Source organism: Schistosoma mansoni, chromosome 1 (genome assembly GCF_000237925.1).
Source record: "Schistosoma mansoni strain Puerto Rico chromosome 1, complete genome".
Lineage (NCBI taxonomy): Eukaryota > Metazoa > Platyhelminthes > Trematoda > Strigeidida > Schistosomatidae > Schistosoma > Schistosoma mansoni.
Window position 1 is genome coordinate 16,131,775 of NC_031495.1, and position 72,089 is coordinate 16,203,863.

General features: G+C 35.7%; 3 protein-coding genes across 3 annotated transcripts; 2 read left to right on the forward strand and 1 right to left on the reverse strand.

The window, feature by feature from the left end:
- Nucleotides 1-7,184: 7,184 nt before the first annotated feature.
- Nucleotides 7,185-33,448, reverse strand: Smp_020300 (putative dishevelled; the record flags this gene model as incomplete). Its single annotated transcript, XM_018793433.1, has 14 exons — nucleotides 7,185-7,716; nucleotides 11,602-11,984; nucleotides 12,414-12,828; nucleotides 12,922-13,089; nucleotides 17,400-17,834; nucleotides 18,972-19,183; nucleotides 22,840-23,126; nucleotides 27,204-27,309; nucleotides 29,712-29,826; nucleotides 30,529-30,570; nucleotides 31,209-31,348; nucleotides 33,051-33,142; nucleotides 33,176-33,245; nucleotides 33,288-33,448. 14 exons carry the CDS (start codon nucleotides 33,446-33,448, stop codon nucleotides 7,400-7,402), a joined length of 2,943 nt encoding a protein of 980 aa, XP_018647946.1. The 3' UTR covers nucleotides 7,185-7,399.
- A 22,239-nt stretch (nucleotides 33,449-55,687) lies between these two features.
- On the forward strand, nucleotides 55,688-58,896 carry Smp_210400 (peptidase Clp (S14 family); the record flags this gene model as incomplete). Its single annotated transcript, XM_018793434.1, has 4 exons — nucleotides 55,688-56,012; nucleotides 56,046-56,234; nucleotides 56,267-56,364; nucleotides 58,759-58,896. 4 exons carry the CDS (start codon nucleotides 55,688-55,690, stop codon nucleotides 58,894-58,896), a joined length of 750 nt encoding a protein of 249 aa, XP_018647947.1.
- A 3,521-nt stretch (nucleotides 58,897-62,417) lies between these two features.
- Smp_210410 (peptidase Clp (S14 family)) lies at nucleotides 62,418-71,877 on the forward strand (the record flags this gene model as incomplete). Its single annotated transcript, XM_018793435.1, has 5 exons — nucleotides 62,418-62,516; nucleotides 66,068-66,274; nucleotides 68,732-68,987; nucleotides 69,295-69,443; nucleotides 71,626-71,877. 5 exons carry the CDS (start codon nucleotides 62,418-62,420, stop codon nucleotides 71,875-71,877), a joined length of 963 nt encoding a protein of 320 aa, XP_018647948.1.
- Between the last annotated feature and the right edge of the window lie 212 nt (nucleotides 71,878-72,089).

Here is a 72,089-nt window from a genome sequence, read left to right on the forward strand (position 1 = left end):
TATGTATTCACCTGTAATGGTAATTAGTATACATTTCAAAGTTTATGTTGTTGATGATAATGACCGTGGAGATATTAATGTGTACCATCAGTGAAGAACTCCCATTGTTTCATTCCTCCCAAATCCATTTAACATGAAGTTATATCACATGTTAATTTCGATAAATGAAATCGTAAACAGTAATAATGTTGGTAGTAGTAGTAGTAGTAGTAGTAGTAGTAGTAGTAACATTAGTAGGAGGAGGAGGAGGAGTATTAGTGGTAGGAGTGTACTACTGAAAATATTTCATTCACACTATGATGTATCAATATGAATCGTTCATCGACTAATTATTTTGCCAGTAGTTTTGAAAAGGAAATTAAATCACAATGTGTGAACCAGTTTAATTTACTTTACTTTCGTGAAGTGAACATAAATATTTTGAAAATGGAAAAATAATTAATTGATAAAGTATTTCAATTTCAATCACTCTATCGAAATGATAGTAATAATGATAATAATAAGTGGAGAGTGTAATAATGATGGAAATTGGAGTTTAACATAGAAAGTTCAGTTTGAGTTCTGGGATTCACACGAGGTAAATGAATGATGAAAATTGAGAAGTCATCGACAGTGAATAGCATTAGCGTGACTTATGAGGGGTCATTGGTGTAGTTCGGTTATATATATATATATGCATAGAGCAATATGTTTCCCGAAAAATTATGAATCGGTTTTTGCCAACGTCCAGCTAGCTAGGAAAATGTTATCTGATTCACGCACATAGAATATTAACACATCTTGTTAAGATTCGTGACTTGGAAAGGAAGTCAAATATTTTTCAACTAATTCATTTTTGCTAGCTTGTGTAACATTTTTTCATCCAAGAGCCACAGTTGTTGACAGGATTTCCAAGAAATTACACAAAGCGTTCACTTTATTCACGTAGTAGAATATTAGTCGTTAATTACATTCGATTGAATGCTGTGATTTCGAAGTAAATTTCATCACTCTACTATTTGTTTCAAATTAGTTACTTGGATTATTTCTCAAAAGGTATCTATTGATTCAGGTGGACAACTAAAGCATTATTTATTCACCTTTCAAGTGAAAAGTTGGTACAAGGAACGATTGTTGAGACGTTCTAGTTTAGATAAATGGGTACCATATTCACATACCTTGAGATTGTTGAGAAGATTTGTAGCTCCATCAAAATCACATACTTTGGTTTAGGTACTTTTGGATGATATCACTGTCCATAGTGTAATAGTGTATAAATCTAAGTTGAATGAGTCTGTAGTTTGGTGATTGTTTTACATCAAATTATATTTAGACATGGAGTAGGATAATCTGTTGACCGCAAACAGATAGAAACAGAAACTGGCCCCGCTGAAAGTTGTTCCAATCTTACGAGATATCAAACAAAGAAGCACGAATTGGTTGGAGTATGAAATAGTTTGCCCGAACAGCTTACTTTAGGAATGTCTGCTCATCTGACGGACTAGATAACCAACTATTAATACTGAGTTAACGAGAAAAATCCCGCCCATTGTTATGAGCAAGTCAGTTCAAAACATATTACTGAAATTTCCGATGAGAGGCCTACTGTTCAAAAAGTTATGACCGATTGGGAAAAACATGTTTAAACAGCTTTCAGAAAGATTAACGAGCTACGAGTGATGATCATCGAAGCTTAATAACATGGGTACCAGTAGTTGATAAAATTTTGGTTACTATTATGACGAATAGGTTATGGTAAACTTGTGTACAACCATAAAGTAAAGGGTAGTAGGGAACCCGTTATATACATTGAACTTTCAACCTCCATCATGTGTTGCAAGGGTAAGAGTTGTTGAGTTCACTGACCACAATAAATACTGCCGACAGAAGACGTATCAAAAAAGTGAATAAACCTTATGCTCCCTCTACTCAAGCACTACTGGTCTTGAGCTTATGGTATCAGTACATGAAATAATTATCTGAGGGATGGATCTGTTGTAGTAGGTGTAAACTATCCGGTCAGAGTACTTAAGATAATCGCAACAAATAGTTGAAAAAGATGGGTGATATAATTAAAAATCGGTCGTAATGCAAAGATTCATGCACTTTATTTCCTCCCTCAGATCTTAAGATTATCTTATACTTTTTCATTATACGAATTCATTTTTTCTTCTCGGATTATATTCTCTGTGCTTAAACATTATTAGTACCACCGATACTATTACATATAACAGCATGATTTGTCGAATAACAAAGTGATAAAAAAAAATGGTAGCAACAACACTATTCAAAAGAAACTTACATAACTTTAGACTCCTTTTGTTCAACTGATCTCAATTATACAAGTATAATTAAACATTACCACAATTATTATAATAGCAATATGGATGATAATTTCTACGATGATAATACAAAAAAAGACATTTTCGGTCATTTATTTAAAGTCGTCTTTTTCCATAAAAATGTATTTCTTTTTGTAGTTGAGGAAAAAAGAGCGTATTTCCTAGATTGACAAATATTTTGTGAAAAGAAAAACAAAAATGTGAGCAGATAAAGACAGGACAACAAATATCTTAACGTTTTGAATATAACTAGCAAAAGATGGACTGAAGAACAAAATGAGAAGGAACTAAATATGATGAATCAAACTACTTAATCATATGCATGTAAATATAATAGTTCAGAGCAAAACATCTATTTGAGAAAACTCAGATAGATAAGTTTATATTAAAAGAGAATAAATCATAAAACAACAAGAGAAAACAAAAAAGAACAAAATGAAATTATTTCCTGTACTGACAGAACGGAAAAAGAAGATTCAATTGAAAATTACGATAGCGAAATACAATCTGGATTAATTAAGATCGAAAAATCACACTCTATGTATAGAATCAATGTTTTCTGAAGTTATAAATTCAAAAACAGGAAAAAATAGGGAGGGGAAGTGAAATCAAAAACAATAAACAGATTATACATGGATAGGGAGGAAGAAAGGAAAGGGAACAGAATAAAAATACATGATTACGTAAACGAGAACGGGGCGCTTTAAGAAATGAAATTAATGTTTATATCACACATCAAGTAAAAAGACAAATAGATTTATATCATAGCAAATTGTCTTTTATGTTCATATATCAGTGATTAAAGAGGAAGAAAATGCTATTTTACGATGAACACATAATGAATTTGCTACGTAACTGTTTTCTTTCAAAGCAAAAATTAGTCATTAGATTTAATAAGTCATAGTAACCACGAATATCTCCACAGGGGAAAAACAGAACGTAATGTCGGACTAAAAATATGTGAATACGGTAAGTTTTCTCTAATTTTCAGATAACAAAGAAAATTAAAATAAGATAGATTCCATTACATGCTTTTCATATGCAGTTAAAACTGATATAACAAGGTGCAGCCTAGAGAAACGCTGGAAGAGGGACAATATAGTAAAGCAAATTAATCGTTTGAAATTAAAAATTGTGAATGGATCTCGTATAACGTAAACAATTTCCATTGAAAACAATATTCACATCAACGACAAAGCACAGACAACTCTCTGTATATGCTGAATAGGTTAACGTACACACTATGAGTAAATAAAGTTTACACTTGTGACATGAGAAAAGTTACTATAGAAGTGAAACAGATAAATAAGTGAATGTGAGAGAAAAATAGCGGATACCAAACAAAAAAAACTCAAAACAATATTATGTAAAGAAAGACCGGGTGAAAGTGTGAAGAATAATACATACGGACATATGTATATTTATATACATATGTATTGTCATCTTGTTACATAATTTATATATACTTTACTGAAAAAAGTAAATCGTTTGAAAATATTAGGATGAATGTCTTTTCCACTGTAACATTTTATTCTTTGTCGGATTTTCAGGCAGAAGAAAATTAAACAGATCCACAAATGATTATGCCATTAATTAGCTATGATGAATAGGAAAAAAACAATAAAGAAAATTACTCTGAATTATAAATATTAAAAAATTTCATAGTAAAGCTGGATTTTATAATCTTAATAATAATTATGGTGGTAAAAATGATAGTAATAGTAGCGGTTTGTATACAAACAGGTTAGGTGGTTGGAAATAGTCAATATGAAACCCTAAACCAAGGGTGAGGAAGAGGAAAATGCTTCGCACACTCACGGAATCGCTCTGATGCCACTCAGAGAAGCATGAAGTGCACTTATAGGATGCGAATCTCTAAGACCAAGGATCATCAAAGCATCATTCAAAACAAAGGAGGAGGGAATCACAATGAATGTGAACCAATGTAATGCACCTACACATAATAGCAATGTCGACGATAAAGACCAGTTCTATGAGAGGTTGCAATCGATCATGGCAAGTGACCAGGAAAAAACCTGACCATCCTGATTGATGGTCTAAATGCCAAAGTGGGAATGCACAACACCGGGTATGAAGATATCATGAGATGACATGGACTGGGAGAGAGAAACGAAAATGGGGAGAGATTTGTAAACCTATTTTAATTCAACAAACTGGTTATGGATGTCACAATATTCTTACACAGAGATACATGGGTCTCACCAGACCACACCACAGTGAACCAGATAGATCATGTCTGTATGGATAAAAAAATTCACGTTACTAGAAGACTTGAGAACCAGAAGAGGAGCTGACATAGATTCAGATCACCATCTGCTGGTTGCCAAGATGAAACTGAAGCTAAAGAAACACTGAACAGCTGGGGAAACAGAATTACAAAGGTTCAGTACAACCTTCCTTCGACATACTGACTAACTCAACCAATTCAAGATAACTCTCAACAAGTTTCAGGCCTTAAAAGATCTACTCAAAGAAGAAGAAATTTCTATGATGAACAACTGAAAAGGGAACAAAGAAGCACTAACTTCAACGCCTCAGGAGGTGCTGGGCCACAAGAAGCATCATCATAAGGAATGGATCTCTGTCGAAACCCCGTACAAGATTCAAGAACCGAAGAATAAGAATGCACCAATTAACAACAGCCGAACAAGAACGGAGCAAGTCAAAGCACAAGCTAAATACACTGAAGCAAACATGCAAGTGACTAAGAGGTTTACAGCCAATATGCAGAAATACGTGGAACACCTAGAAATGAGAGACGAAAAAGATGCAAGAGAGGGAAATATGAGACAACTATATAACACAAAGAAGAAACTTAAAGGGGAAAGTAGTAAACGAGAGAGACCAATCAACAGCAAAGGAGACAAGACAGTCACTGAGATTCGAGAACTTTGACTAACTATTGAATAGGCCAGATGAATTGAATCCACTAGACATCAAACCAACACACATAGACGCTTCTATAGCTGTCAATCCGCTAACGGTCGAAGGAATCATAATGAGAATCAGACAAAACAAGAGTGGGAAAGCAGGAGGACTTGACAGCATAGCAGCTGAAGCACTGAATTCAGACACAGAATCAACTGCAAACATGCTCCACGTTCTATTCAAGAAGATTTGGGAGGAAGAACAAGTGCCAACAGACTGGAAAAAACGATACTTCATCAAGATACCAAAGAAAGGAAATTTGAGCAAATGTGAAAACTACACAGGCATCACACTACTATCGGTTTCAGGGAGGGTTTACAACAGAGTGTTGTTGGACCGGATGAAAGACACAGTAAATGTCCAACTTACAGATCAACAAACCTGATTCTGTAAGGATACATCGTGCATACACCGAATCGCGACATTACGGATCATCATCGAACAATCAGTTGAGTGGAACCTGTCACCACACATCAATTTCAATGATTATGAGAAGGCATTTGACAGTGTGGATAGGAGAATATTATGGAACCTTCTTTGACACTATGGTATACTTGAGAGAATCGTCAACATCATCCAGAATTTATACGACGAAATACAGTGCAAAGTCGTGTATGCAGGACAGTTGACAGACCCATTCCAAGTGAGAACCGAAACCAGACAAGGCTGCTGACTACCCCCTTCCTCTTCTGGTGATTGACTGGTTTATGAAGACCTCGACATCTGAGGGGAAATACGGAATATAGTGGACTGTCCTGAGTCATTTAGAAGATTTGGACTTTACAGACGACCTGACCCTTCCATCTCATACACACGAAAAATTCAGACGGAGACAACTAATGTAGCAGAAGCCTCTGCATCAGTAGGCCTCAACATACACAAACGAAAAACCAAAAGCCTCAAATACAACACAGAGAACACCAACACAATCGCATTTGATCAAGAAGCTGTAGAATCTTTCACGTACCTGGGAAGCATTCTCGATGAACAAGAAAGCAAGAATAGAATTTCTACAATTGAAGAACACATGGAACTCAAAACAACTCTCAACCAACATCAATGTCAGAATCTTCATTAAGAACTTCAAGACAATTAGTTCTGTTGTACGGAGCTGAAACTTGGAGAACTACCACAACCATCATCAAAACACTACGAGTATTTATAAACAATTGTCTAAACAAGATACTCAATGTTCGTTGACCGGATACCACCAGCAATAGCCTATTGTGGCAGAGAACAAACCAGCTTTTAGCTGAGGAGGAAATTAGGAAAAGACGCTGGAGGTGGATAGGACACATATTGAGGCAATCGTCAAACTGCATCACAAGGCAAGTGCTAACTCGAAATCCTGAAGTGAAACAGGAAATGGGAGGGCCGAAGAACATACTGCGTCGGGAATCGGAAGCAGACATGAAAAGGATCAATAACACCTGGAAAGGATTGCCCAGAACAGATTTGGGTGGAGAATGCTGGCGAGTGGCCTATGCTCTTCCATGAGGGGTAACAGATGTAAGTAAGCAAGTAATTTAAGTTTTATATTAGTTGAGATTTATCAGTAAGTGATAACAAATCGGGATTTAAAAGTAAAACATAACCAGTAATCTTTCACCATACCTACATACCTCACTAACAAATTACAGAACTCCATGAGGTCAACTTTGAGCTATATTTCTGATGCTATTACTAGTGACATTACCCAACTAGTCAATCTTCCGGTGGAAGCAGGATTCGGACTTGCAAATTAATACTTGAAGATCTATCAAATTTATTGTCATCGTTGAGGATTTCCAATCACTTTCAATATTTTTTAAAACCGAATTCTGTACATACATAAATCACACTGGACTGTGTTAATCCATATTCTATTGTCCTCTTTCAACAGAATACTTATGATTGTCAAGTTCATTTATGGATGATAGAATTCCGGGAAATTTTATGCATAAAAATGGTAAATTAACACAAATAATATTATTTGAAATCCACATGAAACTAATGTATTCTAGGTGGTGCATAAATAGACGTAGTAAATAAGTATCAAATAATAAATAAATAGAACAAAATAATTACCAATTTATAGAAAGAGTTATCTGTCAGTTTATGTATATGAATGAATGAACACACAGACTACATCATCTCTGATTATTGGGAATTCCACCAGTTGTCATTGTATGATTAAATGATTGATTGATTTCCGGTTTATTGTTTGACTCTTTGACTAAATTGCAATTAGTTTGACGAAATGCATTGGTAAAATCCATACCATGCTGTGTACGTTGAACATTGTCAAGACATTCGGATCTATTAGTCAAACTGTTATTATTATTACTATTGTTATTCGTGTTAAATTTTTTGAGTACATGTGTAGTTACGGCACTGCCGCTACCACTCCCAGCAGCACTTGCTCCAGTTCCATTTTGGCGACTCGCAGAACTAGTACTGCTTGTGCCTAAGATTGAAAGTAATGAAATAAACGTGTTAAAAGCGTAGGAGTATCCAATTAAAGTAAACGGTTAAACATATCACACATAGGAAAAACACGTATATATATGTATATATCATACGTGGAACTATGATTATATTTGGTAGGGGAAACACAAATAAATGATGCCTTCTAACGTAAACTATGAGCTGTTAAAAGAAAAGTACAGTAAATTACCATTAACTTAATGCATCAAAAATTATTGTATTTGATGTGTGAAGAAATAACCAAAAAGGATACTTGGTTTATCGTGCGTAAGAACTAGACAATAATAATAATAATAAAAGTGACTATATAATGAGTGTGCATTATACTTGCCTATTGTTTAAGATTATTTATCTATAGTACAAAATAGACTAAGTACACCCTAAAGCTAGTCAAATCGTATAACTGAATTAGTAGTAATAATCTATAATACTGTATACTTATATATATGCACGATATCAAACCTGATTCATGTATTTTATCTTCCATGAACGATACATGTTCGGTACTGAAATCATCATTAATGATACTGTCACGTTTTGTCAACAGAAATAGTTGAGTATTATTATTATCATTGTCATTATGATCCATTTCTTTATTATTATTGTAACTATCATTAGTAGCTGTTATTGTTAGTGTTGTTATGCTGTCATTATCAATAACATTATTCGTTATTTGTTGGTTTAATGATTTCACTGAGTATGAATTACGTCGGTTACCATTTGTAGGAGTAGTCGATATTGTAGTATTAGTAATGACAACTGATGATTTATTATCAACTATCTTATTATTATTGACATTCTCATCGGATAACAATATTAATGAGTTTTTTGCGGAATCTTGTTCATGCAGATCAGAATGGTGATCATGCGCAACATTTTTAGTTTGATATGGTTGCTGTTCTTCTTGTTGTTGCTTCTGTTGCGTATCTAGTTTTTTACATGCATTATTAATATCATTATTATTATTAGCATGCGATGATGAATTAAGAGTTTTTCGGATGAATGGCATACAGAAACATGGATGAGATGAGACTAAACACACACACATATATATACATATATATCGAAAGTCAATGAATGGGTATATTGCATTTCCAACAAAATTTGATTAAGTTGATTTTGAGATGAAGGATTCCCGGATTCATTGTGTTCAATGTACACAACAGTTAACACATGATTATCCACGAAAATGATAATTACGATTCAGGGTTTAAACAATCAATTAGTGTTAGGATAAATACAATTTATCATTAGTATTATCATTATTACATAACGAGAGTAACCGGAACTTAGAATTTAGGGAATTAAACAACAATAATGATGTAAAAACATGAATATATACACATATGTGCATATACAATACAATACAGGTAGTAATTATATTCGTAATAAACATAATAATAATCCAAATCGAAGATAAATAATAAAAGCAAGAATATCATGATATCCAAACAAATCAGGAGACCATTAATTACAAAGAAATAAAACCAAAAAATTGTATTGATAAACACAAGCAAGCGGTGCAAGCATACAAACATACACGCATATGTGTATAATATCACATTTTGTACACCCATTTAGAAAGTAGTCCATATTTTGTTGTTGTTTTGACGAGGTAAAATAAAAAAAGAAATGAGAGAACAAAAATTGAAAAAGATTAGTGAGTAAATCAATTAATGAATGGAAAAGATTTAATATGAACTACACAATTGTCATGTATATTATTAAGGATAGAAAAGAAAAATCTTTATTTTTCTTTTCGTAGATTGATTAATCCATGTGTTGTGTGAAGATTTTATTTATTGAGCAGTGGGGTAACATTTTATTTGTATGACAGATAACGATACACTCCACGTTGGTCAAACCGAAATAACTGGAACAGGGTTCGAACTTTTTGACCTACTTGTTGAAAAACATGTGCTATAACCACTAAGTTACCGCTCCACTGTAAATGAATTAAAAATTCCTTTTGAAACTGGCTCGTATTAAAAGTTAATAAGCTCAGTGGAACTAATTAGTGTGCTGCTGATCAGTGATATTAATCTTGGGATAATCATAGGATTTCTTAAAATTTCATTGGGACATAATGTGCACTTGTGTCCAGCAATAGCAGTGTATCTTAATAGATTAAATTTAAGATTAATCAATATTTTGATGGCATACATTACTTGAAAATAAAATCATTAACTGAAATAAAACGTGATTAAACATTTATAAAGCTAACATTGAAGTTCTATAAACAGGAGTTGTAAATTCATATTAACAAAATGTTTCAAAGCAGAGAAAAGAGTTCTGTGGGCTATTACTTAAGTGTCAACTATCTTGAAGTTGATATCCAGACTGAATGTTTAATTACCTGTTTATTATAGCTTATTTAGCAAGTAGTACAAAGTTATAGTGCTCGACTTTAAACCATTTTATTTATTATAAGGACTACTGAAACCATCCACTTGCTGAAAAATCGGGTGTGCTCATCAGACCTGTGACTCAATAATTGACGGTCAGCTAATTGATTTTACTACCTACTAGGCAACCACTACACTTATATTATCAGTTTACGGGTAAAAGTTACTTGAGTTAAAAAAGTATAAACAGAGATGAAAGTTTATTTAACTAGTGAAAAATAATTCATTTGATATGATCGAATATTAGATAAGATCATTTTTTAGACCAATCACTTAATATGTAACAAAATCAAACCAGTATCCCATTTGCTTCATTTATAATTAATAATTTGACTTGTCCTATTAAATTGAAATTCATAAATTTATTATTACAAGGCTAAAACAAATTAATAACCATTATTAACGGTACAACCACAAAAGTTACGAGAAAGAGAGGAGATCAAATCTGTATGGGTGTTTTTTTTGTGTTGTCAAGCTTATACGTTTAGTTTTTAAGCTAAACTTCATTTTTTATGTTTCAAGCTTGGTGATACTTTCTGGTTGACCAAAGCGAATGAAATATATGATGTGATTCGAACTTGGAACCTAATAGTAGCACATTAAGTGCTCAAATCCCCAAGACACTGAAATAACTATGTATGAATGATGGGTACAAAAACCATGTATAAACATACAATAACACTGCGATAGAACTATTTTGAGATTATACTACTAAATTATTTAAAATGGTAATTTGGGACAGAAAAATAAAGAAATAATTTAATTGAAGAAGTCTGATCATGGTAGTGGTGATGGAGTTTACAAAAAACTGATTAAAAGCAAGCAAGTATTTTGCATGCGGTTTATGATAAACAATATATAAGAGTTATAGACACCTCAGTAGCTAACATACACTCACACGCAGAGAGAGAGGGAAAAACATTCACATTTTAATTATACTATGAAATAATTAGCATCAATACGATAAAACTTAGTATTTTTCTTCAGATAGGCACAGAAAAAGAACTGATTCAATGATACATTTACTAGTATACAGAAAGATGATACATTGCTATCGCTAATACAACTACTAATATACTATTGTTATCCGTTAATAATCTTAAGTATTTATAATCAATTATGTAATTTATCGTCGCATGCAACTAAAATACTGCTATATATTTAATCATTTCATGAATGAGCTGAATTTTTGTTTGTCGAGCGTTTAAACCTGGGAAATAAATTTTATCATCAGTGAGAATTAACACAGATTTTTGCATGAATAAGAATAACCAGCTTGTTATGTATGTTTTTCAACCAAAAAGCCAACTCAGACAGAAATTAGATCCGAACATTCATTATATATAACTGGTGTTTCAAGTGTACACATATATTTGAAATACACGGTTAATGCAAAACACATCAGCTTCATGCATAAACATGTGAATTCTCAGTCTTATAACTTTGAAATAAAAACTAACCGGAAAGACTTTGTACACTTGATGGATCAGTACGTCGTTGAATACCCTTATTAAAGGAAGGAAGGCCTTTAGAAGCCGAGGTATCTAGTGGTGTGGTCATACTTTGAGGAACATTGATGTTAATTGTTTGAGTAGTACTATTAGCCGATAGACCAGCTGGACATCTGTTACCAGAATAACCGGTAGAAGAGGAAGATGTTGAAGATGCAGAAGAACGAGATGAACTAGACGAGGAAGAGTTGTTTACTTTCTGCTGTTGTATTCTTTGATTTGATGTAGCATTCATAGTAGTAATATGTGTCTGATTAGGAATAACAGAACGTGTATGAGAAGGCATGGTAGTGGTATTTACCGGATACATGGCAGAATCCACACCCATTTGACTAAAAATAATAGATGAAACAGAACTACTGAGGAGGTAAACAACTAAACAAAGGCAAGTAAAAAGAAAAATATATTGCCAAACGTAAAAATTGAACAACTAGGATGTAGACTAGTGTTTGAAAAAAAACGGGAACAAACCTCTAAAAATATATGAATCCATTAAATATTTGGATTTCAATTCAAGTTATTTACAGAAGGTGAAAAACATGTGAATATTAAGAGATACACAAAGTAAACTGGCAACAGACTCGCATAACTAAACCAAACAGAATTAACACCCTTTATCGCAACATTTTAATTTCGGAAAAGTCCAGGAATAAAAAGGTTTGAGACATTTTAAATAAAAAGAATCAAACACTTCAAATTGACAATATAATCTGGTGTAAAAAAAAAACACTTCACAGAACAAAAAGTCATTTTAAACTCACCCGTTATTTGACATTCTATTTCTAAGACTAGGAAGAGCAGATGAGTTTGGGTTAACAAAACTACAGTCGTTTCCATTCGCATCAATATTACAAGGACCAGATGAAGACACAGGAGCTGCTGATGGAATAGGATAAAGTACAGGTGGGTAGGGATAATGAGAATTAGTTTGAGCTAGTGAATTCCCTTCGCCAGGTATAGGAGATGACATTAAACCTAGGTTAGGATTAGGTGGAGCATTTTGATTTTGTACTGATGATAGACCTGTAGCTGAACCACTACCAGGAGCATCAGGAAGCACATGGTGGACGTGAGGATACATTTGAGGCATCATAGGATGAGTGCCAGTATGAGATGAAGAATTAGCACCGATTTCAGAAACTGAATCTACTTCGTCTAAATTAAGATGAGATAACGCTGGAGAGAAAAGTGAAAAAATTAAATATTATTAAACTCAATTATTGAAAGATGTTTATAAGTAGGAATATTTAATCAGGCAGGGAAACTTACTTGTGGCTATATCTCCAAAAGTATAATAACATTGTTCGGAAAATGTACTCTTATTAACGGTATGACAAATATAACCATAATGCAGTAGGTTGGATGCATACCTCCGGGCATCTCGCCGATCTGCAAAGCCATCTACATGTGTGAATAACCAATCAACTAATTCGGAGCCTGTAATGTAATGAAGACAGTAGGTAAATGAAAATGGTGTGAAAATTAAGAAAAAAGTTAGATATTTGTGAACTCAACATTTCTAACAACGAACATTTTTTATTGGTTCGACTACATAACAAAGACTGAAAAAAAAATCACTGGTAGTCAGACTTCAAGAATTATGCGAATTTCAACATTAAAACCAATTATGCAAAAAAAGATAGTAAAAAAGGAAAGTACCTGAGGTTTTATATTTCGGCATGATATAAAATGACAAATTCGCAGTAAAGAAGGTAAGATGTAACTGGAGTATATGTATATATATCAATCGATCAAGGTTTTCATAAAATGTAATAACAATATAAAAGAACAGTGAAGCACAAAACACAGCAGGTTATCATCAACAATGTCATCATTTAATTGAATTGTTTAAAGAAAAAAACAAATGTGACAGGAAGGCGTAAACGTGGGAAAGTATAGCAAAAAGGAAGAAACCATATTTGGAAAATAATGATAGTAATAATAACAACGACAAAAGATGGTTTTTAATCAACCCAGTGTACTACAACTAATACTGATAACGATGTAATGATAATATTAATGTCAGTCTATTAATGTGTAAGGAAAACAAATGAAAAATAGGTGAGCTCATTAAACAACATCATTGGTACTACACTGATCTTTACAGTGAAATATAATGTACGATACATACATTTACAGCGATATCGAATACGTTGAACTACACTGTTCAAAACATTTATAACAATATGGTATAGAAGTTGAAAGAGAAATAAAAAGATTCATTCACTTTAGTTACAAGTTGACAAACAGTCATGAATGAAAAAAATATATAAACGTATTATATAATATGATAATCATGTACATTATTATTCATGATGATAAGAATGTGGACACTGATTGGAAGCATTTATTTCTGTTTTCAACGATTTTAAATTTCAACAAGTAATAACAACTTTCTGAACTTATAAAATAGATCATTCAAAATATTTTTAAACAAAAAAAAACAGCTGCTCCTTGGATACAAACAAAACAACACAAGAGTTGTAAAAACAATGTAATCATAAACAATGTTAAAACAGAATGAAGCGTTAAGATATCATGATGATGATGTCAAAAGTAGTAAACATCAACTTTCTTTTAAAAGACAGAAGAAAATAAAAGATAGGAAAATGATGTAACACTGCATTAATTATAAAAAAAATTGTAGTGATAATGAGGTGAAATGATTCAAAATACTGTTTTTCTCATAGAGAAGATACTGTTTTAAATTTAAAATAAAATTTTCATCTTTATAAACAAGAAGTTAGCAAATTTGAATTGCAGTCTTTTTTTTTTTCGAAAAAAATATTACCCAAAAATGGATGTTACCAACATAATAAATAATTTTGTTTTGAAAAATAGAAGGTATTTTACTGAGATAAATTTTCTCCAACTAATCTTAGTGTATTTTATGAAGTACAAAAGCTTATCATGTAGAATAAAAAACATTTACGATAATATAAACTTCATCAAATGAAAATGAGATGTAATTAAACTGAAACTTGCACTAAATACCAGGGAAATTTTAAGTACAGGAATGCTATGAAAATGCAACTATCTTTTACAAAAAATTGTAATCTACATATGAACACCTTCGATAACAAACTACTTGAGATACATACTAAAAAGCTATTAATTGTAATAATTACTAGATAAAGGGTATCATGTGTGTTAGGTTTCTTGATGGAGCTATGAATCTTTAATCAGTGGGAGATAGTAAGCACTTGTGTGTTATGCATTGTTACCGACGAAGTCAGTGAGTTTTGTGAAACGTCTAATGCTTGAACGCTTGACAGCGGCTTTCTGTTCCCTATTTTTCTAAAGTACTCCTACACTTGAGCTTCAAATGATCGAGAGGTGAGAAGTATGGAAAGTTTGACTTCAGTTTAGTTTAGATGCAGAAAACAAGGGTATTTATAGATCTTCCTGATATTTTGAAAACTTCTGGAAACCATTGAATTTACTTGTATAACAGATATTGATCCAGTAAGTGTGACAATGTGTTGTTTATCTAGGAGTTTCTGAGGAGGTCCCATTGAACGCTGATCGAATGATACAGTTTTCAGCCTTTTCCTGGTTTCTAAAGACTTCTAGAAATTTTCGAGGACTTTCAACACATTATTGGTTGACGTAAGATTTTGTTAGAAGAGCATCGGAAATGATCAGATCAGAGGTAGTGTATGCTGCTTGTCTAGGGTCTTCTGCGAAAATACGTTCTACGTCTGACCCACACCATATACTACTTATATAGATATAAGTAGACCACGCCACAAATTCATTCTTTGAACATCACATGTTTGAATATCTTCAAATGTCACCCCTTATTTTCTTTTACTTTTTCCCTGTAGTTTGTATTGCAATTTTAGAAATGTTGTGACGGTGATAATGTAAACCCTTTTAACTCCAGTAACAGATTCTATAAACTAGATTTCATGTCTGCTTTTTCTATATTATAAAGGTTAAGTGAGAATTAGTTTTTATACTACTACATCCCTGAAAGTATGTTCACTACTTACAGATATTCTTCATGTGTATATATCAATATACCTGTATGTGTTTTTCCTGATTAACATTTTGACACTGAAGTTTTAAATTTTTATACGGAAGTTATATCGAGTCGAGCTTGTTTTCACTATTTTATATACATTAATTAACTAGTGAAGCATCCAATTTATGGTATTATAGTACGTCAAAAAGTGTTGAATCGGATTTCGTTTGGGAGAGGGTGGACTATGAAAAATGAACAAAAGTAAGATGACTGATAGCAAGTTCTCTAAAAACTTCATATTTATGTTAGTCCATAGCGAAAAAAATCATGTTAACTGTAAACCCAATAAACAATTAGAGTAATCGACAACTAATATATATCTGAGGAATTACTAACGAAAAGCTCCACATTAGTAATGTGAACGATTTGCCCGATGAATATATTGACACGTAATACCCGAGAAACGATTCTACACCATTATTACTCTCCTTAAATTTACAGTAATCAAAAATGTCAACAAGCTAGACAATTTAAATTTGTGGAAGAAAGGCAAAAAAGAGAAACATAAGATCAATACTTGCCACATAAACACAATGATTGATTTTATCAACAAAACTAAACACAAACAACTAAAAATTGAAAAAAACACTTTTTTCGATTAGATATTAATAATCTTCAATCGAATAGAGGTGGGAGGGTGTATACTTGAGTTTGTTTTCTCTCTGTTTCTACTAGATTAGACAGATTAATGCATTAGATGATGATAATAATCATCTCATATTTTATTGGTCCTAAAACGTAACGCTTCAGTACACAAGTTTCAATCAATTCTGAATAGCTGTCATACATATCGCTTTACTTCTGTTGTTACACCTTTATATATATATATATATATATATATATATATATATATATATATATATATATATATAGATAGATAGATAGATAGATAGATAGATAGATAGATATTTATAGTAAACCGGCAAAGTAGATTATAAATAAGAGGGAGTTAGTGAAGCCTTTGATTTAACAACTTTACGGAATAACGAATTATAAAAATTACTTATTTTTATTCATAAGTGTCGATGGAAAGAATGTGAAAAAAAGCGACATGAGTACTTTTAAAACAGGTTTGAAACAACGTCATTTACACATCTCTTATAAAACTTTCCCAAAATCTCACCATTTCGGACACAACTTTTAAATAAGTCACTTAATATAGCACAACATTCGTCCAGAGACCTGAAGGCCTTGGTTCGTGGCGTGGCCATGAGTATGAACTATTAAGGAGTTCCGTACCAGAAGAAAGCTGTCCGGTACTCCTTGGTTTTCATTGACACCCCAACTGAGATAAATCAGTGACGAATAAAACCTACAAATTACTTCACAGTCAACTGTGGGATGTATAATTAGAACAAATAATTCTGATATTCATTTGATCTATTAATGTAAAATAGGTTACGACATATGAGTCAAAAAAGATAGGGAGAAACGTACACAACTGAAGGTCCTATTTTCAAGTTGTCTAGTTATTTCCTGAAAATAAACATCCATACAGGGTGCGATTAAGAGTTTAGGTTAACCATTCATATATACAGTTCCATTTTTACTGAAATGTATTACCTCGGGTCAAGGGTCATAAAAAAAAGTAGACATGAATTTGAATACAAACTAAACACCAAAAAATATCCCAATATCTACAACCCTTGCAAGTATTGCAGACAAATAAATCTATGTAATACAAGTGTAAATAAGTCAAAAATAAGTGAATGAAACTCACCAATAAAAGCATTTGGAATGGTTATTTTCAGCCACGTTCGATCACGTATTTCTAGACCAGAATCAGACATCAACATGTCATGAACTACAGAAGCCATATCAGAAGCTACAGTTAATGATGTGGATGATTTGCCATTCGCACCGGACAGAAGTGACTGAGTACCTTTAGCATCGACAGTTGTCTCACCTCCTGATCGGGAACCGTTAGTTTTCGTACTACCTGGCCCACCAACAACTCCACTACTTGCTGGACCTCTACTGCGATGATACCCACCACCATCACCGTCAGCAACTTCTGGTAATGATTTCGTAGTCATATTAGATGAAGGTATTGCATTGATTCCAGCCATTGAAGGTGGTAAAATTAAAGGAGGCATACCAGGAGGCATAGATGGTACGGACAATCCAGAGGATGGAGTCATGCCCATAAAATGCCCTGAAATGTAAATTGATAGATGAAAACATGATGAAAAGATTAGATGTTGAGAATTCGAACACAAACACCTACGAAGGAAATATAGGCTAATAATTAGTAAACTGAGGAAGGAGACGGTGGTTTGCAGCTCAGAAGAGGGATTTTAGTGATATGGTGGGTTGACCGAGTTTCTTCCAATGTCCATCTAAACGACGGCTATTAAATTTCCCAGACATATGGCTAATAATTTGACTTATCGATATGAAATGTATAATGTTGTCGCCAGTAATCATTTTACTAGTGTGACCGCATAGATTGTGATTTTTTACCGAGATCACGAATCGATCAACATTAGACTACCATAGAAAACCTGGAAGCACTGAACAGCCGTTTCGTCTTCAGTAGTGAGCACCCACGATCCGGCATACAGGATTCAAATCCAGGACCTTCGGTCGTGCGCGCGAACGCTTAACCACTGAGCTGGCATTCGACAGTGCTTACGTCTAACTCCAATCAATCCACTAAATTGCGCGACCAACTTCCATTGTCTGAGATATATATCTGTCTCTACCTGATTTTTTTATCCACGATTTTGAGGTTGGTCATCGCTAGTTGAGGTTCAGGTCTGATTGTTGGGGATACTATATGCAGATATTCAAAACATGAGAAACAAATTCAACCATAATTTCGTACATCTATTTGTGGTGATTTTTATTCAATCAATTTTAACTCGTTTTCGTAATTTTGATACCTTGACTTTTAGTCCAATATCAGTTTTAGTTAGCTGTTTGACTCCCAATGAATTTTCCTGTATTTATTATTTCACCACGATCTTGTAATCAACGAAATGATGTACAGCTCAATGAACTTGAATGTAGATTCAATCCTCTTTGACCTTGTCCGACAAATCTTTTTAGCAAGATCAGTCTTTTGAAGTAGAGCTATTGTGCATGGTGATTGCAGTTATCGCCGTATAGCCACTATCTGTATCCTTAACTAAACAAATTCGTTGCCTTCAGAGTGACTCGACAAAAGATTAGATTACACTAAATCAAAAGAACAGGATTAACTTTTTTATGTACCCATTCGTGAAAACATAAAATGATTGCTGAAACAAAATACTACTAATGAAAGATAAAGCAACAGAACATTTCTCACCAGGAATCATTGCCATTCCAGCAGCAGGTGATCCGGAACCAAAAAAAGGTGTATTTCCATCAAATCCGGGTGTTCCAAGTGCTCCAGTCATCGCATTTGTATGTAAGACCCAAGCCCGAGGATCAATCGGACGAACCGGTTCTTGACGAGGAATTGTGAAGTAGTTCTTTGGACTGGGATCCCAACATTTTGCAACCACTAAAGTGATAGGACTATGAAATAAAAAATAAAGTGATATATTTTAGTTTGTGTAGTTGTGAACAGGAAGTACTTAAGGATTTTGTTCACTTGAATAGATCACAGATTTCTGAAAATACCTTCAGAAGGTAGCCCAAGGTAACTGAATACTAAAGTTATGTGTAAGATGGAAATAGCTTAAAACTGTTTGACAAAGTGTGAAAGCAGACAGATGCATGGGGAAAATGTGTACTTCAGGTGAATGCTTATGGTAGTGTTAAGCTCTCCGAACAAACCTTTTTAATTCCAGAGCTTCCAATGTTGTTTTAGACACCCTATTAAGCGCTCAGAGAACTCGAAACTATCAAAAACATACAAGAATTTAATACACTTCAATAGCTCATAATCGGTTTCCAAAGTTTACTGTATAACACTTAAAAAAGGAAATTTAAGAGTGCTAGCTTCTTCAGTAAAGTATATGACCCTCATTTACTCATCTTTTAGCCAGGTACGAAAAAGTTGCTCAAAGAAAGCTTATAAATATTTACTGCAGTAGATGCGTTTACATATAAAAATTTAAAGAAAAGATTAAGATGTGTAATATTTTCAGATTCTTTTAACATTGTTAGAGTAAATGAATACCCCAGCACTAAGTAGCTTTTCCATTTTCCAAAATACGAGTAATTTTGTTCATTAGTTTTACGTAGCGTAACAGGTATCCAACAGGTTTGAAACAACAACATACAAGAAACATGATTACAATAAATCAAGTTTAGAATCAACAAATGAGATTTAAAAATAAATAACAGTGTGAAATGACTCTAAGTTTAATATTTTGCAGAAGACAAAACATGACTGCAAATGGTGGACAGTAACCGGTTTCGGGGTATATGACCTAAGGTTCCCAACCACAGGCTACGACAATTCTGTGGATTCCAACAACGTATTTTGTCACACACCCCCCCACATATTTACGTACCCTTGTTGTATGCCTGAACACCGATTACCATAACGCACAATGCTGACTAGTGTTGGAGATGGTTGGAAGAAAGTTAGGGGCGGCTAAACCAAAACATGGCATCAGTCCTTGAAGTCCCTAACCCCTCATCTGAACCATGTTGATAGGTGCAGTCTACTTGGTCGGGGTCCGCGCGACTATCGTAACCAATGTTTGGAGACTGGGTGATATGGCTAAGAATCGATCACAATGGCAAAGGTGTATACATTCATTGTCTTCCCTTAAACCGTGAGATTAAAATTACTATGTACCTTTCTTTCTACGAACTAGTTATTTCTTCCTGTATTATATCCTTATATGCAATCATTCTATTATATATTACTACCATTGAAGTAACTACTTCTATGCACTTGATGTTCATCTTGTGCTAATGAGGTGTGGCAACTTGGACTGATGCATATATGTGCCTGGTCCTACCTTGTAGTTGACTGATTGACTAAACGTTGTTTTTAAAAGGGATTTTTATTTGAGCTACAGTAACTATTAATATACAGGTTTTGTGGAAATAATAAAATTTTCATAGCTCACAACCTTATGAACTGATTTTAATCGGACAACCATTTTGAAACCGGCAACATTATAACATATATCTAATTGGTAAAATTATTAGTTTATCTTAACATCAGTAACTAAACTACCCGATTATTCAACTGTCAATAATAAAAGTAAAGGTTCGGACATAAAAAGTATCGACTTAAAAAAATGACTTTGATTTTTGTGTCAACATAACTTGAGATGAAAAATATATGTGTAAAAAAATTCATAGAATAAATTCGTTTCAGTGTTTTACTGTAACAAGCTGGATTTTTTACAACGGCTTGATTCCTCAGCCGCTTGACAAATAAAAGCAAAATAATACCGGGATGATGGTATAATTTCATACTAAACGGTAAGTAGTTGACTTTGTCATACTGGAAGACACAGAAAGATTATGGTTGGTAAGTGTCCCTGTTAGGAGCTAATTTAATTGATGATTAACCATAGAATTTGGTGGTTTAGTGGTTTATGAATTATTTGAAATTCAACTGCTGAGTCGCAGCTTGAAGTCCCCCTACATATTCACTTTTGACCAACTGAGTAATATCGCTAGATATCACACAACAGCAAATATATGATCCTGTACTTGATTATTGAATTACAAGAAAGAATTTATTCCATTACAGTTGTTTTTCTGATCATAAAACGATAACGATTTAAGATTGTATAAGAACTTTCGTCTAAATTAGAGCGAATAGTTTCACAGTATTTGAGCACCGAGTTGATGTAAGACATTAATTAGGAATAATATATTTCCTGATTTAAGATTGATTATTATTTATAATTAAACTGCCCAAACATATATTAGTTTGAACGCCCACCATTCTGACTCAACCTAGTCTTCTTGTGGCCTATTCTGGTTTAATTATCAAACAATGGAAAATGTACTCTTCTTCTAAGTATGACTGTTACTCGTAATCACTTATTAGTATGCACTTCCGATTACTGTTGATTGATTCAGATTGTCTCTTTTTGATGAAACTATATTTAATTCACAGTTTTTATAGTAATTATAGTAAAGTTAAATTTTAGAAAAAGCTAATATATTGAGGAGAACACTTTACATGTTTTAACTAGTTACGCTTAAACTATGATTCAGTAGTAATAAGAGTAACGTGTTTGTAATATATACCTATTGTGTAATTTACTTCGACTATATATATGTATATATAGTCGAAGTAAATTACACAATAGATACAGAAGAAATTTAGTGTCTGAAAGAATAGAAGAAAACCTTGTATGCAAACGTAAACTGATTACCATTATTTGTTTATGAACGGTTAGGTGAAGCTAACATAACAACTGCACTGCTACACATGATAGAAAAAAAGAAGTAAAACGTAGATAATATGAATCACATACATAAAATAAACTTTGATCGATCAGTTGAAGTTTCCATCTATGAATAAAAAACGCCAATACCACTTGGTCAAGATGAAATTTAACTTGATTGACAGGTTTAGAACTAATTCACTAAATTCAGAGTGATACTAATGACACAGAAAAAAACGATTACACTATATTACCAATTTCCTGAACATTGACATATAATGCTACTTGGCTTTTTATGGTGTTATATCTTGAGACTGAAGTTTGGTATGGTCCAATGGTAATCGTTAAAATTGGAAAAAAATAGAGCTTATTCTACTACGAATATGTTCAATGGCGGATTCGATAGAAAGACAACTGATACACTATACTTCAACAATAACCCACGATTACGAAGGAATACAAGGTGAGAATGCCGGAAAACGTGATGATTAGGCAGATAAAATGGTAAAATTCCGTATATATAGGCTAACAAAAGCATGTCTCTACAATCAGAAAAAAGCGAAAGTCATGCGAAAATATGATTTAGAAAAAATTGCACTCGTAGTTATCGTTATCACATATAAATTAACATGTATTGACAAAAAGTGGATAACCTATGATTTCCTTAGCAAGTGGTTAATCACCAAATATCAGTTTATGATGCAAAAACTTGAACTCCTACAAGCAAACTATGATGATCATTCATTGTTGTGGTATTTGCCTTATTATGATTCTTTTGAAATGAAGTTTACTTTTAGAAGTTTGGTGAGAAAATAAGAATAAATAATATATAACTGGACAAATAGTAAGTACACCGTGAATTACCCAGGTTTTTGAACTTCCTCACGTAAAACTCTTACAGCTTCATCATTACTCATATCTTCGAAGCTGATTCTATTTACTTCTAGTATCATATCTCCAGGTTCTATTCGACCATCTTGTGCAACAGCTCCACCACGCATAATAGATCCTACATAGATTCCACCATCTCCTGCTTTATTAGATTGACCCACAATACTTATTCCAAGAAAATTCACTGAATCCATGTTCAAAGTTACGGTAATTATATTGAGAGACATTGTGGAATCGGTTACACTGCTAAAAGAAGTAGCCTAAATTGAATGAAAAGAGGAAAATAATGAAACCGAGCTTCGTGAGATTTATCATTATAATATCTAAAGAAAAATTCGGTAATAGATGGTAATCAAATCAAATTAATAATGAGAACATAGTAAACAAATATGTTGAACATCATTCTCAACTTATGATGGACTTGATCGAATGAAATTAGCCCTTGACAGATGAGTAGTATGAGTATACTGGCTAATTATTAAAATGTTGTGCAACTACCTTTAAAGAACAAGTAACAGAAAAAAACCTCAAAATATTCTCTATACAAGATGGAGAAACGAAAGCATTGAAGTACATATATATATAAATGAGTGCACTATCTGACCCATAAATTGTTTTCTTCCTTACCCCTTGATTAGCACGTAACCTCATTTGTTATTTATTGTCGAATCAATTTATAATACAATCTTTCCTAGCCTCCTGTAGACATATATATTCCATATAAATAGATATACGAATGTACAGCTCAAGTAAATGATTTCGTCGAAAAGAAAATTTTCTTCGCTGAATTCTCTCTTTCTTATTCAAATATCTTTTGATTCAGGTAAACCAGTAAACTTCCCTTCTCATTCAAGTAGCTGGTTGGGTTTGTGTATTAGAAGCTTGTATATGAGTATCCGAATCAGATAACGCACAACACAACGTCCGTAACCGTATGTAGCTTTCCTTTCTGGATTTTCTGACCTGACCAACGTAATCCACAGACATTTCTGAGTTATCATTTCATCAATTTTACAGTTAAGGTATATTGTTTTACTGAATTATCCTAGAAAATCGATATTTCAAATAGTGTATACCCGATTAAAATTAAGGAAATAGAAAACTGAAGTTAGTTTACTCATAAAATCTAGTTCTTCTCTTTCCAGTAGGAAAAAAACACAAATAGGTGTGACCAAATATTTTGACTATCTGGTTCTCTATTTGAAACAAAATTACACTAACAGTGGACGTCACGATAGGATAAAATTCTATCCATAGAGAAAAACGTCTAGACAGCTTCCCCAAAGGAAAAAATGTCGAACTAGACGTAAATGATACAAATCTAGTAAGATTAATCATCCGGAAGCTGGACATATTACGTGATAGGGCAGATACACAAGTAAATAATGAAAATATATAGACTGCAAACATATTTTTCAAAATGTCATTTTTAAGTTGATACATTCTTAGTTGTTTAAATACTTACAATAATATGTTTAATATGCATAGCAATGTCAACAATTTTAAAGTAATGATTGATCATACTATAACAACTACTATTCATACCATATGGATAGGGAGAAAAGCAATAAGTAGCTATGTAAAAACTCAAATAAATTTTAAGTCCCATAGATTTTACTAATTCCTCTAGGATATTACTCATCGAAATAATAAGACATTAACAGACATAAGACGTTCAGATTATAGTTTATATTCTAACACTAAAAGCTTAACGGTTCATGCCATTTTAGTGCAAGTAACAAATACGGTATCTGTTACCTACATGCTTCAATCGATTGTACTTTTACAAATATGAGTCATTATTTACGAAAAAGTAGTCAGTTTTAACTGACCTTGATTTTCGTACGACCGAATAAACTGCTTACAAAAGTATTGGACACATATTTTTTTAAAGCAAAAAATGAGCGGCATGTAAACCCTATTTCTGAATGCATTTAACATAAACCGTTACTTGAGTAGCTTAAAGTACAAAACATTCAACGTTTTTTTGTTAAATCCTCAACTAGTTCATCTCAAGTAGAAGTATCATCAATAAACAGTTGGCAACTAACAAGAAATAGTTGAATTCACGAGTCAATCTAAGCTAGACCACCAATCAAAACCTGGGAGCACTGGACGGCCGTTTCAGCCTAGAATAGGACTCCTCAGCAGTGCGCACCCACGATCCCACACGCGGATCTCGAACCCAAGACCTTCGGTCGTCCAGTGCTTCCAGGTTTTCAATGGTAGTCTAGCCTAGATCGACTCGTGAATTCAACCGTTAAAATACTACAATCCCCACAAATTCCCATACTAACAAGAAATATATATCGAGAACTTTTAAAAGTAGATTTTTAAAAATACTTTCATGTTCAGCATATAAGACTTCTGTTAAAATGATTAAAAATCGTACATTGTCATTCGAAGAATCAGGAAAAAAAGAAATTCTATTCTTTCACTTAATATTCATTAGCCTTGTGTATGTGTGTGTGCGAAGACTCACTCAATTATACATGACTGTGAGGTTGATATTTCCGTGGCTATTGTGTTCATTAATGGAGGTCACTATTTTTAGTATAAAATAATTATTCAGTAATTCATTTACTTATTTTTTTTCGAAAAAATAAAACATTATGCAAATCGATAGGAAACATGCCAAAACAAGATGCCAAAGTAAAAACTGAGATTGATAGAGCAGTGTATGCATAGAACTAGTTCATGTAGACACACACAACAGCTATAGTACAGTTGAATACAGACTGTAGATGTTTCTTTTATTTCAAACAGTAGCTGTTTTACACCATTACTGGTTATATTTTAAGTTTGAAATGATACACAGTCTTATTCAGATAAAGGTATTTGCTGGTAAGTAGTAAAAATGTATGTATAAGAGTGAAGAAACTTGATTTTTAACTAATATATTTGATGGAAGATTATTTATTGAACTCTGTTACAAGAGAATTTTACTTGGAAACTCAAGAAATATAATGAGAGTGACACGCGCTAAATATGATTTCTGTCTAACATAAATCAAATCAGAAAATAAACTTCATGACTTAGATATGGGTAAAATGGTATCTTAGTAAATCATAAGAGCGGTTAGCTCGAGTCGAGTTGTAACATCTTTGTTTTACGTTTACTGAACACATTGTTCTTTTTAAATTCCATCCTTCATTATAATCTCTATTTACCAACAATAATGATTTAATGTACATGAAATATATCTTAATTGAAGTCACTTTAATCAAGATAAAAGAGAAAAACGTTTTTAGTACGTTAAAATCTTTCAAATCTACCTGTATTATACATACATTTATATACAAATGGAACACTGACTGTAAGATTATCGATCAGAAATAGAAAATGTCGAGATGTAAATGAATGACATATTTACATATTATTGAAATGTCAGTAATAGAAGACGATGGATCTACATAAAAATAAGTTTCAACAATAGGAAATAACAAATTCTATGACATTTTTTAAAGATTTCTGATTAGTGAAAAATAAAACTGTAGAATACAGCAGAGAAACAAGAGAAAAATGTATCTAGAAATGACATGAATATTTTTGGAATGACAGAAATGACAGCCAATCTATAAATATACATTCATTCATCAGATAGAAATATGAAAGAAAAAATCGAATATGATAATGATGATGGTAAACAATTTTCTGCATATGTATTGCATGGCAAATTAATTAACTATTAATTAACATTAGAAGACTTCATGGTATCACTACCACTCTCTGTTATTGATTGACTTTGTTATACAGTGAAATGTGAAAACGTAAAGGGTTTGGAGGATGATCACTGTGATTGTGTCTCTGAAACAGAAACCGTAGATAGTTTCAAGATATTATTCACATGAATCAACGGGTTGTCAATCAATTTAAGTTGATTATCTACCTGTATTTTTTCCAGTAATACAGAGATACTTATATTAGCCTCACTTGCGATAATTCCAATTTTCCTCACTTTCGTATTTACGTACTAATGGTTAATGTACTTGAGTTGCATTTGATGAATATTTTAAGTAAGCTTCAATTAAGTTATGCATACGGTTGTAAAAGGGAATAAACTAGACCAATGAACAAAAAGTAGTTAGTTTTCAGTGACACGATTATTTAACACTTTATTTACCTTAAAAAGAAAGGTACTACTTATTGAATGGGGTGAGTAAAGAAAGCCTTAACTTAATCAAAAAGTCTAGCAATAATTTAATGAACAGTGCTGTTCTTCAAGTTCTTCAAGACTAAGAGGTTCGGTGTAAAGAGGAAACTGGAATGACGAAACAGCTATTTTGTCTTTATGTAGTTCAAATACAAACTTAGTTTGACAAAACTATGAAACTTACATCTTCACTGGTACGTCTTATTGGAAGAATTCGTCTGTGTCTTCGTTGTCTTCTATGTCTTGGATATTTAGCCGAAGACATAGTTGTACCTGTTGCTGTTGAAAATCTACGCAGAAAAATTTCGAAAAACAAAAATGAAAACTTACAATATGACAAAACTACGTTGTAGCTGACTGACTGATGAATCATTAAACAATACAAGTATTGCGCTACAGTAACTAAATAAAATCGGAAAAATTTTTAAATAACACTTCGCATAAGCCATCGATTTTAAGTTGAAAAATTAATGAAGAATATTTGTATCTTATAATATTTGTTTTGATAATACCAATTTTAGAATTGGTATTATATAGGGTGGAGATTCCAATGATTTACATTTTAATCATATTCAATGGAAGTTCAAACTATCAAATCTACATCAAAGAAAAGTAAGATCACTGGTGTTGAGAGGAGGCAGACAAGAAAAGAACAGCCACTTTAAATAGAACAGGAAACGACAAAAAAGATAAGAATTAATGAACTATGAACTTATTGGTGAATTGAGTTGAAATTTAATCAAACATCAAAATAGTCAGACTTAAACTGGATCGAGGAAATTAGTAGTTAAAACATAAGTGGTTTAAAGTGGGTTAAATCTAGCAAAACATTACTGTCAACTACTGGATGGGAAACATATTACGCCGCGTCAAATAATATCAAAGACGGAGATGTTATAATTCAACTGACAGAAAAAATCGTGAGGAAATCTCAACATACACAGTTGTCGATAATAATCCATACAGTCCATTAAAAATTTTTGCTTTGGTATCAGAATATCTCAAATAGTGACAAAAATATACCATTTAATGTAACTGCCTTTTTGCACACTGATATCAATAATATGGTGAAAGAAAAAACAGGTAATCTGAACGACGACCAAAATGTTCAGAAACATACGAAATTTAAGGGAACTAACCAGTTTTTGATTCAAAAATGATGAATAAACGAAGTACTATGGGTTTGTCAGTAACAGAACAATTATTGGGTATCAACTAAATTTTAGATGGTTAAGATCATCCTGTTTTTGATATTTTTGAGTGAAATTCGACCAGCTGACAAGTCTGAAGTAGAACGAAACCGGTATTTTGGATTTCACTCCTAGCCACATTTCATTCATTCTACATCATATTGATTTGAATGTTCGAATTCATAATAACTGCAATTACTAAACCTAAAATTTGATCCAAATATGTCAAAGATACTTCTTAAACTCATTTCAATACACAAAAGTAGAGTACTACGATGTGATTGCGTTCTTAAATCTCTTTTCTAGCAGAAACCATGATGGAAACTTATGAACTTCAGTACATATAAAGATAAGGCATGAGCAGACCATAACCGAAGCGCAATAGTAAAAACTCAACAGCTTATAAAAAACAGTCGTGTAAAGCTTGTATGGTCACTTTGCTTGAGTTAAAGGAACAAAATTTATGAAATATTCATGGTTAATGATTATTCCAGTTATCTTTATCATTTAATTACCGACAGGAAAAACAAAAGTCACGTTAACATCCGAGAAAGCATCATTTATTCAACATATCGAGAACATCTAGAAGAATCCCGTTAGCTCCTAGCATATTTTATATGGAAGTAATAAAAAACAATGAAACAGCTAGAAGATATATCTACAAAACAAAAGTCACAATGATACACGTAGGAAAAATAAATATATACTACAAAACCAACAACAAGCCAGACGCACCATCAGTTCGATTAACCGAGTTGTCGGATACATCGAGTTTTTGAGTTAGCGATCAACTAGCGTCACTGATCTAAATGTATATAGAAGTTTATAATCACGATTTCTACGGAAGATGATATAAAAAACATAACAAGAGGATTCAAAAACCCGCAAATCCTTAAAAATGATAGTATTTGGATGAGATGCCTTTTAAAAGATACAGTTGTAGGATATGAACGCTGCTTAAAGAATTCCACCTAAGGAACAGAGGAAAAGATTGTTGGAACCTATAAACTGCCATTATGTAAATGACGAAGACTACCCATTATCACTAACGAGACGTATTTCTCCTGTATAAAACAAAAATCAAGGTCAACAAATCAATGAATAAGAAAGATCCTAGTTGCAAAAACTCGTGCCCAGTAATGAAGGAAGATTCCGCCCATATATTTGCAAAAACTAGAAATAACTGACTACTTTTATGGGCTAATCTGATGGAATCCAAACAACTGGAAAACTCAAAGAACAATAAACGACAACAATCTTCATCCTGAGTTAAGAACTTTCACTACATTAAGCGTATCTTCCGATAGTGAGTACTATAATGTAGAATAATAATAAGACTAACTAGGAGTTTGAATCTTGTTCGGGAAAATATGCCGAAGCAATTTCCCGGGAAATGTTTTTCAACCGTAATGAAAAGGTGTATTTAGTGCTTAGCTAGAGATCTAGTGAAGTTGTTTCTGTTTGTAAAAAACCGAACTCCCTTTTTAATTGAGCTGACATACCTGCTTGATTCGTCTTCTGAATCGAAAAAGCTTGTGGATTCCAGATCTGAACTCATCATAGATGAAGAAGTTTCATAATTTTGAATTCTTTGACCAAGTTTAGCCAAGCGCGAACCTGGGAAGAAATGGTGCTTTTTAAAATAAAGCTTTGTCTCAAAGATACCAAATATCATGACAGATTTATAAAGCTTTTAATTTTATAGGTATTTTTATAACTAAAATGAGATTATGCTCAACAACGATACGTTCATACAGACTATTAGACGTACTTTGTCGAAATTATAACAATTGTGACCGATAAGAATCTTCAGACCTTTTTAAGTCGCACAACAATATGTCGACAACTAAAATAAAACTCTTACAATAAAAGTATGCGCTTACTATTTATAGCCAATGATATGAATGAATGAATATGCAACTTACCACGTAACCGCATATCCATATCTTAGACTTTGAGGAATCCTATAAAGGCTATATAGGCTACATGATTAACCAACCTGAAGACGAAATGACATTAAAACATGTGGCACAATTTCTAACAGTTCTATTCACACAAATAAGCTATATCCTTATTAAGATTTAACTTAAGCCAATATCCATGATCCCAGATAACTCAATGAGTTGTATAAATTTAAGAGAAAACTTGAAGTTTGGACAATTGAACTAGCTTTAATGATTAGCAGGCAAAAATTGGAGTGATAATTCTCATTATTTTGAGATATAAACTTAGTGGCTTATCACTGACTATTTCCCATGGGACGAAAATTGAATTCAGAAACACTTATATTACAACCTGGGCTAAAATTTTATCGCTTACCATGCTTGTAATTATGAAAATTTTTCAGAGGCGGAACCCGATCTATTAAAAATAAAAGTAAACTTAAAACAGGTTTAAACACATTTACAGGAAATTAGCTTTAAAAATTTATTGGACGCTTAAACTTATTGGTAAATTAGCTTTTTAAATATCATGAAATATTGAGAACCCCTCAACAAAACACGTGTTAAATACCCAGAAGTCAAGTTTAAATAAGAAAGCATGGTTGATATCAACCTTTATTGTATTTGGAGTTCAAACATAAGTTCGTACTTCTACTCAGCAGATAATAGAAATAAATTCTGTACTTTTGAAAAAATATCACAAGATGTATTTGACATAACTAAATTTCGAAAAACGAAATAAATTCTGGGATGTCGACGATTACACATCGGTAAATGTAATACACAGCGCCTTATCCTGGAGGATACATTTGCAATGCATACTGAAATGTACACCTTTCTCTAAGGGCCAACACCACTTTGACTAAGACCCGACCAAAAACAGAGGAATAAAGATAAGAAACCTAGCTAAGTGGTTTTTGATGTGGTACACCTGACTAGTACATTAACTGATACCACTTTAACGAAAGTCTAGTTCCTAGAACTAGTGGAAATAAATATTACAGATGAAAAATCACCAAAATTATTAAACAAAAATGGAAATTTTACGTCACTGACCACCGCTATATACTGAGTCTGTTTCGACACAAGTATCACATTCCTCAAGACCATGCCCTGTTGTCCCAATGGCTTGTTCTTGTTCGCTGGGGATTTCATTTTTTGAGACACTGTGTATATTGTCAGGAGCTTTGTTGAAGCTGAAATAAAACAATTTTTTAATTAAAAGGAATGACATAATGCAGAACATACATTCGTTGAAATAATAAACACTTTTGTATTACCTCAAGTCACTAGTAAAATAAAAAACAACTCATATTAAAATAGGCTTTTTAGGCAGTCTAGAAACGGAACGCGCTAATGATCTTATTATTAGCTCACGGTTTACCACTTAGAATGTTATGTGAAAAAATAGGTTAAGGCACGGTCCAGACCACAAAACACTAAGTAGAGAAAAATTAAACAATATGAAAACTTGTTGGAAGTCAGTATACATCTTACAGCGACGACTGTAACACATGTGAGGTGAAAAACCTATCTCTATATTTTCCGGATACCAACTTTAAAAACTGTTTGTGTACGTAATTGATGTGTGGCCCACTGAACTATTCACCACTTAAACAGCAGCGGGAAATATGTGTCATCTTTTCATACTAAAAGAAGCGAATGCTATGGGAGTCTTTGTAAATTTAATAAGAACACTTCATTTTCGTCAGTAAAACATAGTGCTCCCAAGTTTCGGCCTTACAATATCCGTGAGAACAATTAACCAACCCGTGTCAAATATAATGATCACTGTCATCATAATGCTTTTAGTGTTTCAGGTTATCGAACCTCGTAACAACTGACCTTTAGATGAACGCTTATGGAAAAAGAAACAGTATTCTAATCCCGTAAGTCGGGGAATCAGCTTCAGAAATATTACTGTCAAAGCAACATTGTGACATTTATTCTCGGAAAGTTTATATATATAGCATAAACAAAAAGTAAATACCTCGAGGATTCGTTCTCACCAAAAATAAACACAACAGTTGAATTGTTAGGCTTTGTTGATGGCAAGCTATTCTACATAGTTAGTTTAATAATATGCTTTGAGAAGTATAGCTACGACCATCATCAAGCTGCGATAAAAAATGCCAGGCACTCAAAAGATTCATTATCACTTGGTAATTAATATTTTTGTGCACCTAATAAGCATATCCCAGTGTTGGAGATGCTCATGCTTTACATAACACGCTCTCACATCAAACTTTCGCACATCGGGAGGGTAATATATTTGCTGCAACCAAAGCCGGCGCATGACTACTCCATGACTTGACTATATCCGTTAAATCGAACTACTAAAAGGTTCGTTTAATTACCCAATCAATATTCGACTCAAGCCGATCGGTTTACTATTAACATGATATTGCGTCATATGTTTTGCAACCCCTAACTCCTGACATATTATCAAGGAGGATATAAACACATAATATAATTTAACACAAAACATTTGATCCTCAAGTCTTTACTCTTGCGATTTTCGAGGGAGCTTCGAAATAAAAAGCTAAAATTAGGAATGTAAATCTACGAGACTCCGTCTCTTTAATTAAAGGGACTGAACCTCAATAAGAAAATATCACCTACTACTAACAACAAACATCCCAATCTCACGATTTCGGGGAAATCTTGGAGAAGCTGAGATAGGAAATTTTAAAGAAACGCAACAAAAACCACGAAACTCCATGTTATTTGGAGAAAATCTACAAAATGTTTGTAGAAAACTAAGGTTTCCTTTAATATTTCCCCAGACTGTGGAACACTACGAATTTCCGTACGACTTAACGAAAGACTCAGAAGTTCCCCGAAACCCGAAGATTTGGATGTACTTTGCCAAGTATCGTTTTACTTTGGACAACTCACTTTGTAGAATTTTTATTTTGACCGGGAAGGTGATTCTCGCCTGTGCCGGTTGAATGGTTATCTGATTTTGTACTGCTATCTGCAGAAACAAGCTAACAAACATGAAAATATATGAATGTGAGTACCCATGAAATAACTTTCCCATTGAAACATGGCAGTCTCGCATCATCATCCGCTATTTCTTCTTTCACGACTCTTAGTAAGAAATATAACGATTATTCTTTACAAAGAACAAACCCAAAATCAGCATCGACTGATTTGAAGAAAAATTTGTAATTTGGCCGGTTCAGTGCATTTTTAAAGTCCCCTAAGGTAACAGCGTTGGGGCATACAGCAATTTTAACCAAATAAGGAGTTTCTTCGTCATCTATGTGGTATATAATCTTGGTATCATCCATTCGGACAGCTCTTATAGGGACGCATTCATAATAGGACCAGTAATGAAATTTCTCTATTGCTTGGTTCAAACAACAAAGGCGAAAGAAACTATATTTCACACTAACAATTTAAAGACATGGATTCAGAGGCTCATTTTATTGTTTTCTGTATACTTTTTGTATGTGTCTTGTTTTTGAATGACTAATTAAAATTACGTACAGTTTTTCAGCCAGGAGTAGAATATGGTTGAGCAGTAGAACCAGAAGTCTTCTTTTACATGGTTACTTGTGAAATTTACTTTTAATTATAAATGCTCGGTTAATTTTTATCCAACTAATTTTATTTACGATACAATAAATTTACGTTCGTCCACAGCACTTCCACTGTATTCATTAATCTTTTCGTAGCTTGAACAATACATTTTGTATACACCTGGAAATTTCTACTACGTATCTTACATCGAACACAATTACTTACCATGATATTTCATGTTTTCAGTCTATCTTCTGTAATTTTTAAGTTTTTATGACGTATTTGGAAATATAAAGGAAAATCATGAGTTCCTAGTAGTGTCTTGTTAATCTGTACAACACAACATCTCGTTGCTGATCCTCTATTGAAAAAATAATGTGAAACCCCGAGAAAGCTATAAAGACATGGAATGAGGTGGCTTATGTGTTTAATGGTGAACTGCATACCAACCTAGTTTATAAGTTGAAGCTATCTTTTCATTGTCATAAGAGGATGAGAAGCGACCTGTTTAGTGTCTATGATACAGAGTTCCTTGTATAATTAGAGGTCCCTACAACAAGGCAGAAAAGAACCTTAAAATAGCCGTTAGTAGAACGGTAAAGGACTAGGTGTGATCTCACTTTTCCTCACTACGAGTAATCTGAGCTCTCGGGAGTTTTATCCAACAGTGATCACAGTGACATCAATGGAAAGTTTAGAAAGAAAACCAAAGTATTCGTGTGTGCGGAATGGATGAATAAATTCGATCAAAAGACACTACATTTTTCATCCTTAATTTCTCTATTTGATGTCATATTTTTACTTTCCTTCGTATCCCTCTTTGTATCTTGCTACTGTTTTTCGCTTACTTATTTGTTTATATTTTTTCCTTATCTCGTTTTCTCTTTGAATTTATTTCAGCTACTGATCTTGTAATGCTTTGGCTACACAAGACGTTTATCATGACCTTGATCATAATTTTCAGTTCCATATTTATAGTTTCTGAGTTTCAGCATTTCCATGTTTCTGAGCTATTACAAAATCTTTATGACAAACATTAGTTGTCCAACATGTATATGATCCAAGCTGTTGAATGATTTAGTTTGAGCTTAGAGACATTTCAATGACCTAGCATGTTTATTAAAAACCTTATACCATCAGCAACAGCTGATGGTATCCGGTCAACGAATATTGTGTATCTTGTTTAGACAATTGTTTATAAATACTTGTACTGTTTTGATGATGGTTGTGTTAGTTCTCCAAGTTCCAGCTCCGTACAGTAGAACTGTCTTGACGTTCGTACTGGAGACTCTGACATTGATGTTGGTTGAGAGTTGTTTTGAGTTCCATGTGTTCTTCAATTGTAGAAATGCTATTCTTGCTTTTTCAATCCTCCTTGTTCATCGACGATGCTTCACAGGCACATGGAAGATTCTACAGCTTCTTGATCAAATGCGATTGTGTTGGTGTTCTCTGTGTTGTCTCTGTGGATCTTAGTTTTTCGTTTTTGTATGTTGAGGTCTACTGATGAAGAGGCGTCTTAATTCGGCTCAACAACACTCTGTTAAAAATCTTCCTTGAAACCGATAGTAGTGTGGTGCCTGTGTAGTTTTCACATTTGCTCAAATTTCCTTTCTTTGGTATCTTGATGAAGTATCGTTTTTTCCAGTCTGTTGGCACTTGTTCTTCCTCCCAAATCTTCTTGAATAGAACGTGGAGCATGTTTGCAGTTGATTCTGTGTCTGAATTCAGTGCTTCAGCTGCTATGCTGTCAAGTCCTCCTGCTTTCCCACTCTTGTTTTGTCTGATTCTCATTATGATTCCTTCGACCGTTAGCGGATTGACAGCTATAGAAGCGTCTATGTGTGTTGGTTTGATGTCTAGTGGATTCAATTCATCTGGCCTATTCAATAGTTAGTCAAAGTTCTCGAATCTCAGTGACTGTCTTGTCTCCTTTGCTGTTGATTGGTCTCTCTCGTTTACTACTTTCCCCTTTAAGTTTCTTCTTTGTGTTATATAGTTGTCTCATATTTCCCTCTCTTGCATCTTTTTCGTCTCTCATTTCTAGGTGTTCCACGTATTTCTGCATATTGGCTGTAAACCTCTTAGTCACTTGCATGTTTGCTTCAGTGTATTTAGCTTGTGCTTTGACTTGCTCCGTTCTTGTTCGGCTGTTGTTAATTGGTGCATTCTTATTCTTCGGTTCTTGAATCTTGTACGGGGTTTCGACAGAGATCCATTCCTTATGATGATGCTTCTTGTGGCCCAGTACCTCCTGAGGCGTTGAAGTTAGTGTTTCTTTGTTCCCTTTCCAGTTGTCCTCCATAGTAGTTTCTTTTATTATTATTATTGGCTTTATTCAATATTATAATCTGGTACAATATAGAATTCTTAGCACGAGTTATTTCAACAAGTTTTTTTACCAAAAAAACAAAAAAAATGGAAAAGGAATAAAAAAAGGTTTGATAAAATCTGAGTTTATACAAATTATCGAATTTGAGACATGCTTAAGAATACATGTTACTTACTAGGTCAACTCTAACAGCCTGTTCATCACAAAGTAAATTTGCTAGGTAAGGTATTACAGAACTTTTATAGATTTGCTTGCGTGCATGGATTTTAATGTATTTACGTCTCGTTCTACCAGAAGATATACAAGGAGAAAGATATGAATGAAGCGGATGGTTAGTATCTGATAAAATAACACCTGCCAAGAGTTTGCAAGACTTAAGATGTCTATCCACAAGCATATTAATAATGACTTCAAAAGATTCACCACATACCTTGCAAACCGCCTTCAGCACTCTACGCAAAACAGAAAAGTCTTTTCTCAAAAGCCCAGGAAAGAATAATGGAGAACAATATAGAATAATAGATAATATGCAGGAATTTACAAATTGTAAGAGTAAATGGTGAGTAATCCCAAAAGCATGCAGCCTCTTTATGTAGTATGTCAAACGGTAAACTTTTTTCGATAAGAGTAAAACATGAGAAGACCAAGAAAGATCAGAGGAAAAAAATGACACCAAGATATTTGACCTTCGACACTGTTTATTAAGGAGTCTCCAATGGCACAAGCATTATGTGATCCCAAAATAGAGTGTAGGTTCTGTCCATGTCTCAAGCTAAAATTAACAGCTTGACATTTAGATGGATTGAGTAAGAGACCATTACCAACAGACCACCTTTCAATACGAGATAAAAACTCATTCATTTCTATGGGATGTAAGGAGGTAGAAATCGGCATACATACAGTGAGGTCGTCCGCATATTTTACAAAAGTGTTTTCTGTGGAAGATGGCAGACCATGCAGAAAAAAGAGAAGAGCAAAGGTGAAAGAACAGCTCCTTGTGGCACACCTACGGTAGAGACGTTGAGCACTTTCCTTCAAACACAGTATACTGTTCTCTTCCAGAAAGGTAGGAACATAGCCAATCGGTAATCCAGCTCTCAGTGTCGACGCTGATCAGCTTGTTAAGTAAGAGGTGTCTTGGAATAGAATCAAAAACAGAATTAAAGTCCAGGAAAGCGCATCTAACATACTTCTTACCCTTTTCCAACCCGAACACTATATTGTGATGCAGAATAGCAACGGCATCTAATATGCTTCTTTTGCATCTGTAAGCAAACTGATATGGATCACATTGCTCTTTTATTGCAGGTTGAAGCGGTTGTATCAGTAATTTTTCCATTATTTTGAGGAAAGGTGAAGTTATTGCTATGGGTCTATGTTGCATATTTTTATCACCAGATACTTTCTTTGGTATAGGGATTATCTTTATCTTTCTCCACATTTTCGATGAGATTAGTTGAGAAGGATCTGTTAAAGATATTCGTTAATGGATAACATAAAACATCAGCACATTTTTTAAAAAGGAGGTTTGGGATACCATCAGGTCCTAAACATTGGGATGAATTAAGTGACTGTAGACATTTTCGGACATCATTTTCAGTGAAACTGGGAACACAATTATTCTTTAAACCCTTAGACATAGGGATCCTGTAGATCCTGTAAAGCCTGGAACCTGTTGTTGAGAGTTATCTTGAATTGGTTGAGTTTGTTAGTAACTTGAAGGAAAGCTGCATTGAACCTTTTCTCCCCCAGTTATGAAGTTTTTCTTTAGCTTCAGTTTGATCTTGGCAACCAGCAGATGGTGATCTGAATCTATGTCAGCTCCTCTCCTGGTTCTCATGTCTTCTAGTAACCTTGTGAATTTTTTATCCATACAGACATGATCTATCTGGCTCACTGTGGTGTGGTCCGGTGAGACCCATGTATCTCTGTGTGGGGATATTGTGACATCCACGACCAGTTTGTTGAATTAAAATAGGTTTACAAATCTCTCCCCATTTTCGTTTCTCTCTCCCAGTCCATGTCATCTCATGATATCTTCATACCCGGTGTTGTGCATTCCCACTTTGGCATTTAGACCATCAATCAGGATGGTCAGGTTTTTTCCTGGTCACTTGCCATGATCGATTGCAACCTCTCATAGAACTGGTCTTTATCGTCGTCATTGCTATGATTTGTGGGCGCATTACATTGGTTCACATTCATTGTGATTCCCTCCTCCTTTGTTCCGAATGATGCTTTGATGATCCTTGGTCTTAGAGATCCACAACCTATAAGTGCACTTCGTGGTCCTTTGAGCAGCATCAAAGCGACTCCATGAGTGTGTGCGAAGCATTTTCCTCTTCGTGACCCGAGTAGAGTAGCACATCTCCCGTATGTAACCTCTGCTGTCCATCATGGGTCTAATGGGTTTCACTGATTCTGAGAACCGCCAAGTTGTACCTCCTTATTTCGGTCGCCATTTCACTGGTCCTGTCGGTCTCCCACGTTGTACGGACGTGCCATGTATCTTTAAAAATTGTTGCTCTAGTTGATAAGCGGGGCATCAGCCTCGTGATTTTCGAAGAGTCTCAGCCTACACTATGGGGCGCCATAATTCTAACTTGGACCCTCAAGGCACAATTTAAGGTTTTTGAACTGTTTATTCTAGTTAGCGTTTTTCGCAAGATTGTTTTCTACGGGATGGGGCTGCCAATCCATACCCAACCCTTCTCCTCCGTGTGATCTTGAGGCCGGCTGTAACTCTGGAAGAGCTAAAGGGAGAGTTAGGAATAGTACTACCAACAGATTAATACCTTTATTTCAAAGATCTAGAGGAATAAAATACCACTGAGATAAACTACTAGAAATATCATTATAAGCTACTACTTTACATAAATAAATATAGAGTCCAGACACTCATTTCAGTACACGATCTTGGTATCAACTACACAGGCTTCTAAATTTAAACGCCGAATGGACTTCACAATAGTGAGTTTCATAAAGACTTAATCCTAGCCTACACCTTTTGACATACGCATACTATCCTCACCTCACTACTGCTCAGCCATCTTGTAAAACATGAATACCGTGGATGAGATGCGTGTTGAATATATGCAAAAACGTTTCACATATCGGCGGCAATGATAGAACTTCACCCCCGACTACACAGCTAGGAATGAACATCTGCCCATTAAATCTTTATTATGTCATCAGCTAATGAATGACCTAATTTTATTCCACAAAATAATATTCACCCTCTCATTTTTAACCGCACACGCAATTATGGTCCGTGACTGTATTTAGAGACTCAGAAACAACGCATGTACACCAGCATTCATAAACACCAAAAACTGATGAGATATGCGTTTTCTGCAGTACGGTACGGTTTACTTTGGAACAACTCGCTATTGACTGTCTGTAACCAAAACAACATCTCCAGGTTCACACGACTGGTTCTTTCACTCAATCCCAAGGTGCTTTATCATGAATCTCCTAACATACAGGTTAATGTCTTGAAATGCTATTGACCTCTTGCGAATAAGTCCCACTTTCACTGTCATATATATATATATATAATATGACACATAATCCTGTTTCTTTCACTAAACATAATAGGTCACACTCTTACTTCCCACCCCTGTAGTAAAATTATGAATTTTCTTAGTATCTGAAGCCACGTTGTCTTCCCCCACGAAGCTGATATACCTTCTTTTAAATTATTTTTTAAAGTAGACAAATAACTCCGCGGACCTATGGATGATTTTTAACTTTTGTTGATCGGAAGAAACTCATGCCTTCCCGAACTACTGTGAGTTATTTCTAGCTTATTATCTACCAGTTTAAAAATTTTACTTCATAAAGTTATGGATATTCAGTCGTATTGTTTTTTTTATTTATCTCTCTACATACTTTTTTCATATTCTTTGATTAACTATCTATCCTTATCGTTTCCAACCAAAGGTAATGTGATCAACATTGTTATGTCCTACGGCCAGTCAAATATCATGTGGCAAAACTGCCAGACAGAATAGTGACTTCTATGACCATGTTTCTGTGCTAAAGCAATGACACACCAACCAGCACTAGCAGCCTTGCATCAACTTTGGATCCTTATTGGTCCACTGTATAGTAGCTTCTTGTCTAGCTCATTCCGTTTAGTCCAGAACATGCTATATGAATCATATATTTCAAACATACATGTTCTATACACAACCAGACCAGACCGCATCACACCATGAAATAAAAAGATTATTATACAAGTTCAAGCCCAGATTGGCTGTATGGGATACTGTGAATGATAAGTTGTGGATAAGTTAAGAATGATAAGTCATGTAACTGTAGACAGCAGGTCAAATGAAAGCTTATGATAAAAGTAGCATGAATATATGTATAACCTATTTACTTAATAATTATCGAGTAATAATACATGAAACGATAGTCCGTAAATAATCCCCAGCAGTTATCATTCACATGTTCCTCGTTGGACATAACAAGAATCTTATAATTTGTTCCATTCGTTAACTTCGTAGTAGTGTGACTCATTAAACAGATATTTGACCTCTAATACGAATGCTATAGCTGCCTGTTTCTCTTCTAGCATTGTGCTGGCAGAGATATCGTATTCCAACGGTGTGTGCAACATAAAGCTCAGATTGACCCATTGCTGAAGTATGCTATGAGCATAGAAAAATCTAACGTGCAAAAGGAGGGAAGTTGGAGTTTCTGACCAGCAAACATGATGGTGAGAAGATTACCCTACCCTACTCACGTGTGTACGGCATAGGGTTTTTATCTGCTTATAGTCTAATTGGAGGCAACTAGTATTGTTGATGTTGCTTTCCTATGCAAATCATTCTACTGACTCGCTTTTCACCTTTCAACACGCTTCGTTTTCTACCACGAAATTCTATTCGAAGCTAAATCAAACGCATATGCCTGAAAAAGACCCCACTCATGACTTTAAAAATACGAATGATGAAAATTATGGTCGAAGAGACTGAAAAGTAATTTGAATGTCCAATGAATATAACTCATTTACTACATTTACAAAATCCACATAAATTTAAATGCCTTGCACTCTTTTAAATATTTCTTCATTGGTAAAGTCTGTTTCTTGAGATAATAATAGATTACTTCCTCTGAATAATTCGAACACTTTCTCAAAACAATTTATCGAAAATTCGCAACAAGTCAAATTAAACGAACGTCAACTTTTTCCTTAAAAACGACTTAAATTTCAAGGACCACAATATTGTCCGCTATTTTGCCTGTACATTTATTTTTCTTATTACTTAAGCTTCATAACGACACATAATCGTTAACAAATTTATGGAACATATGATTCGAAAGATGCCACAAGTATTTGAAGTTTGTCGACGCTTATATACGTAACACCTTTATAATCAAAGTATGTCGACCCAGCCAAATGAGAAGTCAGAAATGAAGGCGTTCGAAGACAAATTTGGAAAGCTATCAATTTGTCGAGAAACGTTTGGTCTAAGCTGGCTAGCTGTTACAAGGTATGCGTGGCACGGTGTGCCCACTCGTGGTCTGGTGCTGATGCGTGACTTAGCACCTTCATCTAGGTGAGTTCACTAAAGTTAATGCGGTCAGCATCAAGTGTCGAAGAGTAACAGAACCATTTATATTGGAGATTTGTTTACCACTACAAGCGTTCTCCTTGAAGCCTTTTATATCTTTTTCTCGGGAATAATAACCAGGAGCACCAAGTAATGTTTTGAAATCGGCGCTCTGACTGTGAAAATGTGCATTTGACAAAATATCTTTTACTGAAAACAGTTCTACCCCCGATTTCCGCCATTTACTAGTCTCTAGTTTTTCGTTGCATAACATCTTCCATAGGGTGCATTGACGTTTAAATTGTAAATCCTAGTTTTGACACAGTAATCTCATTCTCATGAACGAAAATTTGTTTCATTGTTCCTGTAATGAATTCTTATGGTAATATATCGCCCTGAGTATCTTATAACAGTAATTATTGTGCAGTGTTCAACACATTGATCTAGCCTGTAAAGTGAAATGCTTCGTGTAACTGGTTATTATTTGTGAATAGATTATCGTGGTTGTCATAGCTACCATACTGGGATGTCCTAGGTTAATGATGCGTAAACAATGTAATCACGAAGGCTTTGTCTGTCATAACCTCTATGAGCGGTTTTCAAGGCATCATACCTTTTAAAATCGCCAAGCCTCAAAAAGAGTATACTGATCTTCCACAAGAGTTAACTTTGCCATTCCCAAAACCCAGGTCAAGCAGAAGGAAGAGATAAGAGAAACTTACTATATGAAATCTGCTGGTGGGGAACGATCAAACTTACCGAGTCATTATCGTCTCAAAGTCTTTGACACTTCGGACAAACCTCTTTATTCCGGTATTCGACCGCCTGCCACCCACTGGCTAATGGCTTGGTTGAATGACTTCGCCTACATGAGGAAGAATTGTAGTGGCATTAGTCTTTTTTAGCCGAGCATATAATTGCTGAAACGTCTTATATTTAACAAGTGACATGAAGGGAATGTTAACTATTGAGAACGCAGTAACTTTAATTCAATTTATCAGATGGCAGGGCTCAGCCTCGCAGACGTGGTTATTCTGTATAACTTTTCTTTACTCACTTTAAATATATTATTCTATGTTTAGCCTAAATGTGTTCTTGAGAAGTACTAAGTATCATATTGCTAATTGTCACGATACGATGAATCAGTGTAGACAATGATGCGACTTCCTCGTGAGATCCTACAGATTATGTAGTCACATTATGACAAATCTACAATTTTAGGATTAGGTCTATTATTAGAGGAGTACTAATAACGAAGTAGACCATAATTCTACATAATCACTCAGCTGAAAATGTATTGCAATAAACTGATGCTCTGTTACTTGTTGCACTCGAAATTCGCATTTCAGTGATGAATGATAGTGGATTGACCGCAGCCTAACACGTTCTGGGCACGAGACCTTGACCTTCAGAAGAACTCGTGGATCCATCATCTGAAATAAACGTGGATCTAAAATTCTACATGACCAGGCTTCCGTACGCGATGCATTCAGTCAAACTTGTTACAATCTAACCATAATCAACCTGTGTGTTTTTCCAGCCTGCCTTGAGGTTTATTGCATACGTCTTTTCGTCGGTCGTGATTCATAACTCCGACTCCTCAAAGTTGCATTTGGAGGACTCAGCAAAGGTTTTATAGTAAACCTGGGAGCTATAAGATCTGTAGGAACGCAACCGAAGGCAATGCCTACAATAATCAGTGAAAAGGCACTTACTCAGAAGGCAAAGCTTTCTACAGCGACGTTCCGACTAAACAATCAAATAGTATAATCCCCATGATTACGATACAGTTTTCAATCTTAAACGACCACAAAGAGCCTTTGCTGGCATCTGATAATTGACTCGAAATGACGCGCTCTGTAGAAACCGTAAGGTACTCAGAGAGCTACGACACTGTGTAAGACATTTTCATACTTAACTACTCTTTCTCTCATCCTCCATGGTATACAGCTCATCGGTTTCATTTTGAATTTTCATTGTGCCAAAAACACAGTGTAATTTTTAAAGGTGTCTTTACATGTTTGCGAAAAAACAAAAATCAGAATATTTTCAACCAGCTCATGTGTATAATCTTTTCTTTTGTAAACAGTCATAAAACAACCCTTTTGTCTGTTATCTTTTTTCCATCACATGATGTATATACACATACATGCCGAATTTCTTTTGTGCGGTTCATCTACTTGGGTGCAGACAAGTGTATCGACACGCATTCTGATTTTCTTCTGTTTATTTCACAAGGAAACTTCCATGGATAACAAACCGAGGATACAGAACGGAATACATATTATTTACTAACGAGTTTTGTATTGTTTACTACTACTTAAAGTACGAAAGGATGCCCATGAGCTGTTAAATGTGGAACGTTATTAGAATAATGTCTATCACTGACAAGTTTTTTTGGGTTTGAACTTCCTGATGATCACGTCTTAGGGGTCTCACTATACAAATAAAGGGGGTGAGGTGCAGTTGTAAATAAGTCCCCCGAACAAGTAGTTTTGTAAATCTTAGACACTGATACTGGCTCTAATAATTTCATTGGTCAAACCTCTAGCCGTAGGCGCTCGGTCCAACATTTTTACCAGATCACGTTTGAATACTTTGTGTTGGATATTTCTTATAACAGTCAGTCGGATTAGATAATAATAATATATTTCTACAAGGGCAGGTACACGCCATTTTCACAGGCATGATCTACAAGTTACAACATATGCTGGATCACAGTATGCACCCCAAGCAAGGTTGTTCAGTAATTATAATCTATAAAAGTTGATAGCAGTTCATTCGTTCAGATATAATGTGTTTTCTTCAAAATATTTTCCAAAGGGGGATCGCGTCCACGTTACATACCAGATCTAATATCGGCAAAATTGTGTTAGGATTTTGATCGTGCTAAGTATTTATGTAATGCAGCTTTTTAAGTTTATAGCTGTTATAAAGTAGACTTCAGGAGCACCTGGTGCGAACTATGACCTTGGGAAAACACGTACGTCGAGCTCGTTCCAGAAGTCAGAAGTTACATAGCTTCACCCTCAGAACAAGATTTTGAAGAGAGAAAAAAGAAACCGAGGAGCAGCAAGGGGTTTGGATATGAACGGTAAGCAATGCTTAACATTTAGTAGTGGGACAAACAGAGGTATGATAAATTATTAGATTAATTTGATGCTAACTCATGTTGTTAGAGCGAAATGTGATCAGGGGCTCATGAGGAGAGAGTGCATTAATAAAGAACAATGAGTTGTGATATTTATCAAGCTGGAGTAGGTTCGAATGAAAGAAGGGAAGTCCAGATTGGAATGAGGAAGACTGTTTATTAGAACAGAGAGTACATATAGAGAGTAGAGTGTTAAGTAAAATAACAACCATATCCTCTACAGTCTGTTTTTTTCATCATCCGATGCCTGACACATAGTTTTCATGTAAAAGTCCGAGTTAGCATGCTATATGTTGTCTTAGTAGTATAGTTAATCCAGCATAAAAATTATACAATTCTCGACACATTAACCGCTTTGAAAATGTACTTTCGGACCCTTTTTTTAACTCCTGGTTTGACTGACTTCTGGACCCTCAAATGAAAAATCCGTACGACTAACAGCATTGTCACGTACTTGTAGTGGTAAACAAATCTCCAATATAAATGGTTCTGTTACTCTTCGACACTTGATGCTGACCGCATTAACTTTAGTGAACTCACCTAGATGAAGGTGCTAAGTCACGCATCAGCACCAGACCACGAGTGGGCACACCGTGCCACGCATACCTTGTAACAGCTAGCCAGCTTAGACCAAACGTTTCTCGACAAATTGATAGCTTTCCAAATTTGTCTTCGAACGCCTTCATTTCTGACTTCTCATTTGGCTGGGTCGACATACTTTGATTATAAAGGTGTTACGTATATAAGCGTCGACAAACTTCAAATACTTGTGGCATCTTTATACTGAGTATTCGTGAGATCTCTGAGTTTATTTATTTGTCATATCTCTTATTCATTCTCTTGGTATCTTCATGCAGATTTAGCAGTTTTCTTAGTACGTTCAGCGATTTTCTTATATATTGCAGCGGCACTGATTCAGCATTTCAGCTTCTACGTTGAATTCGCATTTACTTAAACTCAAGTAATACCAAATTATATATTTGTTCTATGAATTTGAGCTAGTAGAACCAGGTGACTAGTAATCATAATTAGAAGTATTCGGAATGATGTACTACCTATGAATTCTTAGAATAATGAGATTTACAGCAACTGGAACTAGATAATCACAGACAGCTTGAGCTGACAATTCCACTTATGGACTGTCTTGATCATAAAAATAGTGTAGAGGACAGCCGCTACCAACTTGGAAAACCTAGTACAGGTAGGCTACCTGTTCATTCACGTAAGGCTCTTACAGACAAACAGGAATAAGCTCACGCGTTTCAAATTGAAAGCATAAACAGCTTATACATGAACGCCGAGAGTTTACCAAATAAAAGGACGATCTACGTGAACTCAGCAACGCTAATAATGCTCATCTGATAGGAATATCTGAAACTTGGATATCTTCTTAGTTTACGGATCAGAAGATAACAGTACCTGGAATGTCTTTGTTTCGCAACGACAGGAAAACTGGAGTGGGGGATGGGGTACCATCATGCCTGGAGGTGCACCAACTTCACAACCAAGAGTTTCTCATTCTTGATGAATCAGTGTGGTGCTCAGTAAGATTGTCTACCACCCCAAGGTGTCTAGTCGAGGTAATCTACAGGAAGCCCACTGCTGACATTGAGTACGACAATCGTATGCTGAAAGGATAACCCGCTCTACGCGTCTCGGATCATACCATATCCTGATTCTCTCAGGCCATGGAATGTCTTAGTGAAGTCTCCCAGGGCTCAATACTAGGACCTCATCTATTCTTGATTTATATAATTGATCTTTCACAACAAGTATCGTCTGACTTATTGCTTTTTGCTGATGATGTGAAACTTTGGAGAGATACGCAACCAAGGGAATATACTGGCACTTCAGGAGGATCTGACTCGACTTCAAAGTTGGGCAGACAACAACGCACTTACCTTTAACATTTCAAAGTGTGAAGTAACCCATCTGCCACACGCTGCAGACTATGGTTACAACTTAAGAAACTCCTCTTTAGAAGTATCCCAAGTTGAAAAATATTTGAAATTGTTGGTACTCTACGACTTGAAGTCGTACGCTAACTGTGACAAAAACACTTTTCGAGCAAACCATGCAATGGTAACATTGAGGCGCACTTTTGGCCAGTTTGACGGCAGAACTTTCCACATAATCTTCAACAGTTTAATTCGTCCCCATTTAGATTACGAAAACATAGTATTTCTTCCTACCCTCCAAAAGGATAAGGACACTTTGGAAGCAATGAAATCAGTTGAGGCACTTAAATTCAAGCCTTATGAAGAGCGCCTCCGATCACTAAACCTTTACACACTAGAGTAAAAGCGTCTTAGAGGTAACCCTCTGATGACCTATAGCATCCCAAACATTTTCTATCATTCCCTTAAACACTTACTTAAACACAGTCCCGACACAAAACTTAGGGGTAACATCCAGAAACTGGAGATTCAACATTGCAGAACGGACTGTAGACACAACTTCTACTCCTTAAGAGTTGTCAAATACTGGAATTCGCTACCGACTAAGCTAGTCCAAGTGACTTTTCAGGAGTCCTTTAAGAGGAAACTTGACCTATTCTTGAGGACTAAGGATAACATCTTATTATGATTTACCAATTTCTTTTTTTCCTGTTATCGTTAATATACTGACGATGCAACGGATGTTCTAGTTTTACAACTAGCTACCAGTAGCACCTTCTATATTCGATCGTTCCCAGTCAGATAGAAATCAGAAGTCAGACGAGAGGAGGCAGGAAAGATATATTTGATTCGTTACCAATATATCGAGGACCTTTTCTATAAGCTGGCTAATGAAACGTAGGAGCTGTGTCCCACGCCGTGTTGAAACGTGATCTGGTACGAATGCATGACCGAAAGCCTTCAGTTAAACAAGTCCACTTAAACAACATGGTCAGCATCCAATGTCGAACACTTAATGAGCTATTGATTTTGGGGAATTATTTACAGCTACAGATCACTCCCCCCTAGTGAGGTAGTGATGCCCCTAAGATGTGACCAGCCAGAAGTTTAAACCCAACGAGTTTGTCGTTGGTAAACACTCTTCTGATAGCTTGCTTCGTTTAGCAGCGTCTGGTCGTCTTTCCTTAAACTATGGGACCAAAATGTACAACATAGCAATAAAGAAATATAGTACAATGAAAATTTCGGTTCCTTGCGAAACTTCGTCGTTCTTTTCCAGCCGTCCTGGAAAAGAGGAAAAATAGAACGTGTGAGTGCATGTCAAAAATACATTCGTACTTGCGTAGGGAAACAAGATGAGCGGGGAAAAAAATGAATAAACTAATACACTTACAAACAGCGTAAAAGCGAACGGAAAAAAATGGTTTTTTTTTATAAATATATATATAAAAATATATATATATGCGCTCAAAAAAATAAAAATGTTTTGTTTTTTTTGTTTTTTTTTATATAAATAAAAAAAATGAGCATATTAAAAAAAATTTATAATAGACTATGAAAGTGTAATTCAAGATAAAGCTTATGTCCTACGTGCAATATTCGATAAGATGTTCTGGAAATCCTACTCGTCTTCTAGAACGCGTTGTTTTAGGTTTATCTATTGTCGTTGGCGAAGTATCAAGTTTTGTGTCGGTTGTCGTGTAGGGTACTACAAGTGTAGTAGCTGTGTCGTTTGCTTGTACCGAAGGAAAATCGACGTAGCTAGGGTTTCCTTCTAGGTACGCAGCTTTGAGTCGATCGATACTGATGCTATCGTTCGTACCGTTCTTATCGACTACATAGTACTTAGGTTCGCGTTGAAGAACTTTGAAGGGTCCTTCGTATGCTGATTCGAGGGGTCGTCGATGTGAGTCTCGACGAACGAAGACGTGTGTACTATGTCGTAATTCGGGTTGAACGAAAACATCAGTTGATTGAGGTCGAGTGTGAGCAGGTCTAACTGAACGCATAGCGTTTGTAAGCTTACTCGTGTAAGAGTTTAGATCCACGTTCAATGAAGAAGCTGAAGGATCCACGAATTCTCCTGGGAGTCGGAGTGTCGTTCCGTAAACGAGTTGAGATGCCGTGTATCCAATGTCAGCTTTCACTGCATTGCGGATACCTAGCAAGACGAGTGGAAGAGCGTCTGTCCACTGTGAAACGTTTGAAGCTGATAATGAGGCTTTTAGTTGTCGATGAAAACGTTCTACCAACCCGTTTGCTTGTGGGTGGTAGGCGGTCGTTCGGAAGCGCCTGATTCCTAGTAGTGTGGTCAGACAACGGAAAAGTCCAGATTCGAACTGGCGTCCGCGGTCTGTAGTGATGGTTGAAGGGCAGCCGAAATTTGCTACCCATCGTTCGACGAAAGCGCGAGCCACTGTTTCAGCAGTAATGTCCTTAATCGGTACTGCTTCTGGCCATCGAGTAAGACGGTCTACGCATGTTAGGAGATATGAGTATCCGTTCGAGTCGGGTAAGGGTCCTACCAAATCTATATGGACGTGGTCGAAACGAGCGTCAGGGGTTTTGAAAGAACCTAAGGGACATTTGTTGTGTCTTACGACCTTAGCTTTCTGACAGCTAACACAGGAGCGTGCCCACTCCCTCACGTCTTTATTCATGCCAGGCCAGCAAAAGCGTTCGGCTATAAGTTTGACTGTTGCACGAGCACCTGGATGAGAAAGATTGTGCAACGTATTGAAGACGTTGCGGCGATAATGTTTTGGTACAATTGAACGATCCCTACCTGTAGATGTGTCACAGAGTAAGGTTTCCTTACCTGTTCCCATCTGCCTAACACTTAGTTTAAGAGTTGTCGAGGATAACTCATGCTGAAGATCATTGTCTTCTTTTTGAAGCTGAGCGAGTTTAAGAAGGTCGATTCCTTGGAAACTGTTCAAGGAGCTAATTCGAGACAAGGCGTCTGCGACTACATTGTTTGCTCCAGAAATATGTTGTATGTCTGAAGTAAACTGCGAAATGTAGTCGAGTCGTCGAGACTCTCGCGGTGAGTACTTGTCTGAAGATGAATTTAAAGAGAAGGTAAGAGGTTTGTGATCGGTAAAAAGCGTGAATTCTCTTCCTTCGATGGAATGTTGAAAATGCCGTACAGCACAATACATGGCTAGGAGTTCCCTACCGAACGTGCTGTACCTAGATTCCGCGTCTAACAACCGTCTCGAGAAAAATCCTAGAGGTTGCCACGAGTTGTTAACCCATTGTTGTAAGACTGCTCCGATTGCTGAGTCGGATGCGTCTACTGCGATACTAATGGGCGCTTGAGTGTCCTGATGAGCAAGCAGTGTGGTCTTAGCGATGTGTTCCTTAACTGTGGAGAATGTTTTACGGGCTATGTCGTCTAAACTAATTGATTTCGCATTTCCACGAAGCTGATCGGTTAACGGTTTCATAAGGGACGCGCATTTAGGTATGAACCGTCTATAGAAACTTACGAGTCCGTTAAAAGTTCGTAAGTGCTTGATCGTGGTCGGTTCTGGGTAATCCAGAATGGCCGCCACTTTGCTCCTAAGGGGTCGGATGCTTTGGGCATCAATAGTGTGTCCTAAGAAGTCTAAGGAGTTAGTCCCGATTTGGCATTTCTGAATGTTGACAGTAGTGCCATGCCTTTGGAGTCGATCGAAAACAATGTCCAGATGCTTGAGATGCGATTCTCTGTCCGGACTTGCTATTAGACAGTCATCAACATACGCATGTACGAAGTTGAGACCTCGGAAGACGTCGTCTATAAACCTTTGGAAAGTTTGAGCCACATTTCTTAAACCAAAAGGCATTCGTAGAAATTCGTAAAGGCCGAAGGGAGTGATGATGGCGGTTTTAGGAATGTCGTCAGGTGCCATCGGTATTTGGTTATAAGCTTTAACCAAGTCGATTTTCGAAAAGACAGTTGTACCTTTCAAGGTAGCTGTCAAATCGTGAATATGAGGCAGCGGGTAACGATCGGGAATGGTTTTAGCACTCAGACGCCGATAATCACCAGTTGGCCGCCAATCATTGTTGTCCTTTTTAGGGACCATGTGCAATGGGGATGCCCATGGACTATTCGATGGTCGAATTATCCCTAGGTCCATCATGTGGTCGAATTCGTCTTTAGCTAACCTAAGCTTCTCGGGAGCGAGTCTTCGAGCTTTCGAAAATACAGGTGGTCCTGTAGTCGAGATGTGATGTGTAACATTGCTGGTTACACAAGGTAATTTCGATTGCGATTGGTATATCCCGGGGTATTTGTCGAGTACTGATTGGTACAAGGGGTCTATGGCGTGCTTAATCGTGACTGGGGATAACCTGCAACCAGAACAAGGAGTTACGCAAACGGATAACTTAGTGTTTCCGTCTTTTAACCTTCGTGAGCGTGTGTCGATGAGTAGATTGTGGTGTTGTAACAGGTCTATACCAATGATTGGCATAGAAACATCTGCAACAACGAAGATCCAGTGGATGGGTTTGCGTAAACCCACGTTAAGGTAGACGTACCTTTTACCGTAAGTAGCGATCGGTTTTCCGTTTGCCACCTGTAAACTTAAAACAGACTCGCGAAGTCTGTCGTCGGGATTTGCTGGAAGAACGCTAACTTCTGCGCCAGTGTCGACGAGGTAGCGAACTTTCGTAGTCACATCTGTGACGTATAACAGACGGCTGTGTTTGCCGGCTACGGTTGCCGTTAACGCGTGCCGGCTGGGAAGTTTCCCGAACTGTTTTTCGTGTCACTCGATTTTGGGGTCGGATAATTGCAGGGCTTCCTGCAATTTCTAGAGGATTTACCGTACTGGTTGTGATACCAGCACCAGTCGGGGTTGTCTGTCTCTCGTGGTCGAGAGACAGATCTCTTACGTGAAACGCTCCTACGTGAGGATTTTGACCGACTACGGTCATTACGAACTCTAAGATATCTTGTAAGCGTGTGACATAGTTCGGCCATGTCAGTCGAGGGCGATTGGGGTTTTTCTTTGATAGTAAAAACCTCGGCCTTAGAAAATTTGGTGATTTCCAAGATTCGATCGGCAGACGCAGCTAGTTCATCTATGGCATTGTTTTGAAATGAAACAAGCACTGCCTGCACCTGTTGAGGGAGTTTAGACAAGAAAAGTTGTCTAAATAGGCCATCATCGAAAGTTCGTTGGCCGATGACTTCTCTCATTCTAAGCAACATGTCCGTCGCAGAACCATGTTGCAAGTCGATATTGTTAAGGAGTTGGTCTAACCGTTGTCGATCAGTTAGGTCTCCGCGTTTTAAAATCGATAGCTTAAGCGTTTCGTAAGGTTCAGGAACATCACTAGTAAACATACTAGGTGTTACGTACCTGTTAAACTCGCGCGGTAACGCCTTAACTACCGCGAGGAAACGTGTGCGCGAGTCCGTGATTCCGTGCATGCAAAAATCGGCTTCTGCATAGCAGAACCAAGACTCGATATTGTTGGGCCAAAATGGCGTTAACTGAATCGAAATAGGGGGAATAGACTTCAACTTAAAAACCTTGGGTGAGTGTTCCGTCATAGTAATATAGATAACGAAAAATGTCTAATTAAAATATATCCGGAAAAAAAAATTCGCGAAAAAAAGTATATCACAATATATAAAATTCAAATGAAGAATAACAATGAATAATAATATTCCAAAATGGAACAGACTCACAGTATATTGACTTGGTGTACCGGATCACGTCGGTCTCACCAATGACGATGCAACGGATGTTCTAGTTTTACAACTAGCTACCAGTAGCACCTTCTATATTCGATCGTTCCCAGTCAGATAGAAATCAGAAGTCAGACGAGAAGAGGCAGGAAAGATATATTTGATTCGTTACCAATATATCGAGGACCTTTTCTATAAGCTGGCTAATGAAACGTAGGAGCTGTGTCCCACGCCGTGTTGAAACGTGATCTGGTACGAATGCATGACCGAAAGCCTTCAGTTAAACAAGTCCACTTAAACAACATGGTCAGCATCCAATGTCGAACACTTAATGAGCTATTGATTTTGGGGAATTATTTACAGCTACAATACCTAGGTTCCAGCCTAAAGGTATTGGTGATCCACTGCCATTAGACACGGAAGCCTGTTAGGTGAAAGTTTCTTCTACTCCGTCCAAAACCATTTGAACCATTTGAACGAGCGTATTGCATTCGCAATTGTCATCAGCTGTCCTCCAAGTACAAAGGAATCATCAGTTCGTACAAATACCATATTAGCTCACTTTTCGTAGATGATGACGAAGGCCTGGAGCCGTATCATGTACACCGAGAAGCGAGCACAAATTAATCTGATTAACATTAGCTTGTCATAAACGTATTGGACATTAGTAAGGGCCGACAGAACACAAACGCGTAAAGGAGGGGGAGTAGCTCTATTCATTAGGAATGCTATCCCATTCACCATTATCGACAGTGTATCCCATGAGAGTGGGACGTATGAATTAGTTAGCTGCCGCCTGAAATGCAGGGGACAAGAGTTGCTACTTAGTTTGATCTATCGCAGTCCAAGCTGTGAGGCAAACGAGGTCCTGCTAAGCAGTCTCAACACTTTATCACGAAGTGATCGATGTCTAATCCTAGGGGACTTCAATGCACCCATGGTGGACTGGGGAAATCTGCGGACTGAATCGTCAGCAAATTCCTTCGAACAGGAACTAGTTGATGCGGTAATCACATGTGCCCTAGTGCAACACGTGAAGGAAGCAACGAGGTACGACCCGGGTTCTGCATCATCCTTACTAGATCTTATATTGACTCATTATGAGGATGATGTTGCAAACCTGGATTACATGCCGCCCCTAGGCAAAAGTGATCATGCAGTTTTAAGCTTTGACTTCCATATAACTGTCGATCACGAGTACGCTTCAGCTCAATCCAGACCTAACGTCTGGAAAGCCAACATACCAGACATCATGAAATCAGCATCATCAGTAGATTGGAAAATAGACCCAGAGTCATCAATCGAAACGGCTTGGGACATATTCCGGAATTTATACTTAGAAGTTACCGCCCCCCACATCCCTTGGACTACACCTAAGAGAACGAGAAACTCCCCACCGTGGTTCAGTAGGGAGGTTCGCATCCTTCTCCGTAAGAGAAGGAAAATGTGGGACAGATTTAGGTTACTGGGGACTGACGAGGCAAAATCTCAGTATCAAAAGGCTCGAAATACCTGTGCCTCAACCCTCCGTAAGGCCAGAAAGCTGTACGAAGAGAAAATCGTTAGGGAATCCATAGAATGCCCTAAACGCCTGTATTCGTATATAAACCAAAGGACAAAAAGAAGAAGAAATGTTCCTTCACTATGGGGAGACAGTACTGCCACATCACTAGTGGAGGACGACTTTGGCAAAGCTCAAGTATTCTCTAAATACTTTAGCGATGTATACACCATAGAAACACCCTTCTCACCAGTCCATGAAAATCCCCCCACACAAGCACTGGACAGTGTAACCATTAAAGAACTCGATGTCTTTGGTCTGCTAGTTAAGCTTGACATAGGTAAATCCACTGGACCCGATGAACTGCATCCTAGGTTACTAAAGGAATTAGCTAACTTTGTTGCGAACCCTTTAAGTGTATGTTTTAATCTATCCGTAACCCAGGGTCGTCTACCAAAAGACTGGAAGAACGCCATAGTAAGTCCAGTCTTCAAAACAGGTACAAAACATAAGCCTGAGAATTACCGACCAATTAGCCTAGCTAGTGTGGTTGTTAAAATCTTAGAAAAGATTATTCGGAAGGAGCTGTTAAAGTATCTCGATGAAAACCGGCTCCTCTCCGAAAAGCAGCATGGTTTTAGAACAGGTTACTCTTGTCTCACAAACTTATTAGTCGCTCGTGAAAGCTGGTGCGCTCTTAAGGACCAAAAATTACCTATAGACGTAGCTTACATCGATTTCAGCAAAGCTTTCGACAAAGTTCCGCATAACCGGCTATTATATAAGCTAAGGAATGTCGGGATTGGAGGCAATCTATTGATGTGGATAAAAGACTTCCTGGTTGGGCGTCAACAAAGAGTAAGGGTGAACTCCAAGTTGTCTAGCTGGGAAACTGTGCTTAGTGGAGTCCCCCAGGGTACAGTTTTGGGGCCAGTGTTATTCCTCCTGTACGTAAATGATCTCCCTCGTCTACTATCGTCATCGGTCTTACTCTATGCTGATGATGTCAAGATATGGAGAGCGATACAAAGCAAGGGCGATAGCTTAGAACTTCAAAATGACCTGGAGAGATTATCTGAATGGTCCCAAACCTGGCAATTGCCGATAAACACCTCTAAGTGTATTGTGATGCATATTGGCCACCAGGGTACAGATACATACACGATGAATAACACTGAGTTACCTATTGTTCAGGCACACAATGACTTAGGCGTCATCGTTAGTCAAGACTTAAAGACTACTGCACACTGCCGTGCAATAGCCGCCAAAGGTTTTAGGACTTTATGGTCCATACGCAGGGCTTTTAGGCATCTTGACGCTAAAACGTTTCTGACTTTGTATACAGTGTTCGTACGCCCTAAACTTGAGTACTGCATATAAGCAGCTAGCCCCTGCCTAAAAAAAGACAGTGAACTCTTGGAAAGGGTTCGGAGAACAGCAACTAGGCTGACTCCCGGAATAGCGAAGGTCCCGTATGGTACTAGACTGACCAAGCTAAACCTATTCCCGCTGTCATATAGAAGAATCAGAGGCGACTTGATTACAGTTTTCAAATTGCTTAATGACAAATTTGCACCTGATATGCCCTCATTTTTCCTGTCTTCCAAAACAGAAAATCTACGAGGACACTCCAAAAAAGTTCACAAGCCCAGAATGAATCACTTGTCAGCTGACTACCGACTTTCCCATCGAATAATCAACGAGTGGAATTCATTACCTCAGCACGTGGTTGAGGCTCCATCCGTCGACTCCTTCAAAAGAAAGTTGGATCAGCTGAGAGACCATCATCGCCAGGACTAACACAGGCCATCAAGCCTCCTGTCCTTTCCAAACTGAAAACTGAAACTGAAAACTGAAAACTGAATTGGCGCCACAATGGCCCTGCGGTTTATACGATGTTCCCCTTTCCCAAGCTCATTGGCGTGTTATGCTCTTTTCCAGTGTCGGTTTAGAAATAAGCTTAGCCTAAAATGCTTTCATACGGGCTCCCAGAATTATATACCCCTCATACCCATGGTATTAGACAAATCTACAAATGTTGAACGATATTATGACATATATTCCCGTTTATTGAAGGACCGAATTATATGTCTTATGGGCGCAGTCACCGATGAAATGGCTGGATCGGTTATCGCACAACTCCTGTTCTTACAATCAGAGGACAAAAGGACCCCTATACACTTATATATTAACAGTCCAGGTAAAACGGGTTTTGTTGCCACACTGTCTTTAGGAGGCTCTGTTACTGCAGGTCTAGCGATTTACGACACTATGCAGTTTATTAGACCACCAGTTGCTACTTTCTGCATAGGTCAGGCTAGTAGTATGGGTTCTTTGTTGCTAGCAGCTGGTTCACATGGTTGTCGATTCGCTCTTCCTCATTCCAGTATAATGGTCCACCAACCATCTGGCTCTGCCCATGGTGAGCTTATTTAAAATATTAACTCCTCTCAGGTCAAGCATCGGATATTAAAATTCGGGCAGAGGAGCTAATTAGGACGCGTAGTGTTATAAACACTATATACGAACGACACACAAAACAGTCCCAGGAAGTAAGCTATGCCGGCAAATGTTTCTGTGTAATTTCCCTAAAATTCGTCTTATTTCAAGTTTCAGGATTGTGTATCAGAGATTCAGTAACTAAGTACTTAGACCTGTAATACTATAGATTGTCCCAGGATGATGTCAGAAGCGGCCTCAATATTTTAGTCGTCATCAGTCTTAATTTATCAGTGCGACTGATAATTATTATTACTAAGAATTAAAATGTCTTCGAGTCTAAAGACTAGACTCATATAAGGAAACTTATCTCTAAGATTAGGTTTTGCTGTCAGCAACACCTACCTGTGACCTCTCATTCTCGATTACTGATCGAATTATCGCATCAGTTTACTTGTGACCGATGTAAATGTGGAAATGAGTTATTTATCTGTACTTTGGGTTAATATCATAGGAGCTGGTTGACGCTGCATCACAGTTTCGCCTAACCTGTCGCCGTAAGGAGTGGATAAGTAATAGTGACTAAAAAACCACCTGTCTCAAAAGTTGTGGTCACTGGTATTATTATTACAAAGACTTGTATCCGATGACCATATGCAATTAAGAGTGATTGGTAATTTGTGTTATTTAAGCAGCGATAAATAAATATTTGAAGTAAATGTTTAGATTCGTATCATATCGTGGGGTCACACCACTTGGTAAGCAAACTATTATTTTTAAGATGGATGAAATAGTCTTATTTAATGGGAACTGTTGATGTACTTTGAAACTGGAGATCCCAAAATTCCACCTAAAATAGTGGTGCACAATTTGCACCTCCTGCCACTTCTACTTAAGAACTTCATCCGCAGTGATAACAGTCACGGATAAAGATCTTATGGGTATACAATGTCGAATTTTCCCCCCAAATGCCCTGGTACGGCCGTGAGTGGGAGAGCCAGCTCTCTTTCGAAATGCTCTCACATGGTCACGTGCATACAACCACTGCCAGGGAAGTCCTACTTATTGCCTTCTCGTGGCATTACTGTTGTTTACGAAGTTGAGAGGACGAAAAGCGAATGTGCGGCGCTTTGACCGGGGTGATGAACACTGAGGGTCTGTATTTGACTTACAGTCATTCACGTTGTCTGTATTGACAAGCAAAAAGGGACTAAGAATTTTCCGAGTTGTGGTTTACTGCATGACGAGATTTCCAAAATAAAAGGAATTGTGGTTTTTATCAGACTATCTATCTTATCACGTTATGTTGCTTATTTTGTCATACTGGGATTGTGTTATGTTGATAACTTCCCCATTGCAGTAGCTACAAATAAAGTACTGGATGAGTATGTTACACTATTGTGGGGAATACGAAAGGTATTTTTTCCGTAGAGTTTTACTAAATGCGTTCAAAGTTAGATATACTTGGTTCCGTTCGAACTTATTGCACCAGCTTTATGATATATACATTGTTTAACTGTATTGTTGCCAGTCAGTAATAATTGTTAATTTAGACTAGTTCACGTTCATTGATAATTAGGGATCTGGTTGTTTATGTTTTGGATTCGTCACATACAGATCTCTTGCATTTAAGTCAGTGTAACTTCAAACAGGTTTTATACGGGAAACTTTCCAAAACCGAATGAAATATTTATCGTAATTTAACAATCTTAACTAAATGCTTCTCATATTGAACTAGTTAATTTTGACCACTTATCGGTATTCTACTTGGTATCTTGGCTTCTTGACTCATATGTGACTGTTACGGTTACTATGGAAAATTGTACTGGAGTTAATTTTTCATCCATTTTTGCTTCTTTCATCGTCGATTCGTTTTTGAAGACCTAATAACTTATCGCATCTTTTTACTCAGAGTCGGCACTAGCGATAAACAAGTAAAATAAGACCGTTACATTTATATGTTGTGGAATATTCAGTTACCTGATTTACCGGGAATTCCTACACTGTATTGTATAACATTGTATGTTTCTACATTTTCGTAGCCTGTTGTTCCAAAAAATAAGACTAGATCTTATTTTCGATATAAACTCATACGTAAATTTTCTGTGGGCAACCGTATATGCTTGCTTACCTAGTCGGGCGTTTTAAATGTTAGTATGATAAACGAAGGCGTAAGATAAGTCTTATGTTTTCAAACCTTGTTCACAGTGGACGTGTAAATATGTTAGTTCGATAAACGTTAGGTTCGTGTGAAGCAACATGAAAGTCCACCACTCTCCGTTGACTTACGTTGCAAGTTGTTTACTGCATATTTAAGATTGTTCCTTCTGTCGCGTTGTTTAATGTGTTTGAATACAATTCTAATGACACTAAAGACTAAATAATTGCGAATATGCTTTTCTTAGTACATACAAATATAGGTATTCTTAATATTTGGTTTTTATTGTGTGAAATAAATACGGTAATTGGTACCTGTTTCATTCTTTACATTGGTTTTTTTACCACAGGTGATAGAAAAGTGGATGGACCGTGATTACTTCATGACTGCAGAAGAAGCAGTTTCATATGGAATAGTCGATAGGGTTTTACATAAAACTCCTGCTGAAAAAGTGGATGAACATGTGGATTCTAAATCTCCGCATTAATTTTGAATGTAATGGCTTCGATTGAAGAGAAAACATTTTCCACTAGTATTTTGTGTACAACACACATGACCTACGTGATGTAAACTGAATAATTCTTTCCGAGGATATATTGTATTCCATAAATATATGCTTATATTGATACTCGTAATTGTGCTTTTCTGCATGTAGCTTGATATTTTAGCGGCATGTATTATGTGACTGCTGATTTCATGCTTTTGTATACCATTATGCGGTGGTTGGATAAATTTGCTTTTGAGGTCATTTTTAGTGCGTTTTGTCATCACTAATTTCGTATCACTATGACATGTTTTGGTTTTATTGACGAGATTATTCACTCCATTGGTATACAACTAATATCAAATATTCTTATATCCTACAAATCGTTCAGAGAACTACAGACTTGAAATGTACTCTTGTTATGACCAGATTGTACACAGTTCTCTCAGTAATCTGTCAGTTACGGACTATCACGTTCAGAAATTGTTCAAAAGGCGGTCAGGACCTTTCATTATTTGCTATTTTAGTTTTATCTTAGCCTTCGATAAGAGTCTGAAGATCAGTGTTATTATTGCACTCTGGGTGTAGCTAATTGCTAAAAGTGTGAACTGTCAAAAGCGGTCCTTCAATTAGTATGACGTTATAATCTCTCTTAACAATGGTAGTGCTAAATACAATTGTTTCCAAGTCAATCTGTTTTGTAACTAGAAATAGCATTACAATTTCTTCATCTTTCTTGGTATCTGTCGTTTGCCTCGGGTATTTTAAAATGCTCCAAGTATTTCCTACCTTCGCAGCCAGACGAAATGAACATTTATGGATCCCTTATTCCAAACGGAATTGGAACGACCTATTTTTCTTAAACCCTTACCACAGGTTACTAACTGTTGCCTTCAGATGTAACAACTGGTCACTCCAGGGTGTGGATTGCTGTAATAGTTGTCCTACTAATTCTTATGTATCGTGTCCTATAAAAACAGACATTGGGGCCATTTTTCTTTGTCTTTTCCAGGAGGAACGGCAGTTCACCCATTTCTTTAACTTCTCTCTAATTATGGTATCATCTACCGTTTCCACTTCAGTGCGATATTCCAAAAATGCTGCCAAGGACTAGCAGGACTCGCGATTTCCGTGGGACTTTCTAGGATTATCCAGTCAAACAGTATACAATTAGCTGTTATATTGCAGTTCCCAAAAGTGCAATAATTTCTGTTTGCTTATGAAGTCATAATTGTTTGCTGAGTCATACGAAGTCACCAAACTGCATGAAATTTAAATGGACAGCTTAAATCGTACTTCATGTGCTTGTCTGAAATATGAAATTTACTCATTTTCTAACGTAATACAGTCTAGGAAATTAGTGTTTCTTATCTAACCCAATATAGAGTTTGTGGTTTGGGTGATTCAACTCGTTGCAGTGAACGTGGTTTATGAAAGGCATACCTTTTGTAGGAATTTGGGGAGATTGTGCTAGCGTCAGTATATATAACGCTTAACTATCACCGGTTAAGAGGTGAAATGTAAGAGGATCGTTAGTATCTTTACGAAGTTTCTGATAAGGCAAGTACACTAGTACTGTCACACAATAAAAAACGTCCGAGGAATAGCTTATAGACTCAGACACAATTTCCTGTGGAAAGTGTGTTAGGTTTTAGGGACTTCTTTTGGTTCACTTCAAGGCTGATAGTATCTGATTAACCCATCCCAGGTTGTGAAAGGCGAAATGTTAATTGCGAAGATAGAAAAATATTTACTTGTCATCATGTGTCATAACGAACTATAGTTCACAAATCCTCATTAGGACACGATTATTACTGTTTTTCATTGAGTCACGGAAATATAAGGGTTATTTCCTGCTTCGAAAGGTTATATTTAAATAGAGGTACATGCGTTTATTTCTTCACGTCAAGGATAAATAGATATTTCAAGGTAGGATTATCTATTATGTAAATACAACAGGTGGAATGCCCCCAGGTTTTAGTCGTATAATTGAGATTTTTGTTTATCATCCGTTTGTTTTCAATAGTTTGATGGTAATGTCCAGCGTACATGAAGATTATGCTATCCTATTATTTCCTTCTTTACTACTCTTCCCTTATGTACATTAGCTAAGTTTAGTTGTGAATAAGTAGTTTTAACATTGATTTGATGACGATTGGTTGGAAATATTAGGTGAACTGATTTCAAATCCATCAAGTTTGAGCAGAGAAATTGACTCTATATCTTCTAAATCTTGAATATATTGTTCCATATTTATTTGATTTGTGTTGTCTTACCGTTCGTCTAAACAACAACTTGATTTTTTTTCACTCTTTTGCCTTCTCACTTTTTATTCTTGAAGTGTTAGAACTTTAGCTAGCTCCATGCTTTGTCATATTTGACTTCATTTAGTTTGTCTATATTGATCCAGACGTCTCATAACTCCTTATAGTATATTAAACCAGTGATATCTGTGACTCACTTTTTTACATTTCAGTTTTTTCTCCATTTGTTGCCATTCACACCAAATGAATTCTGATATCATATGCATATCCAGGATGAAATGAATTCTTTCTTCTTTTTACGGTACATGGTATGATTAAGAAGCTGTATAGTACCCATGATTATCATGGCAATGTACCAGTCTTGCGATGAGTTAACTCTCGAAAACTACAAGATCTGTCATCGTTTCTGCTTAGTTGACAACTAGCTCGTTTTTCTTCTTTGTTAAAAATGCTCTTAGATCATAACTGTTTCTGGACTTTTTCCATAGAAATGTCGGTTCGCACACAAACATGATGCATAAACTAGAATGCTTCTGTGGGACTTAGATTTGATATTCTACGAGTTTTCTAAACCGTGATCATTCTTTTGTATAGATTAAATAACTAATCCCAAACACAAATTACTCTAATCTGAATTTTAGATTAACTTCATTATATTTGTGTTGGTTTTTATCAAGAATTTTCATGAATTCAAGTATCTGTACACTTATTTTACTTTCATGAGTCGATTGTTTCAAGTCTTTTTATCTACTTCACATGTGCTACTTTGCTGATCCCTGTAGTTTGTTTAACTATGAAACTGTTATGCATGAGTTTATCTGATGGAAGTACTATACATTTATTCATTACACTTAAACTATTAACTCACGGTGAGTGTAATACTATTAAGTCATGTGGTAGGATTCTAGTGAACCGACACAATTACATTTTTCTCATCCATTAAAAATTGTTGGTGACCAATATTGTTCGATAAGGAATCCCTTTGGTTCTCATTTAATTGGTTGTTACTTAACCTAATCTCCTTGCACACTTCTTAAAAAAATTCCACAGCCACAGTCAGGTAACCTTCAAAGCCCTGGGACTCCCAGACGTGCTGTAGGCCCAGGGGCTTCAAATTTTGGAAGTGGAATCTATGGTCCAAATGTTGGTGGCGGAGCTGATTCCCGAGAGTCTGGCTTCTTAGCTAAGTTAAACACGCTGTCACGTTCACGAAGACGGAAACAAGAAGCTGAAGAGTTGGCAGCTGAAGCGCGACAGGCTATGGAGGACCCGTTACTTCCAGCTCCAGTTGATCTCGGTACTGATGGTTATCAGCTGGCCGAGGGTGAAGAACGCTCTATGATAGAACCTCAGTCAAAAGTTAGTCATATCATGCATAAATAAGGGATTTTATTTTGATTTATATAGTATTTATCATCTTTCATTTTGTTAATTTATCTCCCGTTTGAAATATGATATGCTGAAAAAATGACGTTAGCAGAGCAGGTTTGGTGTTCAAAACTTAGTTTCAAACGTTACCTATTTTTAACAATCATAGATTGTAGTAATGTTATTAGTTCTTACTTACGCCTGTTATTCCTCACGCAGGAGCACAGGTCGCTCACCAGCATTCTCCACCCAACTCCGTCCTGGGCAATCCTTTCCAGTTCATCCAGTTGCTATTCATCCTTTTCATATCTGCTTCCTATTCCCGATGCAGTATGTTCTTCAGCTTTTTTCTCCCCTGTTTCACTTCAGGACTCCGAGTTAGAGCTTGCCTCATGATGCAGTCGGATGATTTCCGTGATGTATGTCCTATCCATTCAAACATCTTTTACTAATTTCCTCAGCTGGAAGCTGGTTTGTTCTCTGCCACAATAGGCTGTTGCTGATGGTATCCGGTCAACGAATATTGTGTATCTTGTTTAGACAATTGTTTATAAATACTTGTACTGTTTTGATGATGGTTGTGTTAGTTCTCCAAGTTCCAGCTCCGTACAGTAGAACTGTCTTGACGTTCGTACTGAAGACTCTGACATTGATGTTGGTTGAGAGTTGTTTTGAGTTTCATATGTTCTTCAACTGTAGAAATACTATTCTTGTTTTGCCAATCCTCGCCTTCACGTTTTCATCAATGTTATTAATGTTTGACTTAACAAAAACTGGTGGTTTTTATCTGCGGGTTACTTTTCATCATGAATCGATATCAATTGAAAAGGTGCTTTTTACTACTCCTAAACTCTTCAACGTTGCGGAACCATGAATCAAAACAGGATTGAACTATGTAGGTTCAGTAGCTGTCAATACCAAGGTTTGACTTGATAATTTCGAATAAACTGAGTATTGAGTTGATTTTTATCAATAAAAATCATATATTTGTAGTATCCCAATTAGTAGAAAAATTAAGTTTTTAAATTTTCTGACATTTCGTGACTCAGTGTAAGCCACTTCTTCAGGAAATAAATAACCAACTTAAATTAGCCCAAGTTTAGATAGTACAAATGGTCAGCAAGAATATCAGGTGCAACCAATCAAAAACAGGTCTGATTAAGTTTGGACTAAATGGTATATTACAAATATATCATTTTTATTTATATGTAGGTTCAGGTTTTGTGAAATATAATGTCTTTAGACCATTGAATTGAAATTCAGTGTTCCTTATTTTCAATTTCCATCTTTTTTGATGTAGTACTGTAACCTTCATCCTTTGATAGGTTCACATCTAGCCTTGAGGTATTCGTATACCTGTGTGTATGTGTGTGTGGGACTCTTGAGGAGAGAAAAGGAGGAAAGAAACAAGGTGACGCATTGGTACGAATGTAGTGTGTATTTACATTTTAATAATAAAAGCGATCAATAATAATTAGCAATTACATGTATAAAATTAAGACAATTTGGTGATCAAACTAGAATTTAGTACTGTGAGATATTAAGTTCGTTTTGCTTTGTATGTACATCTGTTAGAGAGTATGAACTAAATAAAAAGTTTTATGGTTCAGTGCAAGGAAGGAGATAAACATGATAGATACCGATTTATTATTCACGTAAATTAATATCTGAATATAATTTCTACATATTTTATTTTACTGATTAATAGCCAGATTTTGAATAAATTGAAGTAAGTAGCATTTGACACTATGAATAAAATACAATTTACAGCACTATAAAGTTTAATTATGCAACCAACGAATACAGCTAATTTATTGAGTCATATCCCCACCGTTGCTGTTACCTTAACGTGGTGGCCGGGCTTGCCTATGGTAATTAATCAATCGGGCTATACTGACTGGAACAGTCGTTCTTCAAGGTCCTACCATGCCAGACAGGTCAGTTGAAGAGCGCTAAGACTAAAAGTAGCAAACCCAAGGCCCGAAGGCGAAGTCGTACTGCTGATTGTACAGAGGTGTGACAGCAGTAAGGTGTTTCCTTCAAACAACCAGCGTAACAGCGATGCTACCTTCCTACAAGAAAGGGTGGGGCTGAAAAAGGTTAACCCTAAAAATGAACACCTCGCGTTATCCCACGAATTTTCGTCGCCAGCCGTAAGGTCCCAACAAGTACGGAGCTAACACAAAAATTGCTCACAAGAAGGTTGTGTGTGACTGACTTCAAGCAGTTGTCCCCTAGGCACTGCGGTCACGCTCTCAGGTCACTGAGATCACCTCTAATCCAATTTACTTTTCAGGGACCTCCGAAAGAACCGTTCCACGGTGTGGGCAACCGGGAAGTGATAACCGCCCTCATACCTCTAACAGCACTCAAGATCACTGTATTCATAATCAATTTCCCTCTTCAATTCCTTTTATTTCTACTTCCTGGAATTTCAACTCTAAACTTCCTCCTTCGGCTTCCTTCTCAACTGTCACCATGGCCGATGATTCTAGTGCGCGAAACACTGTCCCAGGCCTATTAAAACCTCACTTCAAACTACACATTGGGTCCTTCAACGTACGTACCTTAAGTCAAATCGGTCAACAGGCCTCCTTGGCTAAAACCTTGGAATCTCGTATCATTGATGTATGCTGTGTCTCCTAAACACGCATACAGGATCCTAGTGTGATCATTCACTTAACCTCACCCCACCAAAATAGAGCCGACGAGATACACTCTCCGTTTATCTGGTTGGTATCTGACGAAATCTGTGCACGGATTCAGAAAGTTCGTTTGGCTTTTGCCAACTCACGTCATCTATGGCGAAGACGAGATATCCGTCTATCAATTAAGGGACGAGTATACTGCGCAGCAGTTAGCTTTGTTCTACTTTACGGCTGCGAAACGTAGAAGATACTCGCAAGTTACTAGAACTTAATCACAGATGTCTTTGAAATATTGCTTGCATATGCTGGGATCGCCGGACAAGTAATAGTGAGGTTAGATGCAGGGTATTAGGGGATAATGGTGAATCAGTTGATGAGGTTGTTGTTAGTCTTCATCATCATTAGCGTTTGAATCGATATATACTGGGTTTGCGTCTCAATATGAGGACCAACATTGGAACGAAGGTATATCCGGCTAACGAGTCCCAGGTGGGACGAAGCATACATTTCAGATCCTACTGTTAGCCATATGCCAGATATGCTAAAACTCGTAAATAAACTAAAGAGAAAGGTCTAGGCGATCTCAAGATGTAAATAAACCAACAAACATTTACCAGTTGCAGTGTTGAATACCAATTATTAAAGATTACAGACCTTATCTAATCAATTCCAACGAATGATTTATAGAATAGAAAATTTTTATTTGTTTCCCTTACCTTTTATTTTTATTCAAATATATGTATTTTGTTTTGGTGGGTTGACGAAAATAAAGAAAATAATTGCAATTAGAATAAACTGCAATACAACACAATTGGCTTCTTAAAATTTGTTGATCCGGATTCGCATAAATATCTACATAGATTCTTTTTTCTTTTAAAAAAACTTTTCTACTAGGAACATCCATTAGTTCATGATTTATCATGCTCACTTATTGAATGGATTAATACTGAACTTGTAGATGATAGAATTTTAGTACGTGATCTAGAAGCAGACTTATTTGATGGACAAGTATTGCAAAAATTAATTGAAAAATTGCTAAATATTAAAATTAATCATCCAGAAGTAGCGCAGACTGAAATAGGCCAAAAACAACGTTTAAAAGTAAGTTACATTCTTTTTTCTACCAAAAATGACTTGTTGTTTTTTAGACATATTCTTCTTGTTGAATGTTATTTAAGTTGCCACTGTAACATTATGGTTTACCGACAATTAATTAGCTATTATCATCTAACACAAAGGTTTGCTCAAATTTCAATTATAGGGATAATAAGTCGGTAGAATTGTGTCAATCCTTGTAATATAATTAAGGTGTTTTTTTGGTAAACGATCTTGCAAGATGTAGAAACTAAGTAAAATTTCTAGGAAACATACAGTTATCTGTGTTTTGATACTCTCAATTAAGGTGATAATGCACAGATCATTGAGAGTCATCAAACAAACCTAATAAATATTAACGATTATTGAAAGTAGAAAACTGGATTTGAACCTAATGTAAATTAAAATTGTATTATTGAAATCATGAACTGTCCTAAGTTAAACCACCGTTGAAAGTCTGAAAGCACTGAATGACTGTTTCTTCCTAGTATGCGACTCAGCAGTGCGCACCCACCGAAGAAAATGGAAGATGGTCCATGATCCCTCGCTCAGGAATCGAATTCAGGTCCTTCGGTCTCGCGCACAAACGCCTAATTTCTAGACCTCTTAGGCGGGATTGGACGGTGGTAATGTCTAACTGCAATCGATCTACGAGGTTGCGTAACCATCTTCCATTTATTTATTTATTTATTTAAACACATATATATTGGTACAAAAGGGCACCAGGTACATATGCGCCACACTATTTGTGTGTGTGGGCTGTGATACTGCCCGGGTGCCCAAACCGAAGCAGGTGGTTTTCTTAGGGGGCCACACCCCGAGCCTTTGACCAAAAGGTCTGATCCACAAGGCAATGGAGCATCGTGAGGAGATGCAGTCCCATGGTAGCCGTTGACCAATGACAGGTTCGTCCGCCATTCGTTCCATCAGGATACTGGAGCCCATGTGCACCATTGGTTTGGAATCAGGGTTTTCCAACTCCCCTAGGTGGACCCTCCGTGTCCACCAACCCGGTTAAAGCGCCGGACATTCGCTTTTCGTCCTCTCACTTTCGTAAACAACACCCCCGCCACGAGAAGGCAGTGAGTAGGACTTCCCTGGCAGAGGCTATATATTCGCTGGCCATGTGCGAGCATTTCGAGAGGGAGAGTAGACTCTCCCCACTCTCGGCCGTACCAGGGCATTTGGGGGCACCATCTTCCATTGTATTTAGGGATCAACTGCCTCACACCCGACATGATAAAAATTTACTATTTTAAACTTTTTATTTTACTACTACGATCTCAGAGACTACTTACCGACTGAATTTGAACTGATAAGGTTGTAAGTCTCGCAAACCACGTCAACAGGAACGTGAAATGTGTTAACCAGATTATTATTTTCATGAATATTCCAGACCTTAACTTTATTTATACCCTGTATCAGGTAACCTACTTTGCTTCTGTTACATCGTTATAGTCTGGTGAATTAGTTGGGATAAGCCACGAACTACTTTCTAATTTTCACTTGTAGTAAAATAACATGAAGGGCTTTTATCTTGGTTTATGTAAAAATTGCAATAAAAATGAAAATGCCTTTTCATTGTTCTAAACGTCTAAAGTAGTTATTAAGAAAACAGTCTTTTGGTCATCACACAGTGAGAAAAGGACCGCATTGAAGATTTTAAATGCCTATTTTTTTCTATTTAAACTGTGCATAAATATAATAAATGAATCAGTGAGATTTTGCTTTAATCTGGTTTGTTTTTCCGTGACAAACTCAAACAAACTTCTAGCCACTATCCATCTTTGCTTACAATGCTTGTGAATTTAGACTATACCGAGGCAATACGCACAGTATACACAAATGCCAATTAGAGACTGACCAGCTGCAGTCCTAAACATAAATGGGAAGATTCAAACAAACAATACTAAGTGAATCCCAACAAATTACTTTATTAATTGTACACTGAATAATTGTTCAATTTATGAAGTAGCAATGCTAAAATCGATAATTATTACAAGTGATTTTGTCAGATTGTTGTCTTAAAAAAGTCGTCAGTATATTCAGTAATCTAAATTTTCCAAAGGATGCTTTATTTTCTATAGAATTATGTGTGGCTGTAAGAAAAATTCAGTGAATAATCTTTAGTGTGAATATTTTCGCACTCTAAATAACTAAAGTTATACCGAAATAGTTCCATGAAGATAAGTTTAGAAGAAGAATAATTAAACTCCTTAAAACCACTTAACTTTAACAGGCTTCATTACTTCTACTGAAAAATATTTTTGATTTATAATAAACTCTTCGGTTACTAGCTGATAAACGATTTTGAAATCACAAAACCATTTTAGGAATTATTCAAGGTCATCCTTATATTGCAATTATACTTGTAGATTGATATAAGTTTACTAAGAGTATTTTAAATGAATTCAATCATGATTATTTGCGATTTTTCAATATCTTTTCATTTATATTTATTAGATTGTAATTGATGAAATCAATGGTGCTTTAGGCATATCACCTGTTCGTGCTGCCCAACTATGGCCTGTTTCTGCTGTGTATAATCGGGATTTAGTGGCTATACTACGTTTATTGGTGGCATTAGTTCATAAATTTTCTCCAGCCATAATTCTACCACGTAAAGTTCAACTAACTGTTTTAATAGTTCGGAAAATCAATGGTATTTTACAACATAGACGTCAAATTGAACTAGTTACTGATGTTGGAGATGAACAAGGTATATATATATATATATATATATCGTCAAATTTTGCTTTATTCAAATAATTTCCTAATATATGAATGTTTGTCTAAAATATCATATATGTGAAAGATTGGTTTGAGAATTACTACTAACCTAATACTAAGAAACAACAGCTGGATGTACCTGCAGAGTTGATGTTCACCCTTATCAATTTCAGTCCTAAATAACAATGGGAAAATACTAGTAAACAACACCAAGTGAATATTTCGGAGACTATGTTCGTAAAACCTCGTAGATCCTCTTCTTTCAGTCATTCCCATAATTTTTTTGTGTATTTTAGATAATACAGAAACTGATCATGATGCTATAAGTGCATTGGTTGATTGTGCCATACCAGAACAATTGGCTTCATTTCAACAAACTTTAAAAACATTTGTAAATCGTAATTTGAATAAACTGAATCTACATGTTACTGATTTGGAAAATGAAGTAAGTCAACGATCTATATATATATATATATATATATATATATATATATATATATATATATATATAGTAGGCCATATAAGTTGTATGAGATAAAATATCACTAACTGATTACTTGTAAGATTCCAATCTACAATTACGTTTTTGATAAAGTTTGAATGTCTATTACCACTAATCATCATGGTTACTTACAAAAGCTTACATTTCATATGATCTTTTTTTCAAGAGTCCAGGGGAGAATGGAAAAGAATAGTAAGAAGAGCAAGTACTATACATAAATTGATGAATTATACAAGCAAGTGTTAAATAATAAGTGAAATTCATTTATTTAGACACTAAGTTTAACCGGGAATTCTTCGATATTAAATAAACCAAAAATGATTGTAGGGAAAGTGTACATTAAAATTTATAAATAGATAATCACATTGATTTATCATTTATGCTTGTACTAGAAGAATATTTACCAAAAAAAATATCGGGTCTATGTAGAATATCTGACTTTCTCAAATAATATACAGTCAGTCAGTCAGTCAGCTACAACGTAAGACCAAGCACACATATGCATCTTTCCAAGTTGCCATACCTCATTAGCACAACAAGATGAACACTGAATTTATAGAAGTAGTTAATTTAGTGGTGGTAATATATAAAAGAAAGGTTGTATATAAGGATATAGTACAGGAAGAAAGACAGATATGAAGAAATAATATCCATTGTCTTCATGATTCAATTTGTCATAAAACACTGCTTACTACTTACAACTTACCTTTTGTATCAATACTGGTATGTAATATGTGAATTTATCTGAGTTGATTAAATTCGTTTCTTGAATGAATAGACCTTTTGAGATTAGAATAAACATTTTTGTTTTATTTGAATATATTAGTAAATTTTTACCAAAAAATCATTCATTTTTATGATTAATATTTTTTCATAGTTGAAAGAGTGAGTTAATTGAAGCTAGAACACCAAGGAAAACCTGGAAGCACTGGACGGCCGTTTCGTCCTATTGTGGGACTTCTCAGCAGTGCGCATCCACGACCTCACCTCGCGAGATTCGAACCCAGGACCTACCAGTCTCGTGTTCAGTGCTTTCAGGTTTTCCTTGGTGGTCTAGCTACAACTGACTCACACTTTCAACTATGAAACTACTAAATCTCCACAAAAAACCCCTTCTGATTATAATATTTTTTTCGTTTTCTTACAAAAAAATTAATGCTTTGCCAACTTTGTTTTATTATTCTTTCAAATTATGTTTTAAAAGTTATAATTTGAGAAAAAGCGGGTGATTTTAAAGTTTAACTTAATCATTACCAAAATCATTCAGTTTTAAGAATTGTGTATTTTTCACTGATTTATATATAAATCGATAACTGTCATATTATAAAAGTTTTACAATTTTCATCGATTTTATTTTCAAGCAAGTTTTTTTGAAAATAACATTGAATTATGTAAACAAGTTTGACTGTTTGCTATGTTTTTATTATTGTCTGTCAATAAAAGTCAGATTGAAATAGTAGCGGGTCTCACTACTAAAAATTGTCACCTAAGTACATTGAAATTGATTAAGGTTGAATATATCGATAATTTAATTTTAGTATGACCTTAAGTGTAGTCTGGATTCAATTACTGACGAAGTTTTAGGTGTGTATCATTTGACAGTTTTCTTTTACTTAAAACAAAAAGTATCTGTCCAGAACTTTCCGGTTTTCAACCATTCTCTTCGGGTGATGCGTCAATCTATGATGAAATATATGTTTAAATTAGGAAAATTACTTTTCCGTTGCTATTTAATAGCTCTGCCGGTCTGTCACTTTGTTCAGACATTCCATATATCTATGTGAATTGTTGTTTTAGTCGTCTAAAGTGGTATCAGCTTACTGACTTCTGCGGAATATCGGCGTTCACTATAAGTCGTCATAACTTTTCTATTATGTGGACCCTTCATTTCACAAAACGGATTTTAAATGGTTGAAATAATATTTTGTGGTTAGCGTTTTTTAGCAAGGTTCTTTTCCATGGGTAAAATCCATATTATTCTCATAAGATATAATATCCCAGGCATAAAAGTCAACAACCTTAATTTTACTTGGTTTCCTTTCTAATCTATTTTGATAATGAGTGTTAATTTGTTTCAATTTCACTGATTTTCCATTTACCCTCTTTTTTATGCTTTTTTTCGAAGATGAGTGATGGTGTCTACTTCATTTTATTACTTGGTTTACTTGGCAACTATTTTGTTCCACTGCATGCTTATCATATCACACCAACAACAGACGCTCAAAAGTTGGCTAATCTTCAAGTAGCTTTTCAATTAGCTCATGATGTTGAAGGTATTGACTTGGAATATAATCAACCTGAAAATGTATTACGCCACGATTTAAAAGCAACATTACGTTTATTATATACATTATATACTCGATATGGTGATATTTAATAAGAGAAAAAGGACTTATTTATGAGTGAATCTGTATACATCTTTTAACTAGTCATTTCTTTTTTTATGCTGGATTATTATTTTGTTGCAAGAGGCAAAATGCATTTACTTTTCTTGATTACCGTGTGATTTTTCTTAAAGATAATCTGTATTCATCATTCAGTTTATAAATGGTAATCTTTTTAATTCAATTTTATGCTCTCATAAACACG